The sequence below is a fragment of the Lepidochelys kempii genome, chromosome 3 (assembly GCF_965140285.1).
Source record: "Lepidochelys kempii isolate rLepKem1 chromosome 3, rLepKem1.hap1, whole genome shotgun sequence".
NCBI classification, from domain to species: domain Eukaryota; kingdom Metazoa; phylum Chordata; order Testudines; family Cheloniidae; genus Lepidochelys; species Lepidochelys kempii.
Window position 1 is genome coordinate 11,123,709 of NC_136382.1, and position 71,874 is coordinate 11,195,582.

Below are 71,874 nucleotides of genomic sequence, written 5' to 3' on the forward strand. Positions count from 1 at the left end.
ATACTGGAAGCCAGACTAGCTGATCAGAATGGTCTCTTTTAGCCGTGGAATCTAGAATCAGTGTGATCTGGCCCTGAGTATTTAGCCACCACATTAGCAATATCAGTGTAGACACCATTTTACATCAGCGCAGCATGATCAGTGCGTGCAGCTCACCCCACGGTAAGGTAAACTGGCGTCAGTCACAGGGCTTTGTCCTGGTGCCTGAATGCCCAGCAGCAATAAGGCTTAAATGTCTGTCAGCTGGAAGAGGTATTTGAGAGCTAAATTAAATAGGCTTTTGTGTCTCTAAAAGTAACACAGGCTTCCTTGCTGTGGGCAGAATTACGCTGTGCTGAGCTTCAGGAGGTGTGCCTCTCCTTCCGACCTCACTCCACCGACGTGTGCTGTAACATGGGCCTCAAAAGCTGCCGGGCTGGTGATATCTTTTGCAGCAAGAATGGCGCAGACATTTTATTTCATTTGGACTGGGAATGAGATGGGATTCAAGGGCGAAAATCTGCACTGGTCAATGCACCAAGAGGTATATGCTCTTGCAATGGATGTCCATCCTTTTGGTTGCATCTACACTGTGATAAAAATCCCGCGGGAGCAAGTCTCAGAGCTCCGCTCAGCTGACTTGGACTCACGGGGCACAGGCTGCAGGGCTATAAAATAACAGTGTAGATGTTAGGGTTACGGCTGGAGCCTGGGCTCTGAGACCCTCCTCCCACATGGTGTCTGAGCCCCGTGAACCTGAGTCAGCTACCCCAGCCAGCTGCCATGGGTCTTTTATTGCAGTGTAGACATATCCTTTGTTACTCTGTGAAGCACATGGCATCTTTTGATGGTGCTGTATAAATAATCAGCGTGTCTCTTGCCTTTGTGTTTTTTCTGGCATACTGTATGAGCCTGATCGTTGGGGTATATTAAAATCTGTGTTAAAATTGTAGACTGTCACTTTAAATTTTAGGGATTTTTGGCTGGGTGGGGGGACGTCTAAAGGGAAGTGTGTTATCTGGGCCCTACCTAGTAGCATCAGTCAGTCAGCAGAGAGCCAGCCTAGTGTAAGGCCGGGTGAGTTGCACCTTTCTGTTTTGGGGAGTAGCCTGCTTTCTCTCTCTTTGTTTTGGGGGTTTTGTGTGTTCTGAATTCTAAAAAAATAAAGTCACGCTACATTACAACCTTCCAGGAAGAGTATTTATGGTTCTATCTAACAGCTCTATGTATATGCCATGAACATAACAATCCCATGCAGTGCTGATTGCCCTCAACTCCCATGGACCTGAGTGGGTAGAAAATCTATTATTCCAAACTAAATCTTTTGGCTCAAAACTGTCTGATTCCAAATTTTGGTTCTTTTGCAGAAAGCTTCCAAACTAAATGAAACTTTTCATTTCAGATTGCAATTTGTGTTTCATTTTTGGTTCCAAACACCAAAAGCAGTTTGATTTTCAAAAATGTGTTTGTTATTGGTTTTTCTCTTATTTACTTTCTGGAATGGGGTGAGGACAGGGGAAATAAGCGGAAAAGGGAAAGAAAGTAGAAAAAAACATATATTTGATATTATAGTGGTGGCAGAGTAACATTTTCTGCTCCCTATATAATTGCAATTAACTCAAGCGGTTAACTCAAAACAAATTAACTAGATTAAAAAATAGTTCTAATTAACCAATTAATTAATTAGTTGTTAATTAATTAACCAGTAGGGTAATTGTCTGATTATTAATTAACTAATTAATTGACAGTGCATATAGATTGATTAATTAATTGTGACTATTTTTAAACTAGTTAATTTGTTTTGCATTAACCGCTTGAGTTAACAGTTAATTAATTAACTGCACTGTTAAACAATAATGGAATACCAATTTAAATTTATTATAAATATTTTTGGATGTTTTTCTACATTTTCAAATATATTGATTTCAGTTACAACACAGAATACAAAGTGCACAGTGCTCACTTTATATTACAACAGTGCCAGGTGAACACCTGTTCTCACTTTCAGGTGACATTGTAAATAAGAAGCGGGCAGCTTTATCTCCTGTAAATGTAAACGAACTTGTTTGTCTGAGCGACTGGCTGAACAAGATGCAGGACTGAGTGGACTTGTAGGCACTACGTTTTACATTCTTTTGTTTTTGAGTGCAGTTATGTAAAAAAATCTACATTGTAAGTTGCACTTTCACGATAAAGAGATTGCACTACAGTACTTGTATGAGGTGAATTGAAAATTTTTTTTCCTCTGTTTATCTTTTTTACAGTGCAAATATTTGTACTAAAAAAAATCATATAAAGTGAGCACTGTACACTGTGTATTCTTTATTGTAACTGAAATCAATATATTTGAAAATGTACAAAAACATCCAAAAATATTTATAATAAATTTCAGTTGGTATTCTCTTATTAACAGTGTGATTAAAACTGCAATTAATCGCGAGTATTATTTTAATCTCATGATTCATTGTGATTATTTTTTAATCATTTGACAGCCGCAAATATTACTTTTTTCACACTTTTCCAGTGGAAGAAAAAATTAAAAGTATGGGAAAGAGGGTCTCCCCATTTCTCTCATTTTTTAAAAAAAAAATTCAACTTTTTCAAGTGGGAAAAGGTAAATAAGAGGGCTGTCAATTAATCGCAGTCAACTCATGCCATTAAGTCAAAAGAAAATTAACTCGATTAAAAATATTAATTGCAATTGATCACAGTTTTAATTGCACTGTTAATAATAGAATACCAATTTAAATGTATTATAAATATTTTGGGTGTTTTTCTACAGCCCTAATCAGTAAATCAGAATATTCCCTCCACACACACTTTGTCTCATCTTTTTACCTCCTTCCCCTCTTTTTCAGCGGAAAATAAAGGGGGGGAGATAAAAAATTGAGAGGGGAGCATTTTCCAGCTGTTTTGATACAAAACATCTCAAACCTCTCGCAAATTTTTTTTTTTCAAAATTAAAAAACTCAATTTTGCCAAAAACATTTTTTTGTGAAAAAAAATTTCAATTCAACTCTATTTGTTGACCAAAAACCTAGTTTTTGTAAAAAATAAAATAAAATAAAAAAAAAATGAAAAGACATTTTGACCATCTTTGGAGGCTCAGCACCTCACAGGAGACCTGACAGATTCTCTCTTATCTATCTATCTGAGCGCTTTGCACAACAGTCATCTTCATGTAGGACTGGCATATCTGCAAATCAAGAGTCTAAACAGAGTGTTTCCAGAATGTTTGAATCAGGTCAGAAATTGTAAATGACTGCGGCTCTCATCTTCTTACATCTCTTAAAAAGTAGGGTGGGATGATGAGCGGGGGAAAATTATTCGCAAATATTTCACAAATTCCAATTCTCATCTAGGCGGAGCCACATTTGTTCACTTTTTCTGTGTAGTTTTGTGAGAACCATTTCTAAATGTGAAACCTTCCTACGCCATCAGACAAAGCAGGCGCTGCCATCTTTGTTTATCCTGGGGCCTCTTTGCACCTCCTCTATGTTGTTAAGACCCATAAAATTTCCGTCTCTGAGTAGTGTTCAATGCAGCCATTTCTGTTTGGGGAGGAACTTATATTTATGCAGATACACCTGGTTGCCTGCAGTTCCACTTACTCTTGCCTGGATATCCTCCATGTTGAGTGGAAGGATGGTCTAGTGGTTAGGGCAATAAGCAAGGACATAGGAGACCTGGGTTTAATTCTGTACTTTGCCACAGACTTTATGTGTGATGTTGGATGAATCACTTAGTCTTTCTGTGCCTCAGTTCCCAGTCTGTAAAATGGGGATAATAACACTTGCTGTACCTCACAAAGGTGTGTTGAGGAGAAATACTTTGAAAGATAGTGAGGTGCTCAGATGCCACAGGGGTGGAGACCATAGCTAGATACACACTTAGAATGAGGCTGAAGGTAGCTAGACAATCCGGAAGGAAAGTGAATGGTTTTAAGCCAAGCAAAAATAAGATCTATGATCCAACCAAAGATCAGCAGCAATGCCTCATGGCTTACTGGACCAGTAACATGACTTGAAGAGCAAATTCTGAATATCAAATACTCAAATGACCACATGTGGCAAGTAGTTCAACACACAGGCTGAAATGTATTTGCACAACGCATTCGACAACTTCAGAAAATGAGCAAATTAATTACAATCATGATCCATTCATGGACAATTCACAAGTGGGAAGAATGGGGCAAGTTCAATAAATAGATCACATTTGCTCCTAATAATCACCTAGCTCTGCTAAGCAGGGTCAGGCCCTGCCAATATTTGGATGAGAGACTGCCAAAGAAAGCCCAAGCTGCTGAAGGAAGTGGAGTAGGTGTCTGAGTAAGTGAGGCTTTCTCCTCTGAGTCAGTATTGAACCAATGTCCTTGGTGGCGTTAGGGGGCTTTGTACTCTCACATAGACCATCCAAAAACTCAGGTCCTGACTAGCTGAGTGCATTGAAAGACTCCAAAAAGAAAAGGAGTACTTGTGGCACCTTAGAGACTAACCAATTTATTTGAGCATGAGCTTTCGTGAGCTACAGCTCACTTCATCGGATGCATGCCGTGGAAACTGTAGCAGACTTTATATATACACAGAGAATATGAAAAAATACCTCCTCCCACCCCACTGTCCAGCTGGTAATAGCTTATCTAAAGTGATCATCAGGTGGGCCATTTCCAGCACAAATCCAGGTTTTCTCACCCTCCACCCCCCCACACAAATTCACTCTCCTGCTGGTGATAGTGTGGGGGGGTGGAGGGTGAGAAAACCTGGATTTGTGCTGGAAATGGCCCACCTGATGATCACTTTAGATAAGCTATTACCAGCTGGACAATGGGGTGGGAGGAGGTATTTTTTCATATTCTCTGTGTATATATAAAGTCTGCTACAGTTTCCACGGCATGCATCCGATGAAGTGAGCTGTAGCTCACGAAAGCTCATGCTCAAATAAATTGGTTAGTCTCTAAGGTGCCACAAGTACTCCTTTTCTTTTTGCGAATACAGACTAACACGGCTGTTACTCTGAAACCTGAAAGACTCCAAGTCACTTTTTGCAAGAGCAGGGCATCTTGCCAAAGGGGGGGAAGCTGGAAGCTCTGCCCCATCGGGCAAATTCTGTCTTTTAGATTTGGTGTACCTGAAACTCCCCTTCTTGCTGGAAGTCATAGAATCATAGAAGATGAGGGCTGGAAGGGACCTCAGGAGGTCATCTAGTCCAACTCCCTGCTCAAAGCAGGACCAATCCCCAACTAAATCAAGTCTGTATGCTGAGGCTTCCTGCTCTCAGTTGCCACCAGATTCCACCCCAGAGACGGCTGCATATCAGTGGCAAAGTGATTTCTATATATACATGGCTAGACTGTGCCACCCTCATGCAAGTTGGTGAGCCATTCCTCACAGCAGGCCCTGTGAAGTCAACAGGAATTCGGTGTCTCCAGCTCTCGCGGTTTCATTGCAAGTAACGCCAATTGCACCCTTTTCTGGGAGTGATGGGAAAAGCTCCCACCCTCTCAGGCATTTCAGCTCTGTCCAAGGGACCCCCCTCTGATTCGCTGCCTTCAGCTTCCCCGCCTCCTGGGGGAAAGCAGCCAATCAAGGCTGCAGCAGGAGGTGGGCAGAACTCTCCCCACCCCCATGGGCTTTTTGGTAGGGGAGGGGGATTAGCCGGCACCATTCCCATGGGACAGAGCGGGAGGGGAAGCCAAATGAGCCCAGCAGCTCAGGGTGGCTCTGCTTCCCCCTTTCCTCCTGCGATGAATGCGTCAGTCTGCTCTCTGCTACTCTCCCCCCATCCCTTCAACTCCAGACCTGAGAACGTGGGGACAGGGGATTTGGTGCAGCAGCTCCCGCAGGCCTGGGAGACTGGGGTGAAGAACCCCAGAAGCAGGGATATGCTGAGGCAGAAGGGGCAGCTGTGGGCCGTGTTGATGTGGGGCTGGGGGTGCATAATTGCTGCTGGGATGGGCAGATATGAGGTTGGGTGGGCACATGGGTCATTACAGTTTTGGAGGTGAGGGGAAGCTGGTAGCGCCGCACTGTCAGGCAGCATGTTAGGTAAATCTATGTGATTTGCTCTCAGCGGGGTCCCCCCACCAGAGCTCCTGGAGCAGGGCCCAAATCATCCATTTCGGGAGAGTGGGCAACATGGTAATGTCCCACAGATGCTGGGTGGTGAGGGGAGCTCAAAGAGAAACCAAAACCACAGAGATGGCTTTTTGATACATGATTTTTGAGTCCGTCTAGTGATTTTTCAGGGTCTGGCACATGACATTTGAATCACAGAATCATAGAATTTCAGGGTTGGAAGGGACCTCAGGAGGTCATCTAGTCCCACCCCCTGCTCCAAGCAGGACCAACACCCACTAAATCAGAACTTTGGAGGTTGAACCTTGGAGGTTGGCAATCCTGGGGTGATTCACGGATAATGTGCTACTCAGTTGGAGTCAGGATATCAGAATCTGTCCTAAAACTGGTGGAACTCTCTGGGAACCATGTGTATAAAAAGGACTGCACAGGTCAGCTTCTGATATCCTTACTCACGAAGAGCATAACTTACTCCCCAAGTTTCAGAGTAGCAGCTGTGTTAGTCTGTATCCGCAAAAAGAAAAGGAGGACTTGTGGCACCTTAGAGACTAGCAAATTTATTTGAGCACGAAAGCTGATGCTCAAATAAATTTGTTAGTCTCTAAGGTGCCACAAGTCCTCCTACTCCTCAAGTGTATCAGCATCTGACCCCACAAGTTCAGGACCATCATGTAACTAGAAACACTGCAAGCTGTCTGTGCACCCTGGATTTCCATAGTTTATTGAGCTCCTTTTCCAATTTCACATGGAGAAGCTTTCATCTTCTGGTTAATCAGATGACTTGTCTTTTTTACCCTCTTCCTGTTGTTCCATTGAAGAACTGATTAGCAGCTGCCAGCGTGGAAACCAAAATCAGCTTGTAATTTACAGATGTTTTACCCTTCATAGTGTAACCCACTGGGGAGTGTGTGTTCCAGATCCCCCTCTGTGCCAATCCACAGAGGCTATGAGTCATTATAGCTTCCAGCTAGGGAGCTTTCTCTCAAGGTGCATCTCACGCTTTTATCTGTTCAATCCCCGGTGTGTCAGCCATGAGGTCGGTCATCACATATCAGCGCCATATCTGGGTATAATGCTAACCATCGGAAATAGAGGTGGATTCCCTGGGCGAAAGATCTTACAACCTAGGAGCCTGATGCTGCCACCCTGTCTCACCCCGAGTAATCCTGCTGAGTGTGTGGGACTTGACAAGCTGCCCTGAGTTGCAGGCAGCAGCAGCTGCCCTGCCGCTGAAGCAGACTCTCAGAGTCAGAGTTCATTTCCCGGCTTGTCCACCTGGATCCAGGGCAAGGCTTCAATCTGCTACTGATTTATACAAGTAGCAGAATCCTTCCTCTTCCATGCAGGATCAGCAAAAGGGGAACAAGCAAAGTCAGGGCAGCCCCCCGTTTCCCACTCCTGCCGCCCACCCATATGGGAGGGGGAGCAGCAGTCCTATAGAATCTATTCTCCCACCCCTGCAGGGGGCATAGTCCATGCAGGGTTGTAAAGGCATCTACGCGCCCTTATTCTCCTGCCTAGGCATGTAGGACAAGAGATGATTTTGCATTAAACTAAAAAATTAGAGCCGATCGAAAAATGCCAATTTTTGCTGGCTTTTTTTTTTCTTTCAAATATATATATAGGGAAGGGGAGGTGTTTAAAAACCTGTCACTGAAAAATCTTTGGGGTATCTGAAAAGTGAAACAATATACTTCTCAGTAGAAATGTTTGGGTTTCCTAAACCTGATTTCTCCCCTCCCCCACCCCCGCCCCCCATCATCGACAAAGCAGAAAATTTCGACCAAAGCAAAGAAGTAGGTTGTGGTCAGAAAGCCGTTTTTTGGCAAAGAATGTTTTGACACAAACATTTCAACCATCTCTATTCAAAACCTCTGCTACCTTCCAAACACTCGGCCCCAGAGTGCCCCTATAGGCTTGGGCCACTGGAAAGCAAGGATGGTCCAGGGATTAGGGTGTTAGCCTCAGAGATGCACACCCAGTTCCCTTCTCTGCCACAGACTTCCTGTGTGACCTTAGACAAGTCACTCAGTTTTCCATCTGGAAGATGCAGAGAACAGTGCTTCTCAGTCCTGCAGGCCTGCTGTGAGGCTCTCAGGTATTACAGTAATGGGGGTCTTATAAGTACCTCTCACTCGTCCCTGTGTTCCCATCCCCTACCATTTGTCCTTATCTTAGTTTGGGACTTGCTTACACCACCCTTACTTGTACTGAATAGGACCTGAGTCCGTGAGTCGCCCCATCACATGTTCATTTGTGTTCTCTCTCACAGCATGGGACTGTATGGGAGCAAACACCGCCAGTCCATGCCACAAAAGCAGTGTGAGGCTGCGAATAGGCAAAAACCTCAGGTATTCTCCAGGAAGAAACCTCCTCCACCCCTGCCCCCGGTAAGTAAGAGGCTTGTGACTTCCTTTCTGTGTCCTGTGTAGCCATGGCGGCACAGATAGTTCTGAAATCAGTAGGGCAGCACTTGTGTTTGCCAGCGGTAACATGAGCCCTCTAGTTCCCTTCAACTCAGGCCACCTCCTCTGTAAAGGTGAGGGAGGATGGAGCAGTGGCTAGAGTGCTGCACTGGGCCTCGGGGACGTTGGTGCTATTTCTGGCTGAGCCTCAGACTTCCTCTATTCTGTGCCTCAGATCGCTATCTGTAAAATGGGGTTAATGCTCCCCTCCCTCACAGGGGTGGTGTGAGGATAAAACCTCTTCAGGACTGTGAGGTGCTCAGAGGCCCTGGAAGCATCTACATGGGTAGATTCTGTAGACCAGTGGTCATCACCTGGTCGATTGAGATCGACTGGTCGATCCTAGAGAAATCTCCCAGTCGATTGCAATCTCCGGTGGTGCAGCGGGTCTGCCCACGAAGCTCCCATTGGCCAGGAATGGGGAGCTGTGGCCAATGGGAGCTGCAGGGGCATTGCTTGCAGAGAGGGGCAGCGCACGGAGCCACGTGCCCTCCACCTCCCGCCAGGGGCCACGGGGCTGCACTGATCCCTTCCAGGAGTGGTGTGGGGCCGGGGCAGGCAGGGAGCCTGCCTTAGCCTCTCTGCGCCGCTGACTGGGAACCGCCCAAGGTAAGTGCCGCCCGGTGGGCGGCCAGCACCCCAGCCCTGGGCCCCCTCCTGGAGCCAGCCCCCCTGCCCCCTCCTGCACCCCAACCCCCTACCCCAGCCCTGATCCCCCTCCCAGAGCCAACCCTGCACCCCCTCCTGCACCCCAACCCCCTGCTCCAGGTTTAGCCCAGAGCCCCCTCCCACATTGCAAACCACTCCGCTCCAGCCCGGAGCCTGCACCCTTTCCAAAACCCCAAACCCCTACCCCAGCCAAGTGAAAGTGAGTGAGGGTGGGGGAGAGTGAGCGACAGAGAGAGGTGGGATGGAATGAGTGGGGCAGGGCCTTGGGGAAGGGGCAGGGTGGACCCTGGGTTGCCCTTACATTCAGAAAGTGATCTGGGGCTTAAAAAGGTTGAAGACCACTGCTGTAGACACAAGAGGGGTTGAGACCAGATGGATGTCTGGCACAATCATGTGCTGACGCTGTGCATTATATCAAGGTGGAGAATGGACTGGATCTGGGAAGAATACAGCTAGCTAGGTGAATAACCACCCAGCCTTTGCTGTTTTCTGTTGCCTGGCTGAGAAAACCTGGAGAGATTCTAAATGACATAATTTTATCAAACGGAAAACTGAAGTGCAGAAGGATTAAACCCCTAAAACTTGGGGACTAAAGTTAGGCATCTAAAGTTAAATCTGTGTCTTTAAATAAATTTAAATTTAAATCAGGTGTAAATAATTATCCCTGATATTCATGAGCAAGGACATTCCATGAACCTCGAGACAATTATGGCAGTTTCCTGGTTTTGTGCCTGAAGTAATATTGCTTTGTAAATTTTTTCAGCAGGTTCATTGATTGCATCGTGCATCATTTAACAGAGATCTTGCAACAATGAACTGAATTACATAGCATGGCAACATTTGGAATCTAGTTAAGCAGGTAACTCCACTATGATCATCCAAATCAATTGAGAGGAGACCAGTGGTTATTTAAGGACATGAGCAAACAAGTCTGAATGCATCATAGTAAAATATGCTAACACCATGAAAATACATAAACACCCTGTTCCAAAGCACATTTAAACCAATAGAAAAACTCCCATTGGATTCAATGAGTTTAGGATCAGGTTGTGAGTGACTTTTGAGCCACAAAGCAGGTCCTTCCCCTAGTCCAGCAAAGTAACAAATGGAATTTTTTTGTTTCTTCCAAAGTTCAGACAACATATTAGTACCTCGCCTCTAAACCAACCATCAGAGCAAGGTAAGATTTTTACATTTAATCACTTTTCTGTTTTCTTCTCCTCCTCTGGGTTCTTGCAAGACAATGTGCGGTGACTGGGTGAACCAGTTCTAATATCATCAATTCATTTGTGTTTTATTTTTTTACAATTTTCACACAGATGCACTGTTAGTTCCTTATTAGTACATCTAGGCCTGGTCTCCATCTAAAACTTAGGCCGGCTTAGCTGAGTGGCTCAGGGGTGGCAAAGTAGACAAATTGTTAGAAGGATTTGATGTAAATATTGGTAGTCGTCAATTTCTCTCTCTGCTCAACAGCCATAAGGGAAAACATGTTCTCTGTTAATTGGCCAGGTGGAGCAAGGTCTAGACACAGGGGGTTGAACCAGGGACCTCCAAAAATAAAATCAGGAGTTGGTACAACTTGAGCTAAAGAGCTAATCTGCATTAACAATGGCTGTAATAGACTCATATCTTCTGTGGACAGGGCAGTGAGCAGGAGATGTAAGATACATTCAGTAGTCAGTTACACACACACACACAAATTGCACTAATTTCACTAACTCAGTTTAGTTAAATTGATGCTGGCCCTTCTGAAATTGGTTGAAGAGTGCTGTATATTGACTGCTTATATTTAATAAGGAATGAACTTCAACCAATGTAAGAGTGTCCACACAAAGGTGTTGCATTGGTAGAATTAAACTGACAGATATTTTGTGTGTGAGCTGTGGAGCATCATGGGAGTTGTAATTTGACTGTCTCATGAGTCTTTCCCATGGAACGATTTTTCAGAAATTGCATTTTTCATAGGGGGAAAAGCACCATTTTGACAGAAAATTCCCAACCAGCTTTATTCTCAAGTCTGCAAAATCAGTCTGGAAATCTCAAATGCAGGCTTTTGAGGGGATTTGTCATCTCCTGTTTCCAGTCTAGCCAGAAACATAATGAGAGCAGCTTCCCTCAGAAGTGGAGCTTTCACTTCTGCTTCCGGCCAAAAGGCAGAAGTACAAAGGTGCTCAGTGAAAATGAAAAATACTTCAGCGATATATTACAAGGACTTTTTCCATTCCATCTCAAAACACACACACACACACACAACCAAAACAGCTTGGTTTAGGGTTGGGTTCAGTTCTAGTTTGGGGGGAAGGTTCAAAGAAACAGGGTGGTGAGGTTCTTATTTTTTCCAGACTGAGGAAGGATTTTCAAAAGTGCTCTTTTGCTACAACACAGTTTTATGAACAGTTTTGGAATAATTAATTTATTCCAGTAAGACAAGACAATTAATGTGAATTGACTGAGAAGCTCAAAATCTAGGCAGTTCAGCCATCAAAAAAGCCTAAGAAATAAAAGACCTGAGATGTGTTTTCTTCAGTATTGCCAACCCCACACATTCAAAAACCGTGATTGGGGCCCCCCAGAATCATGAGAATTGCTTTAAAAATCACGAGGTGTTGTTGTTATTGTTGAAAGAATAAATGTTGGGTTCTTTTTCTTTACTGTCTGGTTTGCGAAACTTTAGGGTGAACTTGCTTCACACTTTCAATCTCTTCTCTGCAACCATGGTAGCTAAAAAATGACTTTTTTTAAATGAAAGCTGAGATTCTTAGGTAGTCACTTGATTCCAGAGGCTGGAACTTTTAATACCAAAAATCAATAGAATCCAGATAAAATCACAAGAATTGGCAGCACTGTACGGTGTATATTTCAATTAGGCCTATAGGCCCTATAGTTAGGGATTTTTAAAAATACAAACCTGTCTTCTTGTGGGTCTTTGCTCATTTCACACCCCATGGGTTAAGTCCCCAGTGGTGACCATGTAGGATTTGAAAGTTGGCATTCTCCAAAGGGCCTACATCTTCCCTGAGCTCTTGAGGGTGGGGATTGTCTTTTTGTTCTGTTTGTACAGCACCTGGCACAATGGAGTCCTGGTCTTGCATTTGGTAGAGGGGAAGATATGGTGGTTTTGTAAAGGTGTTTGGTAAAGGGAATTCCCTTCTCCTTTGTCTTGCTATCCACATCACAGCCTGGATTTTTGGAGAACATTAGGGGTTTTCGAGCACCTTCATTTTGGGGTTGCCAACCTGGGCCTGGTTTTTCATAGAGCAGGTGCTGAGTGATTTCTGAAAATCGTGGCCCCCCAAATCATTAGTCACTAATACAAAATATTTGTCCTAATGCTTGCCCCACTAGACACATGGACTAAAGCATTGGGTGGGGAGGAGTTGTGTCCATTGGGAATTTTGGAAATATTGAAAAAATGAAAAGTGAAAATTTATGACCAACGTCTGAAAAACTTTCAACCTAAAACTAAAACATTTGTGACCAAAAATGTTCAGTTTTCTGAAGAAAAAAAACAAAACAAAACAAAAAACCTGCAAAACAAACAAAAAGCCCACCCACGAATTTTGACACTTCCCATGAACATTTTCACCCAAATTTCCACAGAAAAAAAGTTTTGATGGAAAATGTTTGAGCAGCCTGAGAGGCCCCTGGCATTACATTACACCCAGTGGTAGCATCAGTGGAAGCTGTTGCATAAAGAGGCCTCTGTTGTTTTTATGAAAGTGTTGTCTAACCCTGCTCTGAGCCCCTTACGGCCATGTCTTACGGCCATCAGCTCTAGAGAATTGGGCCATTCCTAGCTGACCTGGGAGCACAGGACCAGAGAAAGCACAGACGGTTTAGTGTGTCCACACTAGCATTAGAATCATAGAATAGAATATCAGGGTTGGAAGGGACCTCAGGAGGTCATCTAGTCCAATCCCCTGCTCAAAGCAGGACCAATCCCCAACTAAATCATCCCAGCCACGCCTTTGTCAAGCCTGACCTTCAAAATCTCTAAGGAAAGAGATTCCACCACCTCCCTAGGTAATCCATTGCAGTGCTTCACCACCCTCCTAGTGAAAAGGTTTTTCCTAATATCCAACCTAGACCTCCCCCACTGCAACTTGAGACCATTGCCTTGTTCTGTCATCTGCCACCACTGAGAACAGCTGAGCTCCATCCTCTTTGGAACCCCCTTTCAGGTAGTTGAAGGCTGCTATCAAATCCCCCCTCAATCTTCTCTTCTTCAGACTAAATAATCCCAGTTCCCTCAGCCTCTCCTCATAAATCATGTGCTCCAGCCCCCTAATCATTTTTGTTGCCCTCTGCTGGACTCTTTCCAATTTTTCCACATCCTTCTTGTAGTGTGGGGCCCCAAACTGGACACAGGACTCTAGATGAGGCCTCGCCAATGCCATTGCCAACTCACGTTCTGAACTGTGGCCCTTTTGCCCCACCTCCACCTAGCACTGTTGTAAAACATTTTGGGCACAATGCCCTCTGAGGAGCTATCCCACAGGACCCAGCCCAGCTCTCTGAAGCAATGGGTTCTGGGACATCTGTAACATCCACCAGTGCATGATGGGACAGCAGTGGGAGAACTGTTTGAACTAGTAGTCCCTAAACCTGTGCAGACTAAGGGAGCCCTTCTGAAAGCGAGGCTGACCCAAGCAGTCACTGGGCTGGAATTAAAGTATGCGGGTTGTTGTTATTTTTATACTATAGCAGCACCTAGTGGCCCCTCCCGAGGTCAGGGCTTCACTGTGCTAGGTGCTGTACAGAAGAGCTCATAAAGTGATATTATCCCTTATTTTACAGTACTATACCACAAAGACCTGTGGTACTGATTCAGGATTCGGGCTGTGGAACCGGGCTCAGGCTGTGGAGAAAAAATAGCAGTGCAGATATTCAGGGCTCTGAAACCTGGCAAAGGGGGAGAGTCTCAGAGCCCAGGCTCCAATCCTAGCTGGAACGTCTACACTGCTATTTTTAGCATCACAGCCCAAACCCCGTGAGCCCGAGTCAGTTGACCCAAGCTCTGAGACTCGGCGCTACGGGGTCTTTTATTGCAGTGAAGATGTTCCCATAGGGCCTAATCCAAAACCATTGCAGTCAGTGGAGAAACTGCCCTTGACCAGGGTGGGTAAAAATTGACCGGGCGGAGGGGGGTGGGGGCATGGATTTTTTTTTTATTTAAATTGGATTTTGTTGATTTTGTTATTTAAATTATAATGTTTTTCTTCTTAAATGTTTCTTTTCTGTTTATAATGAAATATTAATTTAATACAAAATATGTTAGGACCTAAACTTATCATAATCTCTTAAAACACAAGGTGGTTGAGGTAATATCTTTTATTAGACAAACTTCTGTGGTGAAAGAGACCCGCTTTTGAGCTTATATAGAAGAAGAGCTCTATGTGAGCTCAAAAGCTTGTCTTGAGTGTTAAACACCCATTTTTTCATGGTCTGTGTGTATAAAAACATCCTCACCGCATTTTCCACTTTTATGCATCTGATGAAGTGAGCTGTAGCTCACGAAAGCTTATACTCAAATAAATTGGTTAGTCTCTAAGGTGCCACAAGTCCTCCTTTTCTTTTTGCGAATACAGACTAACACAGCTGCTACTCTGAAACCTGTCTTGAGTTGTAAATCAATATGGTTTAATGATGATATCCGTCAATGAGAATTTGCCTTTCTTTGGAGAATAATGGGCATTTGACCTCTCTTCTCCTCCCAATCTCATTATCACTAAACCAGGGATAAATATTAACTGCCTCTACGAGATGATGTGGGGGCTAGCACATTACCCTGTGTGACGTGCTCTGAGATCCTCAGATGGAAAGCACCACAGTAATGCAAAACGTTATGATGTTTCCAAGTTTTTGCTCTCACTAGAGCTGCTCCTACCTCATAACAGGAAGCCTCAAACTGACACACTTGAATCTGCCCAGTTGACCTTCAAGCTCCTCCCTACAAGCTGGAGGAGGCTTTGGTTTCCCCCTTGGGTTATGCGACATTGCCAATAAATCTCAAACCAATAGCCAGGCCCGGCACACACAAAAACTCGTGTTGCTCTGGAGACATATTATCTTTCAGTGAAAGGGGTAGTCTGGGCTGCTTGCTGGTGGCATTATTTGAAAAGGTCAAAGAGAGAATGTGACTTGACTGTCTGTCTTGCGACGTTCTATATATAGAATATTTATCACCCCTGCTGCATTAATTAGGCTGTGCGCACACAAAGTCTTTTCACATCACATGGGTTTTTACTTAAGCTCCTAGTAGGGCTTGATTTGCCCCAGAATGTCAGGAAAGCAGAGGTCTTTTCTGCTTCAGTGGCTGTAACCAGACAGAGCACACGTGAATAGTTACATACTTGTTCAGAGAGATGCGGCCGTGCCGTGGACACAGGGCATGGAAATGTAGCAATGAAACAACACCACCAAGTATTTCAGTGACACAGGGTCCAAACTGGAGTGGATTATTATGTTAGTCATACTCTGACAGTGTCCACAAAGTGCTGGGTGTGGCCAGCGTTTAGAGTAAGACACAGGGCCCGAGTCTACGTTTCATGGCACTGCATTTACACTGGTGCAACTCTGCTGGTGTAAAGTTGGTGTGTTGGGACAGAGAATCAGGCCTGGAGCCTCTGCCCTGAAGCGTTTACAATCCAAGGACCTGATCCAAAGCTGATGGAAATCGACAGGAGCCAGGAAGAGGACTGCAGCAGAACCAGCACTTTGAATGGTCTTGAGCAGGGCAAGGCCAGCAAGGAGGAAGCTGGAGTAGTTGAGGTATGAGAGGATGGGGGCCTGAAGGAGAAATTTAGCTGAGTGGACTGAGAGGACAGGCTGGGTCTTAGGCGATGTCGACACTTCGCAGAGACGTGTAGAGCAGTGGTTCTCAAACTAGGGCCACCGCTTGTGCAGGGAAAGCCCCTGGCGGGCCGGGCCGGTTTGTTTACCTGCTGCATCCGCAGGTTCGGCCCATTGCGGCTCCCACGGACCGCGGTTCGCCGCTCCAGACCAGTAGGGGCTGCGGGAAGCGGTGCGGGCCGAGGGATGTGCTGGCCACCCTTCCTGAAGCCCCCATTGGCCTGGAGCAGCAAATGGTGGCCAGTGGGAGCTGCGATCGGCTGAACCTGCAGACACGGCAGGTATACAAAGCTGCCTGGCCCGCCAGGGGCTTTCCCTGAACAGGCGGCAGCCCTAGTCTGAGAACCACTGATGTAGAGTACATACACCTCATGTCCCCCTAGCACGGGTCTAAATAGCAGTGTAGACAGTGAGGCACTGCTTAGGTGAGTAAAGACACACTAGAACCTTAGCATATTTACCCTACATGGCTCTCTACATGCCCAAACAATGCCTCCCCCATCTCCACTGCTATTTTTAAGGGCAGTGTCCCATTTCCTCCCTGTGCAGGAGCCTTTCCCCGATGCAGGGAAAGGCTCAGTAGCAGGGAAAGGCTCTGGCAGAGGGGAGCCTTTCACTGCTGCATATAGTGACACACCACAATGTGGACGCAGCCTGCTTTTCACGGTGGCTACTCGTACGCTACACACTGCTGCCAGTGTAGACAAGGCCTCAGAGAAGTTGTGTAGAAAGTAGCGACAAGATTTAAATGTGGCCTAGATGTGCGGGTCTAGAGAGATATTGAATTAAAAGGGAAGGCCCAGTACAAGTACTTGAGAAGATGGTGGTGTCATCCACTATGACCAAGGGCAGGGGATAGATTGGGGTTCACTAAAATCCGTGCACCACATATTTAATTCCCCAATTAAAGGCAGACCAGCTAAACCCAATAGTGTCACTGTGTCTTGCAGCAGGTGACGACTTTGTGATTGTACTGTATGATTTCGCCTCCACAAGTGACCGCGACTTGGAGCTGACCAAGGGAGAGAAGCTTCAAATCCTATCTAGGTAAGTGATCCTCACCCACAGCACTTGCTAGCCCCTGCTGAAGAAGCCTTTATAAAATACCGTGGGGCTGCAGAGATCTGGGTTCAGTGCTTGGCTGTGCCAGACTAACTCTGTGATCTTGGGAAGTCACTTGGTTCCCTAGCTGTAGAACAGGGATGATAACACATTTTGAGTCTATTGAGTTTAAAAGTTCTTTCAGACAGGGACTGTTGTTCACATGTGTATGGACAGCACCAAGCAATGTGGCTTTGCTGTGAGTTGATGCTCATACGCACTAAAGTAGTATAAATAATGACTTGTTAGCTGTGTATACACCGTAGGCTGATCTTTGCCTTAAAAAGGATATGGGTTTGGTTTAGTTTGGGGTGGGACATCGTTTACATTGCTTTAAAAACTTTTGTGTGACCATAGTACCAGTGAAAGGCAACAGACTGACAGCCCTGAAACACATGCCATGTTTCAGAGTAACAGCCGTGTTAGTCTGTATTCGCAAAAAGAAAAAGGAGGACTTGTGGCACCTTAGAGACTAACCAATTTATTTGAGCATGAGCTTTCGTGAGCTACAGCTCACTTCATCGGATGCATATGAGCTGTAGCTCACAAAAGCTCATGCTCAAATAAATTGGTTAGTCTCTAAGGTGCCACATGCCATGTGTTAATCCAGATGCAAGCAGCATTGCAGGCTTGCCTTGCATTACCCTACCATGTGACTTTCCACTCTCCCCCTCAGGGAGCTGCAGTGAACGAGCTGTTTATTAAGTGTTAGTCCATGACCTCTCTTTGAGGCTGTCACAAATGGGGTTAGTGATGCTGGTGGATATTTCTGATTCAGACACCTGTCCTCCGGGCTGAGACCACTCAGCTGGTTACATGTGGGCTCCTGAACATCCAGCGGATGAGAACAGCTTTCAGTTACTACCCTGGTAGTGCTGTGGTTTCTGAAGGCACTCAGAGTGGCCAAAGCAGAGAGCTGCCTAATGTAATAAAGGAAGCAGCAGTGAGGAGCAGATGGGGAATTGAAGACAATGCCTGGGTCTCTGGCTGGGAGCTTGGGACTGAAGGTGGGAAGTGAAAAACACCGACTTGTTCAGGGTTGAATAAACCAACGTCTTTAAAGGTTGCCTTTCTAGACTGCTTTCAAACTGGGGGTGGCCTATAGAAATGAGCGTCTATGGGCCTGTCCATACTGCAGCTGGGAGGTGTAATTCCCAGCTTGGGTAGACATACCTGTGCCAGTTCTGATCAAGCTAGTGTGCTAAAAATATCGGGGTGGCCCCGGCGGCATGGACCTCTGATCTCAGACCGGGTTGTACTTGGGCAGCTAGCCCAGCCCTGTGCTGCTGCAGGGACACTGCTATTTTTAGCACGCTAGCTTGATCACCTCCCAGCTGCAGTGTAGACATACCCTGTGGTGCTACTTGGTGAGTACAGGGTTACCTACATGGGAGAGGGCTTCAGAACGTGCCTCCTACTTTGCAAGGTTCATGAAGCCTCCAAATCCATGAGTCGTCTTAGGCGGGAGCCAGGCCAAAGCTCCTTTTGGTGTTCATGCTTCTTGTCCTGTTTGGTTTTGTAGAGATGGGGACTGGTGGCTGGCAAAGTCTCTCACCACTGGAAAGAAGGGTTACGTCCCCAGTAACTTCGTCGCACAAATGGATACCTTGGAAGTGGAAAAGTACGTGCATGAGCTTATATGAAACATTAACATTAATATCAGTGCTTTATATTTATAATAACCCCTCCCAGGGCTCTTATAAAAATAGGAGCAGGAAGGGCTGACAATCCATCACCAAAACGCAGCCACAGCTGTGCTGGAAGGTGACAGCTGTTTCACAGCCCACCGTAATACTACACACCAGTTTAGGACAGGAAGTGGAGTTTAAAATGCAGAGTGTTTTAGGGGATTGGAATTGCCAAGAGGAATGTGGCCAGAGAATTTGTGGGGGAGGGATAGCTCAGTGGTTTGAGCATTAGCCTGCTAAACCCAGGGTTGTGAGTTCAATCCTTGAGGGGGACATTTAGGGATCTGAGGCAAAAATCGGGGATTGGTCCTGCTTTCAGCAGGGGGGTTGGACTAGATGACCTCCTGAGGTCCCTCCCAACCCTGATATTCTATGATTCAGAAGAGTAACAAAAACAGTGATACTGTTCCCTATCTTTCTAATGGGAGGATTGAATTCCTAATATCTTCATATCCTTTAAATACCAGTGAATTAAAGGGTTCAGAGAAGGTGCAAATGGAGTTTCTAGTGTGGTAGAAAAGTAAAAGGCAGCATTCAATTTCAATTTGGAAGGAATTCGTCTCTTAACATATCTGCAATCAGTAACTGCTTAAAAAGGATACACTCTGTAATATAATGCCATATGATTATTTAGTAGCTTTGGTCCCAACGAATTCCAAAGGAGACTACAGTGGGTACAGTTAAAAAAAAGGTCATTCCAATTTAGGGTGACTAGATAGCAAGTGTGAAAAATCGGGATGGAGGTGTGGAGGATAATAGGCACCTATATAGGATATACCAAGTATCAGGACTGTCCTTATAAAATTGGGACAGCTGGTCACCCTACTCCAGTTTCAGAGTGATTCCAGTGATGTGCTGTATATTTATAAAACAGGGAATACAAGTAGAACCAGCAATATCTCTAGAACTAAAATGAACTTTTTAAGTGTCTCCACTGAGGAAGAGCGCTTGCATATACAGCCATCACTCCGCTCACCACTGAAAAACCTTTTCTTGGGGCAGAACATGACAGCTCTTTAACAGCCCAGTGCAATGTCACTTAGTCAGATAGAGAAGTGAAGACGTGTCCAGCTGAACCTGCAAAAGAATATATACAGGCTTATCCCTGGGATATACGTTCACACTGATGTTTGGACGCAAAGTGGACAGAAATCTTATCCTAATCTCTTGAAAAATGTTGCATTAGGGGACTCTTCCCAACCTAAAACCATCCTGAAATGTAGTCAGTCTTAGACAGAGGAACATCCAACCTAGGACTGAAAGTGAGGGCTTGGGTTGGGTCCAGTCCCCTGCAATCACACATAACCACCTCACCTAATCCTGTTCATCAACCTATCAGCTCCATCTGAAAACTAGTGAGGTTGTTTGCCCTCACCACTCCTGTAGGAAGGCTGTTCCAAAACCTCACTCCTCTGATGGTTAGAGAGCTTCTTCTAATTTCCAACCTGAATTTAGTCATGGCCAGTTTATCCCCAGTTTGTTGAAGTTTGTCCTTCAACTTAAATAGCTCTTCTCACTTCCTTGATGTATTTCTAAAGAGCAGTCTTGTCCCCTCATAGCTCCATTTTGCTAAGCTAAACACAACACTCAGCCTTTTAATGGCACGACAGTGAACAGCTGGGTAGCATTTGCCTCTTCTTGGAGCTCTTCATAATTATTTCATGACTTTTCTCCCTCAGATGGTTTTTTAAAGCTCTCAGTAGAAAAGATGCCGAACGGCTGTTGATGGCTCCTGGCAACAAAGTTGGGTCTTTCCTTGTACGAGAGAGTGAAACAAATAAAGGTAAGATTTGGGAGGTGGGTTGCCTCTGATTATTGCCATTGCTGGACAAACCTCCAATGATTTCAAATTAGAACCCCCGCAAATTTGGCTGTTTCTCCTATGGTTCTACATTCTCAAAACCTACTGGAGCTGTACCAACCTAGACAGGTTAGATTGGATACAACATATCTGCAAAACTGGGCCCTACTTTCATGAGATCAGATTTTCTCACAAGGTTTCTTGCATTTCCAGTTCCAGTGCCTGGGTGTGGGTGTGGAAATGATAGCTATCCGCAGAACAGCCCCTGTCATATTTTGTGCCAAAGATGTGGGAAGTTCAAGGGGGAGTGGTGCCAAAATTTTTCCATAGAATAGTTGTTTTTCTCCGATTGAAATGGCTTTTTTGACAAAATGAACATTTTGTCAACATTTTTCATAGCACATTTGGGTTTTCAACCAAAACTCAACACATTTTGAAGAACATTTTGATGAAAATAATTTCATTTTTGTGGAAATTTTTCACAGGGGGGAAAAAATAATTTCCCTGCTACCTTTAATAGGGGGGAATTGATCCAAATGTTTCAGAGCCTCTGAAAGGCTTGATTCTGTGCATGGACATACATTTGGGCCAGGGGAGAAAGGGTAATTCACAAGCTTTCTGAACTGATTCACCCATCCCTAGTTATTAATTTTCACATACACAGTGATGCACAGGTGTTGAGGACTCAATCAGACATAGATGGAAGGGGGGAATCGCTGAAGTAAACAATTGTAACCCACACATGTCCTGGGTATGGTGTTCTGTCCCCTCTAATGGAACTGAGCTACAGCCTTAGATTAAGGGCCATGTAGCTTTTAGCTTATGCAATAGAGGCTCATGCATTTAGCTCCAGAGGTCCCAGGTTCGATCCCATCTGCCGCCAACCGCTGTCTGTCGGTGTTACATAATCTTTTGTGTGTATATAACTGTTAAGATCTTGTTTCTTTGTGCTGCACTGTCAAAGGTTATGTCTCAAGGTTGCCCCTTTGGGATGAAGGCAGGCGTTCATACAGCATTCCTTGGGTGACAGCATTCCTGTGGGCCAGTCCTGGGGTACAGCCCTCCAGCTGTACCTCTTAGCAAGTCCACCCTCTTCCAGAAGGGTATAAAACAGTCTAAATAAAAAGGCAAATTGTCCCAAGGCCCACAAGGAGCCAGACCCCTCCCTCACACAAAGGAGGGGAAGCTCTCTCTGTGGCTCCACAGGAAATCCCAGCTCCCAGTCTACTCCATGGCTACAGGCCAAGCATTAGTCCTGGGGATGTCAATAAATGCAACAAACCAGCCTGCCTTCTTTTCTCAGGGGGCGCAGGCTAGCGGTGCTGCCAAGCTGTTCCTTGGCAAAGAGCCCCATGCCCTAGCCCTTGTCTACACTACAGATTAATTCAGTTTAATTTACGTCACTCAGGGATGTGAAAAATCCACACCCTGAGTGGCATAAGTTACACCGACCTAAGCACTATGTCGGCAGGAGAGCTTCTGCTGCCAACATACCTATCGCCGCTTGCAGAGGCAGGAATTATTAAGCTGATGGGAGAGCTCTTTCCTGTCCACTCAAGAGTGTCTTCACCACAAGCGCTACAGCAGCCTGGTGCAGCTGCGCCTCTGGAAATGATGTAGTGTAGATGTAGCCCTGGTCTGGGAGCTCTAGCGCTGCTTGTTTCAGAGTGTAATCATAACTGGGCTGAGCACCTCCCCTTTAAGGGCGGGTTGGGTTGATTGTGACCATAGAGTTCTTTAAGCCCTTCTTGACTGGGGCGTGTGTGGGAGGCGGGGAGGTTCTTTGCCCCTTCACATATGCCTTTACAATTTTAGGAAGTGTGCTGTCTGCAAAGTCCGGCAGCCATTTTGTGTTCACTTCAGGGCAGAGGATTACCAGGAAGTAACAGACCGGGTTCTCCAAAGGGGACTTTGTTTTTGTTCTTTCTTGTTTTATGGCTCTTGTCTCCGTCAGCATAGAAGATGGGAGTATACTTGGTCACAGAGACAAGGTGGTTCAGTGGTTTAGGCTCTAGCCTAGGACGTGGGAGAGGTGGTTCATGTCCTTGATCCACACAGACTGCCGGTGTTACTTTACACAAGTCATTTAGTTTCTCTGTGCTCCTCTGTTCCCCATCTGTAGAATGGGGACAACAACATTTCCTTACCTCCCAGCAGTGTTGTGAGGCTACATTCATTAAAGATTGTGAGGCAGTTGGATAGTACAGTATTGGGGGCCATATAAGTATCTTAGATAGGCAGAAATTTGGAGTGTCCCCTGCAGTGCTATGAAAAGCTGCTAACCTCTCCTCATTGAAATCCCTCCTCAATGCCCACTTCTGCAATCTATTATGTATAAGAACGGCCACACTGGCTCAGACCAATGCTCCATCAAGCTCAATATCTTGTCTCTGACAGGGGCCAGTGTCAGAGGCTTCAAGGCAAGTTATTGGGTGAAACATCCCCTGTCGTCCAGTCCCAGCTTCTGGCATCCAGAGGCTTAGGGGCACCTGGAGTATGAGGTTCCATCCCTGACCATCTTGGCTCAGAGCAGTTGATGGACCTGTGCTCTATGAATGTATCTAATTCTTTTTTGAGCCAGCTAATAAAAGCTTGGGGGAGGGGCAGCTGGCTTAGATTCTTGAATGTGATCGCCTCTTTCACCGACTTTCATGTGTTTCTCTTGTACCTTTGGCAAGGAAGCTCTTCAAAACAGGAACTGTCCCTTCCTCTGTGTGGCCAGTCCCTAGACATATTGTGGGCCCCACCATTACATACCAGTAGTGTGGGTGACAAGCTCTTTTTCCAGCTCACAACACTGAAAGGAGCCTTCGTTGATTAGATGTGCCATTCTCAGGCAAAGAAGACCTTGCCTTGCTAAGCAGGGAGAGCAAGTTACTTGAGAAAAGGAGACTTAGCGGGGACCTGATAACAGTTTTCAAATACGTTAGGGGCTGTTATAAAGAGGACTGTGATCAATTGTTCTCCATGTCCACTGAAGATTGATCAAGAAATAGGCTTAATTTGCCGCAAGGGAGATTTAGGTTAGATATTAAGAAAAATGTCCTCACCGTAAGGGTGGTTAAGCTCTGGAACAGGCTTCCGAGGGAGTTTGTGGAATCCCCATCAATGGAGGTCTTTAAGAACAAGTTGGACAAACACCTGTCGGGGGTGGTCTAGGTCAGTGGTTTTCAACCTTTTTTCATATTTGGACCCTTGAAAAAAATTCAGATGGAGGTGTGGACCCCTTTGGAAATCTTAGACATAGTCTGTGGACCCCTAGAGGTCTGCGGACCACAGGTTGAAAATCACTGCCTTTGCGTGGGGAAGTGGACTAGATGAGCTTTTGCGGTCCCTTCCCTTTCTATAATTCTATGTAACTGTCTCCAACAAGTAAGCCAAAGCCCCTGTGTTTGAAGCAGAGTGACAAACTTTTTTTCTAAACATAAAACCATGCCTTTTCCCACCCAGTGCAGACTTACTGAGCTGGGTCTAGCCAGGTGGTTTCTTTGTACATAGATCTGTGACATCCAGAACTTCAGGCTTATCTAGGGCAAGTTTTGAGACAGGAAAATCTGAAAAAAAGCACTTCAGAGTTTCACCTCAGAGAGCCACTCAGTAACATCAGTATTGATTCTGTGGCTAGCAGGATGTGGTCCCTTTAAGCAAGCCAGGAATAGACTAGCTATGTAGCCACATGCCTCGATCACTGTTACTTCCGTCCTCTCTTGCCCACTCTTTCCTTTTGTTTTTTATACCCATTATTATAGAATCATAGGACTGTAACGGACCTTGAGCGGTCATCTAGTCCAGTCCCCTGCTCTCATGGCAGGGCTAAGTATTATCTAGACCATCCCTGACAGGTGTTTGTCTAACCAGCTCTTAAAAATCTCCAATAATGGAGATTCCACAACCTCCCTAGGCAATGTATTCCAATGCTTAACCACCCTGGAAGTTAGGTCCAATCTAAACCTCCTTTGCTGTAACTTAAGCCCATTGCTTCTTGTCCTATACACAGATGTTAAGGAGAACAATTTTTCTTCCTCCTTCTTGTAGCAAACGTTTATGTACTTGAAAACTGTTATCATGTCCCCTCTCAGTCTTCTCTTCTCTGGACTAAACAAACCCAGTTTTTTTCAGTCTTCCCTCATAGGTCATGTTTTCTAGAACTTTAATAATTTTTATTGCTCTTCTCTGGACTTTCTCCAATTTGTCCACATCTTTCCTGAAATGTTGTGCCCAGAACTGGACATAATACTCCAGTTGAGGACTAATCAGTGTGGAGTAGAGCGGAAGAATTACTTCTCATGTGTTGCTTACAACTCCCACTAATACATCCCAGAATGATGTTTACTTTTTTTGCAACAGTGTTACACTGTTGACTCATATTTAGCTTGTGATCCACAATGATCCCCAGATCCCTTTCTGCAGTACTCCTTCCTAGGCAGTCATTTCCCATTTTCTACATGTGCAACTGATTGTTCCTTCCGAAGTGGAGTACTTTGCATTTGTCCTTAGAGAATTTCATCCTATTTATCTCAGACCATTTCTCCAGTTTGTCCAGATTATTTTGAATTTTATTCCTATCCTCGAAAGCACTTGCAACCCCTCCTGGGTTGGTATCATCCGCAAACTTTATAAGTGTATGCTCTGTGCCGTTCTCTAAATCATTGAACAGAACCAGACCCAGAACTGATCCCTGAGGGACTCCACTCATTATGCCCTTCCAGCTTGACTGTGAACCACTGATAACTACTCTCTGGGAACAGTTGTCCAACCTTATGCCTTGATTTAAGCTGGGTCTTGCCTGGGTAACTGACTTCAGTGGGGCTCTGGAATGGCTGTGACAGTCATATTCAGTGGGACTCCATGCAGGCCCAGCAGTTCACCCTATGCTGTCAAATGAAGGGCTGGAAAGGGAGTGAGGTAGGGTTGCAAACCCTCCAGAACTGTCCTGGAGTCTCCAGGAATTAAAACTTAATCTTTAATTAAAGATTATGTCGTGTGATGAAAGCTCCAGGAATTCATCCAACCAAACTCAGTGAGGCAGCTCAGTGAAGCAACTCAGTGGGGCCATTTGCCCACACATATTCCTGGTCTCTGTGGTATCTGTCATGAATATAAAGGGAAGGGTAAACACCTTTAAATCCCACCTCTGCCACCATGTCAAGGTTCCTTCCCCACTCTGAACTCTAGGGTACAGATGTGGGGACCTGCATGAAAAACCCCCTAAACTTATTTTTACCAGCTTAGGTCAAAACTTCCCCAAGGTACAAACTATTTTACCTTTTGCCTTTGGTCTTTATTGCTGCCATCACCAAGCATCTCTAAACAAATATATAACAGGGAAAGAGCCCGCTTGGAAATGTCTTTCCCCCCCAAATCCTCCCAAACCCTACACCCCCTTTCCTGGGGAAGGCTTGATAAAAATCCTCATTCTAGCTAGATTACTTACTAAATTCTAAGACTCATTCCTTTTCTGTTCCCAGCAAAAGCATCACACAGACGGAGCGAACCTTTGTTTCTCCCCCCTCCAGCTTTGAAAGAATCTTGTCTCCTCATTGGTCATTTTGGTCAGGTGCCAGTGAGGTTATTCTAGCTTCTTATCCCTTTTCAGGTGAAAGGGTTTTTCCTCTGGCCAGGAGGGATTTCAAGGTGTTTACCCCTTCCCTTTATATTTATGACACTATCTATGGCCTAGATTGTAAACACTTGGTGGCAGGGACCATTTCTTTCCATACATGTGTACCATCTCTGGAACAGTGAGGGTCTGATCCTGATTGGGACCTGTGGCAAATAAATAATAATTATGAATAAACTCTATATTTGTCAGTGCTGTGGAGAATGGGTGAATCTACCCCACATAGTATTTTCTGTCCCTGATTCGACTGATACAAGGGGTGGAAGTAGGATCTTGTGAATAAAATATATGACTTGGACTCAGGAGACATCAAACATATGAACATAGGCGGGGAAAGGCTGGATCAGAGCCGAGGTCCATCATGTTCAGTACTGTGGTGAGAAGAAGTTACCGAGAAAAGTGTGAGACATCTTGAAGAAGGTAGATGTGGCAGCATAATCTGTGTGGTTAGAAGTTTGGCTGTGTGTGTGTGTGTGTTCTCCCTGTGTGCTGCCCCAGTTCTGCGCCGGCAGCTGGCACAGCAGACCTCGAGTGAACCACCCAATGACCACAAGATCTGTTAAGGTACAAAGGCACCAGGCCAGGTTTATTGTCGACAAAGCACGGTAATAGCCCCGGCAGACTCTATGAGAATACTAAGACATGTATGTCCGTGACAGTGGATGCAGGTCTGTGTATGGCAGCACTTTCCATTCCCCCCTCGGCTGGACCAAAACACTCTCTCAGAGATACCTCTTTATACCTTGATGCAAACAAGTTACGTACTGCCCCCTGACATAGTTAGTTACTGCCCCTGGACGTGGCTAGTTATCACCCATCACCTGATACCTGGTGGTTCCATCAAAACATCTCTATTCATCACACTGTCATCCTGACCTTATCTTTTAGGAGGGTTCAGTTTGTTCCTGCTATCCATGGGGAATGTTTTTGTACAATCCTTGATATCAGGATGTTCTGGTACCACCTGCTATCAGGATTTTCCGGTACCACTCTTCTGGAGTGTGTTTGTGGGAGTGCGCTGTGCCTAGCACTTCTTAGGAATGCGCGTTTCTGCAATATCAGCCCTGTTCTTGCCAGATTCGGTGAACTTGCAAGCAGGCACAGCCTGAAGTTTGCTCACAGCCGGACTTTTGCTCACTTTGCTTTATATCAGCAAAGCTTGCCCACTACTTTAGCTCAGGCCTCATACCGGGCCTCTAATACAAGGGCTTATATCTCAGGCTCTCTTCCGACTGCAGTCTGGTCCATGACAATTTCCTCCTAATTTGTAATAGTTGGTGATTATCTTATGCCTGAAAGTGTGAACTTTTATCTTCATTCTGACACACACTGTTATTTTGGTATTTGTTATTCTACCTCTGGCTGTTTTTATCCAGATAAGTCATCAATCCCTCTTTTAATTTTACTAAGTTCTTGACTTCTGTTTGACTGCTGACTCTGCCACAGACTTCCTGAATCACAGGCTTCCTGAATCAAGCCACTTAATTTCTCTCAACCTTGGTTTCCCCATCTGTAAAAGGAGAAAAGCTGTCCCTCAAAGGGTGTTGTGAGGCTGAATTCACCAATGTACAGCACCTTGGGATCCACAGACAGAAGTGCAAAGTATTACTATTAAAGCTATAAATTAATACACACTGGGGAGTGTGGTCGAATTCATGTTGCTCTTTGAACTTAAAGGTTTTTTGTTCTTTATTTACATATTTATTTACTTCCACCTTCCATCAGCAAAGTTTATACTCCTGACCTTCAGCACTGGCCTCTACCTTTTGAGCTAAAGGAGTGACTCCATTAACTGGTAACAATAGTAGGCTGTTATCTGCGACTGGCGCAGCCACTAGATGGGGACACAGAACACAGAACTTTGCTAGTGTATTACATGTTCAGAATTCATCCTTACCATTGTAGTGAAGCAGGTATTTACAGTTCCAGTAATCTAATTTTGTCTATGATTGATTTTCTAAAGTATTGTAATGCTGGCAATTTCCCTTTAAATTTAAATTTTATAGAGGACACTAGGGGTACCTTCAACAGCACAGTGCGGTGGGGCATTTGTCAAGACGACCTGATAAGCAGGTCACTAATGAAACAGATACCAGAGAGCAAATCTGCTTAAGCTGGAGGAAATAAACAAACCTTCCAAAAAATAATAATTGTACTGAAACTTGTGGAAACAGCTGTGCCTCACTAACCTCAGACTAACAGAAAATGAGCATCTGGGGGGAAGGAAGAGTTTGCCCACAATATCTAGCTTTTTTGCTCAACATCACTGAAGTTTGAATGTTGGAAGGGCTAAGCAAATATTACCTGTGCAGTGACTGATCCCACTGAAACTGACGGGGTCTTTGGGTCTTTCTTAAGGTACCACTTGTAACTTTTGCTAAGGATGGGCAGACCAGTGCTGTGGGGCTACAATGCTGTGATAAGCGCTGTTTTCTTGGCAGGACCATTCCAGGCACAATGAAGTAAAAATCCCATAAGAGAATCAGAAGTTTCCAGTCTAATTTTGCAGACTCAGTGGGCCAATTCTGATCTCAGTTACCCTGATGTAATGCCACAGAAAGGAAGGCTAGACTTGTGGGAAAGGCACTGGTATAGGACTTGTGAAATCTGGGTTAAGTTCCTAGGTTCTGCCACAGACTCACTGTGTGCCATTGGGCACATCATTTAATCTCCCTCTGCTTGGTTCCCTATCTGTAAAACAGGGATGATGCCTCACAGGGGTGTGTGAGAATGAATGCAATACAGCGTGGGAGGTTCTCAGATACTACAGGAATGGGGGTGTATGAGGGTGGAGAGCCTGAGGCTAAGACAGCCCTGATTACAGAATGAGCCAAAACTAGGCTGAATCGGATTTCAGAGTGGTAGCCGTGTTAGTCTCTATCAGCAAAAAGAACAAGGAGTACTTGTGGTACCTCAGAGACTAACAAATTTATCTGAGCATAAGCTTTCATGGGCTACAGCCCACTTCATCGGATGCATGCAGTGGGAAATACAATAGGAAGATATATATATATACACACAGAGAACATGAAAAAATGGGTGTTGCCATACCCAATATAATGAGAGTGATTAGTTAAGGTGGGCTATTATCAGCAGGAGAAAAAAACCCTTTTGTAGTGATAATCAGGATGGTCCATTTCCAACAGTTGACAAGAAGGTGTGAGTAACAGTAGGGGGAAAAATAAGCATGGAGAAATAGTTTTACTACACAAAGGGACACTCTAGGGGCAGCTGCCTGATATTACATAGAAGTACCTAGTTTAGGGGTAGGCAAACTACAGCCCGCAGGCTGCTTCCAGCCCATCAGATCTTTCATTCCAGCCCTCGAGCTCCCGCCGGGGAGCAGGGACAGGGGCTTGCCCTGCTCTGCACATGCCATGGCTCCGCGTGGCTCCCGGAAGCAGCAGCATGGCGGGGATGTCTGCCCTCCAGCTCCTAGGCATAGGGACAACCAGGGAGCTCCGCACGCTGACCCCATTCCAAGCACGAGTTTTGCAGCTCCCATTGGCTGGGAACCGCGGACAATGGGAGCTGCAGGGGCAGTACCTGCAGACGGGGCAGAGATGCCTGGCCATGCCTCCGCATAGTAGCTGGAGAGTGTCATGCTATGCTGCTGCTTCTGGAAGCTGTGGGGCTTGCACCTGCAGACAGGGCAGTGTGCAGAGCTGCCTGGCCACGCCTCCACATAGGAGCTGGAGGGGGGACATGTCGCTGCTTCCAGGAGCTGCTTGAGGTAAGCGCTGCCCAGAACCTGCACCCCTGACCTCCTCCTGTGCCCCAACCCTGGCCCCCGCTCTGATCCCCCTCCCACCTTCCAAATCCCTCGGTCACAGCCTGGAACTCCCTGCTGCACTCCAAATCCCTCATCACCAGCCCCACCCCAGAGCCTGCACCCCCAGTTGGAGCCCTCACCCCCTCCCGCACCCAAACCGCAAATTTCATGAGCATTCATGGCCCACCATACAATTTCGATACCCAGATGTGGCCCTCGGGCCAAAAAGTTTGCCCACCCCTGCCCTAGATAAATGGTTCATATACTGACTTCAGTAGAGTTAGGCTGGATTGGGGCCTATGTGCATGAGATCAGAATTTTGTACAAAAGATTTGAATAGTTCAGAGAAGCATCTGCTTATCCTAACAGAATTGCCAGTCCACTCAGACAGGTCCATTGTTTCAAGGTAGTCTTCATGATTTCGTCTCATTTTCTTGCTCACTTTTGCTTGCTCATTATGATGATGTGTATTTGTCTTAGAGTAACAGCCGTGTTAGTCTGTATTCGCAAAAAGAAAAGGAGTACTTGTGGCACCTTAGAGACTAACCAATTTATTCTCTAAGGTGCCACAAGTACTCCTTTTCTTTTTGTATTTGTCTTGTGGTAACACTCAGGGGACTTGAATGAGGGCCTCACTGTGCTGCAGGTTATACACCCATATAACAAAAAGACGGTCCCTGAGTTCAAAGTCTTGTCCTATGATGAACGGCAAGAAGTGGATACAACAAACAAATGGCAGGAGGGGTGAGGGAAACAAATAACAGTGAGATTATTATGGTTAGTCCCAACACAGAAATCATAACTAGCCCTTGGAAGAGTAAAATTCACCCCTTCCTTTTGGCCGGAGATCTCATGCACATAGTGACTGGAGGGTTGGTACCCCCTCAAATTCTTACTGCAGGGATGCATCTGCATGCTGGGATGTGTACACTGAATTAGCTGGCTGTACTCATTGGCTTATTAGTACAGTGTTCCTTATTAGTACCGAGCTCTGCATGCGGCTTTGTTATTGCGGAGGTGACTGTGAGTCATTGAAGCTACTAGTGTTGGGGATTTTGTGTCAATCTTTCATTGTTATTGTTATTTAGAGAAGAGAGAATTAAAGCCTTCCAGCCTTAACACTTTCCCTTTCCACTAGTAGCAGGTGTCCGGCTCTGTTCTGTAATCAACCCTGAATGGGTAAATGACTTTGAAATGAACCAGACCCTGGCGGTCTCGTATTTCAGATGAACAGCTATGGAAACGATCGCTGAAAATCTTTTCTTCCGCTCCCCTGAAATAAACCGGAGCTGCTTAGGAAAAAAGAAGTGACATGATGAAGTTCAAGAAACAGACTAAACTCCCGTGCCAGTTGAAATGCATTCTACACTGCCCAAAACGATACAGCCATTCATTAACATAAATGGCAGGGTAAATATTAAGGCTAGCATTAGACAGCTGATTGATTTGTCTGTAGGACTGCTAGATTCTAATCATCAGGCAGAGCTCTTATTAGAGTGGATCACTTCACTGAGAAAAGCAAGTTAATCTCAAGCAAATGGAAGTGCTGGAGAAGAGGACACTTGGATAATCAGGATCTGGATTTCCACCAAGTGTCCCCTAGTTTTGCACGCCTCCATTTTTGGTTGGCCAACTTGAGGCCTCTTGGGGCTGATTTGCAGAGGTGCTGAGCACCATCGCTCCTATTCACATAATTGAGTCATTGATTTTAAGGCTACAAGGCCCATCAGATCACTGAGTCTGATCTCCTGCACAATGAACATCTCTTCCAGAAAGGCATCCAGTCTTGATCTGAAGATGGCAAGAGATGGAGAATCCACCACTGCCCTTCAGTGTTTGTTCCAGTCGCTAAGGGTCCAGTGGTTTTCAGTTAAAAGACTGATTGCTCGGCACACTCTGAAAATCAGACCCAAGTAGTCTCAGGCTGGTAATCCAAAAACAGAGGCATCCCAAAATTACTGGCCACTTTTGAAAGCATTGGCCCAAAGACCTCCCAAAGCCTGATTCCCCAGAAGCTGAAACTGCGTCAGGGTGAATATATCCAGAAGAATTTGATGTAAAAGACAAGCACAATTGGGCAGGATTGCCAGTCACTGGTGAGGAGAGACTCAGGGCTGCAGCAGGAATGGGTATTGCTGGAGAATGGGAACAAGGTGAGTTGGCAGAACAGTCAGAACAGGACTGGAATAGCAGGGAATGCTGCCAGTCAGGGCTCAGAGTTGCATTGCAATGCAAGACTGAACTAGTCAGCGGTATTGCAGCCCAGGACTGAAGTGCGTTGACAGAGTTAGAATCATAGAATCATAGAAGATCAGGGTGGGAAGAGACCTCAGGAGGTCATCTAGTCCAACCCCCTGCTCAAAGTAGGACCAACACCAATTATGGGGGCTCAAGACTGGAATAGCAAGGAATGTTGCATGGCGGGCAGGGGGGAGGGGGAAGAGGAATACTTCTACAGACAAGACAACTAACACTTCTTAACCATATTCATACTGACCCTCCACATTTTTTACTGACACAATACAAAATACAAAAAAGGCCAATAGGTCGGTATTACACATTTTTAAAAGTCCTCCCATGTCTGGGATACTACGATTTCAAAGCAATTTTGGGTGCACACGACTTCTGTTTATGGTCCTATATGACAGATTTTCTTCTATAGAATCCAGACCTTCAAACATAAAAAAAAATCACATAAATCCACATTAATCTGGCGTACTCCCAGTCCAGAAACATACTGCAGACAAAGGAAATAGTCTCTACACTGTTTTGCAAGTTTTACTGATGTACATTTTAAACTATCACTCCATAAATGTACTGGCTGCTGGCAACCCATATTGGACTGGACTAGCAGGGAGTCGAGAAGGGCAGATTAGAGGTGTATTTTCAGACCTGCACGAAACCCCAGGATTTAAATAATAAGGATGTTGCATGTCAGGACCCAGGTGCTTTGCCAGATACTGGGATGGTCATCACCAGGGTGACAGGTTTCAGAGTAACAGCCGTGTTAGTCTGTATTCGCAAAAAGAAAAGGAGTACTTGTGGCACCTTAGAGACTCATGCTCAAATAAATTGGTTAGTCTCTAAGGTGCAACAAGTACTCCTTTTCTTATCACCAGGGTGATAACACTTCCTTGGCAATGTTTAATCATGCGATATCTTGATGGGATCATGTTGTATCCTCATTATTATACGTCAACTCTATCACTTAGAAACGTTCCAGCTCCAAAGGGTATGTCAACACTGCAGCCAGGGGTGTGACAGCAGCACGGGCTAGCCGCTCGCGTACATACCCAAGGTCCCAGGCGGGCTTGTACAGCCCATGCTGCTTCAGCTTCATTGCTGTTGTTATTCGAGCTAGCTAGACCAAAGCTAGGTTGAGTGTCTACCCATGCTGCAGTCACACCTCAGATTGCAGTGTAGACATACCCAAGGAGCGTACAATCTACACAGACAGACAATGGGTAGGAGAAAGGAAGCATAAGATCCATTTTACAGATGGGGAACTGAGGCATAGAGAGAGACTAAGTGACTTGTCCAAGATCGCGAAGGGCACTTGTGTTAGAGCCGGGAGCGGAAACCCATTCATGCCTTAAGGACAAAACTAATCTTCATGGTGGAGTTTCAAAGAGAGCAGGGCCATTAGCATTCCGAGCAAAGCAAGCCAAGGTTCCTAATGGCCATGAAATATCAGGCTCCTTAGTCTATGCTGATCGCTCGCAGGGGACAGGATAGAGTTCCATGACATCCGTTGCCCCCACAGACACACATGCTCGGAAGCCTCCAGTGTTGTCCATGGGGTTGCTGGACGTCATGGACCAAGAGCTAGATCCAGACTGGTAAATGCTATGTCCCTGTGAAATGTGGTCTGGCTGAAAGGACACTTGCCCAGATCTCACCAAGATGGAAGATGGATGGGAGGCAGCAGTGTAGCGTGCCCTGCACCTGAATATTCCCAGCACAGATTCACCTGTCTGTGAGAGGGGCTATAGCCCATTGCAGACACAGGGCTACTGAAGGAAGACAAAAGCCATCAGGTCTGTCTCAGACCAGTGCCAGCCAGGCCAGTAAGTGTGGTTTCTTCTGCTTGTTCCCCAGATGCCTTTTCACTGTCCGTGAGAGACAGCACCTCTGCTCAAGGCGACATCATCAAACACTACAGGATCCGCTCCTTAGACGGTGGGGGATGCTACATCTCCCCCAGGATCACCTTTTCCTCGCTGCACCATCTAGTCCAGCATTACAGCAGTAAGCTGCCCGTGTCCCCGGACAGGGTCGTCTGTTGTAGCATTTAAGATGTACAGCTTGCTGGCATGAGGAGGCCGCATGGTCTGGTGCCTTATGACCAGACAGGGGTTATCAATCAGTTACATGCCCCCTGAGCAGCGACTGCGTGGGGAGCAATACCTGTAGTAGGTGGCAGTATAGGGAATGGGGAGGTGAACGCAGGGTGGGCATGAAACGCCTGCTCTAGCTAGCACTGGTTGGGGCTGCCATGGAATGGAGATATACGAAGTGAGTCATAGAATCATAGAATCATAGAATATCAGGGTTGGAAGGGACCCCAGAAGGTCATCTAGTCCAACCCCCTGCTCAAAGCAGGACCAATTCCCAGTTAAATCCCCTGCAGGTCACTCCACCCACAGCTGTAAGCAAAGTGAACATCCCAAAGCAGAGGTGCGCACGAGCAAAACTGCCCCTTCCAGGGGCACAGCGAGCTCCCCGAGGCACTGCCGGGGCCACGGAGGTTCCACAGGGGAGGGGATGTGTGGAGAGACTGGATTCTGGAGAGAGGTGTGGTGGGGGCAGGGGGTGCAACCACTGTGATGCACCGGGGCATGAGCCGGCTGGGGAAAGGGCTGCACTAGGGGATCTGCCATTGCATGGGTCCTCCAGGCCATGCTCCTGGGGCGCTCAGAGCTCTGGGGCTGAAGCAGCCTGTGTGGAGTGGCCGTTCCACACACTGTGGAGGAGGATAATTACCCTCTGCACGTCTCCAGCCTCAGGCTGGAGGTTGGGCGGGAGGGTTTGGCCCTTTACCGACGAGCTGACAGGTGTTCTCTCAATACACAGACAAAGGGGATGGTCTGTGCCAGAGGCTGACCACTCCGTGCACATCCCTGACTCCCCAGAGGCCCTGGGGGCAGGACGAATGGGAAATCCCACGGGAGTCTCTCAAGCTTGTGAAGAAACTTGGTGCGGGACAGTTTGGAGAAGTCTGGATGGGTAAGTACAGCGCTCTCCAGGCCCAGCAGGGTCAGCCCCGGTCGCTACACGTGGCTCCCAGGAAAAGGGGAAACCTTGTTTTCTCAGAATTGTCATGAGTGCGGGGCCTTGCTAGGACCCAGCCCGCTGCTCATGGTGCGGGAGGGATGGGAATTATGCAGCCCTTTCAACTATGCTTCTTTAAGGCTGCATTGGGGCTTTAAAACACAGCTGTTGCCACAGGTGTAAGACAACTGCACCTGTGTTTCCCCTTAGTCTTTCAGCAAGGGCACCCACTCCCAAGCTTCTGCCCCCATCGCCGTTGCCTTTCCTGGGTGGAAACATCTCTGTCCCTCTGGACTGGGAAATGTCCACCCTGAAGAATTCCCCGCCTTCCCCGTGTTATTCCCAGCAAAAGACAGGCTGCCGAAACAGGCCTGCTTGCTTCCTTTCCAAAGACTGATCGCAGAGTGATTGTCAACAGTTGTAAGTTGCCACCCACCACTTCCTATCCAAGCCTATTTTATTCTTAAAACCATTACAGAGAAAACACATTAAAACAATAAAAGAACCTACGTGTATGCTAATAAGCTTACCAGAGATCCCTCTGCTCTGTCCCAGCTGTCTCCAACATGGGTTCTGGCAGGAGAATCCTTCAAACCACCCAGAAAACAGGTTCCTAATAGCCTCAGCCTAGAACTAGCACCCTCCTGAAAAGTTTAGTCTGCCCTTGATACAGTTTGGGGGTCTTTGATCTGGAATTTCCAGGAGCAGGTCATTTTTCTCCCCAAGGTGTAGCTTCAAAGGGCTTCCCAAGTACCTTCTAGGAATCCCACTTAACACATACTGTCCCAAACAGTTCTTTGAAGTTCCTAACATTTATATTACAGTCCTACAAAAACACACAAACAATTGCATGTTTAATACAATGGACTCCAAAGGTAGGAAACCTGATTCAATAAGATTAAACCTAATTCAGTAAAGTTCATTCCAGATATTGCAGGAAATTGCCATCTGTTACAGCCCTGCTTGCAGGGCAGGGGGTGAGTAGCAAAAGGCTGTGTGCTTTGAGGGACACTATACCTACCTAAGCCACAGGGGCCATGATCCCCCTTCAGAGGATGCAGCTTGTGCTCCTACACATTACTGGTCAGCGTGGGGAGCAGCTGGAGCTTAACTCCTCCTCCTCTTTCACCCCTTTGTGGTTGATTGCTCCCAGGAGAGTGCAGGGATTGCAGTTTTGGCCAGCACTGTGCAGAAGACTTGACTGCATGTGCAAAGTCCCAGCTCCTTTAATTACGGATTCAGATACCACGGTGAGGGGCACAGCAAGATAGCTGAGAAATGGGATGACATGGCAAAGGAAATGAAGGCCGTATATGAGGAGAACATTTCCTAGCAGTGGGGGTCTGTTATGTTGGGGAGCCGTCTCATGGGGAGTGGTGGGAGCCACATTATTCAAGTGGCTTAAAAGCAGACCACAGAAAGGTCCTGAGAATATGTCACAGGGCAGGGGCAGAGGGACAGTTCAGTGGTTTGAGCATGGGCCTGCTAAACCCAGCATTGTGAGTTCAATTCTTGAGGGGGCCATTTAGGGATCTGGGGCAAAAATTGGGGACTGGTTCCCCTTTGAGCAGGGGGTTGGACTAGATGACCTCCTGAGGTGTCCCTTCCAACCCTTGATATTCTATGGTAATCATTTTCTTTCTGAGCCATCCCAACATGCTCTAAAAACTCCTCAGCCCACCTGTGCCACAACAACTGGTTTTCTGCATATAAAAGCCATGGCCGGTGTTAGGGGGTAGCAAGCAGGGCAATTGCCCAGGACTCCACTCCACAGGGGCCCCCACGAAGCTACATTGCTCAGGCTTTGGCTTCAGCCCTGGGTGGCGGGCTCAGGGTCCCAGGCTTCAGCACCACGTAATGGGGCTTTGGCTTTCTGCCCAGGGCCCTAGCGAGTCTAATGACGGCCCTGCTTGGCAGCCCCCTTGAAACCTGACACCTGGTGGAGAATTGCTGCCATAGGGGATGATCCCGCATTGCCAGGGGAAGGGGAGTGGACTGGAGGCCCTGGTCTGTCTCCTTCCCGTGGAACACTCATGATTCTGTAATAAGCCATGTTTATCCAGATGGTGGTGACATCCCTTCCATCCATTCTCAGCCGTGGAACAGCCTTCAGGGCCCTGTGTGCTGTCAGGCACCTGATTGCCATCTGCCCTCAGCTTTACCACTTCTTGTTCCTCTTGCCAGGAATTCAATAACCTCACACCACCCAACGCTTTACTGCTCAGCTCCTCCAGAGCAGAACCCACAAGGGCTCCTTCCCCCCGCCCCCCATCCCCAGCATGGAAAAGAGAGACACAGAAACATTGCCTGGGATCCCCTGCCTCTTCCATTCTGAGGATACCACCCTCTGGAATAGCCTCCAAACTCCTTCCAAGGTTACCTACTCCCCAGAGGCATGAATTCCTCTTACAGACTGGCTGAAAAGAGTGCTTATATGGGCCATCGTCTCCACCACTCCAGCACCCCCCACCAGTGCGCTGTGGTTTGTTTCCCCAGTTCCTAGTGTGTACCCAGCTGCCTCTACTCTCCACCACCCCTTCCTGGAACCTCTACACAGTAGGGCTTCTTGCTGTTAGTTTTCTATCTAAGGTAGATGACCCCCACCCCCATCACTGAAGATGGGACACTAGATGTGGAGGGCTCCAAGTAACTACAGAGAATTCTTTCCCAGGTATCTGCCTGGTGGGTCTTGCCCACATGCTCAGGGTTTTACTGATTGGGAAAGAATTTTCTCCCAGGTCAGATTGGCTGAGACCCTGGGGGGTTTTCTCCTTCCTCTGCACCATGTCTGCAGCATGGAGCATGGGTCGCTTGCAGGTTTAAACTAGTATAAATTGTGGATTCTCTGTAACTTGAAGTCTTTAAACCATGATTTGAGGACTTCAGTGACTCAGCCAGAGGTTACAGGGTCTATTACAGGAGTGAGGTTCTGTGGCCTGCAATGTGCAGGAGGTCAGACTAGATGATCATGATGGTCTGTTCTGACCTTAAAGTCTATGAAGTAACTGAGCATCTTGTAATCTTTAATGTATTTACTCTCATAACACTCCTGTGAGATAGGAAAGGCCTATTATCCCATTGTACAAGTGGGGAACTGTGCCACAGAGCTTCAGAGGTAGTGAGGCTCCAAACTTCCATTGACTTGCTCCTCACACAGGAAAGCTGCGGCAGAGAAAGGAACTGAACCTGTTTCTCCCATGTCCCGGGCTAGCACCTTAACCATTGGACCATCCTTTCTCTTTTGCTGCAGGCTATTATAAGAACAGTGTGAAGGTGGCTGTGAAGACCCTAAAGGAGGGCTCCATGCCTCCCGATGCCTTCCTGGCTGAGGCAAACTTGATGAAGATGCTCCAGCATGACAAACTGGTCCGGCTGCATGCAGTAGTCACCAAACAGCCAATCTACATTGTGACAGAGTACATGGCCAACGGTAAAGAGCCTCCCCGGGCTTTATTCATTAGACGTTTTTGGCTGAGTTTCAAAGGTTAGGCCAGTGCTTAGGATTTGTGAAAATCCCATGCCTGCAACAGGTAATGAAGGGGACAATGCCCCAGGTGCTGACTTTCATTTTTCTGGGTGGGTGCTCCAGCCCTGCTCCGCCCTGAAGCTCCGCCCCCTCCCTGAGGCCCCACCTCTTCCCTCCCCTGAGCACACCCCACCCTCCCTCCACCCCCAGTGCTTCCTGCCTGCCACCAAACAGCTGATCAGTGGGTGGCATAAAGAATCCTATGGGCTTTGCAAAGAGCTCTGTACAAAATATGAAGCGAAGTGGGTGTTTTCACTCTGACTCTGGTGCACTTGATAGAGGCAGTGAAGTTCCCGAGATCTTCCCAGAAGTAAAAAAGCTGTAGACAGGTTGGATAACATTGGCTAGAGAAGGACGTGGACCTAATGTGCAACTTTCACTCAAATCATATCATCCAGAGAGCACTGTGTGTCTCCTCTTTTACAGGGTGCTTGTTGGATTTCTTGAAGACAGAGGATGGATGCCAACTAAATCTCCCGAAACTCATTGACATGTCAGCCCAGGTCTGTAGTCAGAGACACCAGAATGAATGTTTGAAAGACGGTGCAATGTTATCCAAGATGACATGTTTGCAGATGCAAAGGGGATACATATTATTGGAGAGGGTTCAGAGAAGAGCCATGAACATGATTAAAAGATTGGAAAATATTCCTTATAGTGGTGGACTCAAAGAGTTCAATCTATTTAGCTTATCCAAGAGAAGGTTCAGGGGTGACTTGATTACCATCTATAGATATTTATACTGGGAACTGAAATTTGATAATAGAAAGCTCTTCAATCTATCAGATAAAGGTATAACAGTAACCAATGGCTGGAAGTTGAGGTTAGATAAATTCAGACTAGAAATAATGTGCATTTTTTAACATTTTTGAGGGTAATTGCCCACTGGAGCAACTTACCAAGGGCTGGGGGGTAGATTCTCCATGACTGGTAATTTTTAAATCAAGACTGAATATTTTCTAAAACCCTTGTAACAGTTATTGGACTTGAAGCAGGAATTAATTCAGGAAAGTTCTATGGTCCGTGCTACGCAGGACGTCAGACTGGATGATCAAAATGTTCCCTTCTGGCCTTAGAATCTATGACTCTGTGAACTTCCAGATGTAATAGCCAGGGGCTCCTCCCTTCACCTGCAGTACCGATGGGAATGTCAGCCCATCATCAGCATCATCTGACACCTCACATGGGGGTCCTTTTCCTAGCACTCTGTGTAATACGGAAGGCAGTCTTTCCTGGCTTCGTGAGCAGAAAAGTCTTTTCTCTTTTCTCCAGACGGCCTTAGTAAGAGATGGTCCTGCTCTGGAGCAACAGTGATCTACCATGTGTAGGGACACAGGCAAGAAGAGAATCTGGTTTTCAGAGGTGCTGAGCACCTCCAGTTCTGGTTGACTTGATTGGGAGTAATGGATGCTCAGCCCCTCTGAAGATAAGGCAACATAAATTAGGGGGATTAATATGCACTGAGATGCCGAACGTTAGGCAGCGCTTATTGTTGTAATATGACCACTGTGTCCTCCATCTGAGGATCTGGAGATGTTTTTTTGCAAACATTAACCAGTGTAGCTTCACAACTTCTTTGGAGGTACATAAGCACGTTAATAGGTTTCAGAGTAGCAGCCGTGTTAGTCTGTATTTGCAAAAAGAAAAGGAGTACTTGTGGCACCTTAGAGACTAACAAATTTATTTGAGCATAAGCTTTCGTGAGCTACAGCTCACTTCATCAGATTATACAGGTGGAGAAACTCAGCTGCAGGGTCTTGCCCACGTTTACCCATAAAGTTGGGGATTTTCAGAAGCCCGCAATGCTGCTCCTGGTGGAATCAATATGAGCTTTGTCATTGGTTTCCACAGGAGAAGAGCTAGACTGGCATTGAGTATTGTAGAAAGCCGGACTGAGGCGCTATCCAAGGTCAGAGCTGAGATTAGAACCCAGTGCTCTTGGCGCCCAATGCAATTCCTTAGCCACATGGCCACCATTCCTCTCTTTGGTGGTGATGAGCTAACTTGACAGTCATTTTCAGTTATGCTGTATTTAACAAGTCTCTTTTTCAAGGTACTGCAGAATCCAGCCACAATTCATATTTGTTTTTAAATGAATAAAATACCTGGAAATGTGTATTTCTGAGGAGGTGCTATCTGACATGGCAGAAGCATCTGCTTTTCATTTACCCAGAAGCAAAAATACTGAAATATCGTTAAGAAGCAGCCCTATTAGCTATTTTTATACCTCCTGTGAATGGTGTAACAGTTCTTTTCCTCTTCACTAGTGATAAAATCTGGTCTGCTGCCCTACCTTTGATATCCGTAATAGCTTAAGGGGAGCAGCTGCAGACTCAGTCATTAGAAGTTGTTTCTATTTTTTATAACTTGAAGGAAATAATCAGTGGTTAGTTTTAAATTCCTGAAGAGAAACACAACCGACCAAATTTATCCTTCAGGTAACTCCATTCACTTCAGTTGGGGGTTACACCAGGGAATTTGGCCCAATGAGTTTGTAGGGAAGAGAGAGAAAAATTCCATATCAGGAGCAGAGCTGAGCAAATAAATGATTTTTTTTCAATTTGGCCACCGAATCAAAATATTGGGAGGCGGGGAAGGGGGAATTGTTGCTGGTAGACCCAAACCCAAACATTTTTGGTTTTTCTTACTGAAACAAACAAATGAAAAAAAAAATTATTTCCGGTTGAACAAAATGTTTTGTTTGACCAGAAATTTGGGATGGGGCGGGGGAGGGGGGTTCATTCTATTTTGTTTCTTTTCTGGATGTTTTTTACCCTTTGGTTTGTTTGTTTTCTTTGTTTTTTGCAACTAAAGCTAGCTAAATTTTGAAAGGAAGTGTTGTTTCAAAACAAAAAGTTGAAATGGTTCATTTAGAAAAGGTTGAAACGTTCCAACTTTTTCAAAAAAGAAAAAATCAGCCAAAGCTATCCATCAAATTTGACCCGAATTCACAAATAGTTTTCGTCGACCCAAAACTGAATTTTTCTACTAATAAACTAATAAACTATTAATCCAAAAAACTTCAGCCAGCTCTAATCTGGAGAGACCAAAGTGCAGGCCCCGGCATAGGTGCCAACTTTTGTGGGCGCCAGTGGGTGCTCAACCCCTAGCCCCAGCCCCACCCCAACCCCATCCCTGCCCCACCCCCATTCCAACTCCTTCCCCAAAGTCTCCACCCCAACTCTGCCCCCTCCCTGTCCCTGTTGGACCCCTCCTCCAAATCCCTGCCCCGGCCCTGCCTCTTCCCGGAGCGCGCCACCCTCCCCCTCCTCCCAGCGCTTGCTGCCGCGAAACAGCTGTTTCACTGCGCCAAACCCTGGGAGGGAGGCAGGAGATGTGGGAACACGGCATGCTCAGGAGAGGAGGTGGAGCAGAGGCGAGCTGGGGCTAGGGGGCGGGGAGCTTCCAGTGGGTGCAGAGCACCCATCAATTTTTCCCCATGGGTGCTCCAGCCCCGGAGCACCCACGGAGTCGGTGCCTATGGCCCCAGGTCAAATGTGGGCTAGAGAATTCCACAGTGAAGCCATCAGCCACTGTTATCTTCACTGTGGTGGTGTGGACTGCAGTGACCCCAGGTCCCAGCATGCATTGTTGCATCCATGCTTGACCTCAGCAGAACACTTGTAAAGCACTTTGAGAGTCTGGGATGTCAAGACCTCCAGGCTGGATGATCTACGGCTAGATCCTTCCCTAAGCAAATTCCTTCCCTTTCAAGACTCTCGCCAAACCTTGACTTGGAATTCGAAGAAGGAATCTTTTGTCCCTCCCCTTGCAAGCAGCAAGAGGCCCCGTCATCTAAAACTGCCCTCTAGTGAAGGGATTCTTAGTTTAACAACAGAACGTTGGGGCTCTCAGTAGCCCAGCCCAAAGGAATATGAGAGTGGCTTGTTCTAGCCAGTCCCCTCTAAAGAAACAAACAAATTGCCTGCAAATCAGCATATTTAGGCTGATCATCCTCCTACTCCTGCCCCAGCCACTTAGCATGGGAGTCAGGGGCCCTTTCCTGCACGTGGAGCATCTGTCCAGCTGCCCTCAGAACCCCAGTGCTCTGGTCTCCAAGTGCTCCCAGTGTTCTTGGCCCTTTGCAGAGGTGGCATGTAACCTAGCTCTTAACTCTTTCCTTGCTGCATTAACTCTTTCCTTGCTGCCCAAAGGCATGGCACTGATACTTGCCATTACACAAGCGTGTGTCTCTAAAGCACTTAGGGATGCTGCTGAAGGAATGCTTAGGCATGCTTCTGTGAAAATCCCACCCGAGTGGGCAACTCGGTCTGTTTCTAGTCACAGGCCCTGTTCTCTGTTAAGCAGAGGAATCTCAAACTACTGAATCTTTGGTGTAATCTCCAAATAGAGGGAAGTAGGAGGCTTGCGCTGTTAGCCTCATAAATCCCCATTGAAGTTCCTACAGTCTGGTCCCTCCTATGGCCCATGTATAAAGTGGAGAATGTCCCCTGCCAGGCACAAGGGCTGACAAAACGCATTCCAATGGCTGGACTTGCTGTGTGTGTACCCAGCATAGCAGAAGCTGGTAGATTTTAAGCCCAGAATGGACCATTATGATCATCTAGTCTTGCCTCTTGCATAGCACAGGCCAGAGGATTTCAGCACAGGCCACAGAATGTTGGGATCATGTAGCCTGAAGACAGCAAATCTATCACATGCACCTAAAGGAGGCTTCAGCGAGCCAAGCCAGTGCAGGAGCTGCACGGGAATTTTTTGCATCCCTTCACGCTGCACACGCCTGAGCCATTGCAGGCCTGGTGCAGATCCTGAGCTGCGCGAACCCCAGATGCTGGGCTTCAGTTAATCACTAGCTGTTTCTGGATGGGGGCTGATGTAAAGCCAGTCATGCTTTTTCACAACATATTTACTCGTGGTGTTTTGAATACATCGTGTCCCAAGGTAACTTGACCCTTCAGACGCAATTTGCAGCCAATAGCATCAGCTGTAGTTAAAATTAGAAAGTGGTTGGGTGTACCGAATTCATCCTGTGGTCAGTCTCACACACACACACTCGGATGCACACACATGCTGAAAGGAAACCATCGGTCTAGTGCTATCTCATTAACATCAGGACAGGAAGTGACATCAATTCTTCCATTTTCCACTGAGGCAAGCAGCACTCGAGCTTGAAGGGTGTTGATAGAGGGTGAAATACATATTTGGAAAGTACATGTTAGTATCCTGTTTAAAACCACATGTAAGCAAGAAGCTGATGAGAATCTTAGTGGGTGGAAAATTGTAATGCCCTAGCCTCAGGGCGTGTGAAAACCCAAACTGGTGCTCGGCCTTCTTGCCAGGGCTTATACTCATCCATCTATGGTCCTGATTAGTGTCTGGGCTAAATTTGAACCTGTCACTTTTCAAATCCCCTTCAAAGCTCCCTGCTTCCGCAAAGGCCCCAAACCCTAAAACTTGCTAAATCTCTCTTATTTACAGGAGAGCTTATCGTGTGTTAGATGCTTCCCAAACACTGGTCCCTTGCTCTAAGGCATCTACAGAGACCAGGTGTCAGAAGCAAGGGAACAAAAACAATAATAAGCAAATTATATACAAGTTAGCTCAGTTCAGGGAGTGTTTCTACGAGGGACTTGAGCAGGGTCTGGGGCTTGGCTCAGAATGCTAACACATTCCCCTCATATTAATGCTCTAGGATACAGCTTCCATTGGTCTTTCAGTGAGTTATGGGTTTTATGCTTATCTATACTGCTTGGCTGCTCATGCAGGATCTTCATTGCCTCCTGAGTCATCCACAGTGTCAGGCACGAGCAAACAAAATACAAGTCCACACGGTACAGAAGAGGTGAATGGATAAGATTATTAATGATCATTTACTGTTGATCATCTTAAATTTAAAATATTGTGGCTGTGACTGAAAAACGGGAAGCATTTTTTTTATTTAATCTGCAATATTTTCAACTAAACTCCAAGATGTAGGGGATCAGAGATGGTCTTGTGTCTGAGCCTTGGAATCGGAAGATCTGGGCTTAGTTTCTGCTTCTCCCACAGATGTCCTGTGGCCGAGTCTCTTCATCTCTCTGTGCCTCATTTCCCCATCTGTAAAATGGCAAGAACAACCCTTCCTTTCTGCCACTCTTTGTCTTGTCTAAACTCTTTGAGGCAGGGATTGTCTCTTACTATGTGTACATACAGCACTGAGAGCAGTCTGACGCTTCTCTCAGTTGGAGCCGGTAGCTGCTACCATAATACATGGAATAATAGTACAGTCTTGTGTCAGGGAGGGGACAGACAAGGTCTTTTCCATCTTTAATGTCTAGTAACCAGGAGACTTATTTGAATATTCTTGTGGTAAATGCTGTGTTCATCTCTGCTCTCCTAGGTTGCAGAAGGAATGGCATACATCGAGAGAATGAACTCTATCCACAGAGACCTGAGAGCAGCCAACATCCTCGTCTCAGAGACGCTCTGCTGTAAAGTTGCTGATTTTGGCCTGGCCAGGATAATAGAAAATGAGTACCTGGCTCAAGAAGGTAGGTTCCACTCATGGTGCTGTAGGGAAGAACCTAGCTGAAGAAGTCCAGTTACATTTGCAGCTTGCATTTCTCCTTCACACAATTCCACATCCAAACAGAGGGAATTTAACGTTGGAGACTGTAACAGGGTTCAAAAAAGAACTAGATAAATTCATGGAGAATAGGTCCATCAATGGCTATTAGCCAGGATGGACAGGGATGGTGTCCCTTGCCTCTGTTTGCCAGAAGCTGGGAATGGGTGACAGGGACTGGATCACTTGATGATTACCTGTTCTGTTCATTCCCTCTGGGGCACCTGGCATTGGCCACTGTCGGCAGACGGGATACTGGGCTAGATGGACCTTCGGTCTGACCCAGTATGGCCGTTTTTATGTTCTTATGGAGTAGAATACCATAGATACAGGGACATCCTATGGATTCATGCTAAGATCTCTGGCTCTGCTACTGGATAAACTCAACCTCCCTGATGCTGGACCCTGAACTGGGGTCTTTGTAGGGAAATGAACACTTTGCCTATATCTGCATACCACAATGATGAATATACAATGAAACAGTAAGAAATGGGCTTGAACTGCAAAATTTGGTGTGGATCCAGATTTCAAACACGGCCTCCATTCTGACTCAGGGTTTTGGTGTGGCCAGGTGTAAAAGCCAAGGACAATTGACAAAATTTGGATTTTTAACTCCCATCCCCACAAGTTTGGAGACATATCTGAGTAACGCTGTGGTTCTGTTAGTGGCTCTTGTGAGTGAGGGAGTGTCTCTATAAAAAGCTATGCAAAGAGCAACTTCTAGCTGGTTCAGCTCATATGAAGCTGCATTTTGAATCAACTGATAGAGCCAGTGCCCTGAACAAAGCTCCCAGTTTGGGTCTCTGCTATGGTAATATGTGGGACTAATAGAATGTGGGCACCAAAGGGGCATTGAGCTTGGCGGTTCAATTCACTCATCTGTCTATCCACACCCGACTGGCACACAGCAAAATACAGTTTACTCGACTATAGTATTCTTCAGCTACCGAGATGTTGGTTACGAGAGAGATTCATTCAACTTGCTACGAGGCTTTATATAGTATACGGGAAACAAAACAGACATTTTTTAAGTTTCATTTGGTCTCCCATAGAGCTGGCTGGAGCATGATGATTCCATTTGGTGAAGGATTTTGATATTTCAAAATACACCTGTCTTTTGATTCTCAATGAAACACGAACATTTCAAAATCCCCCCGCCGCAAAATGTTTCACGTCAACTGAAATGTTTTGTGTTGGGTTTGATTTTTGATACTGTGCCCATTGTGTTTGGGTTTGCAGGATTTCAGGGAGGGATTTAAATAAAAATGCTGTTTTCATCAAAATCATTAAAATATTTAGTTTATATTGGGTTGTTTTGTCCTTAATAAAACCTGAATTGTGGGCTTATGCTGATCTGATGCTAGGAGAGACACAGAACCCTGAACTCAGGTTTTTCCAGGTAAATAAAGGTGGGACAGATTTTCAGATATATTTTTAAAATTTACATACACCTCTACCCCGATATAACACTGTCCTTGGGAGCCAAAAAATCTTACCACGTTATAGGTGAAACCGCGTTATATCGAACTTGCTTTGATCCACTGGAGCGTGCAGCCCCACCCCCCTGGAGCACTGCTTTACCATGTTATATCCGAATTTGTGTTATATCGGGTCGTGTTATATCTGGGTAGAGGTGTATATTTACATTTCTCTACACCCTCTGTAGCACACTGGCTAAATACTGTGTCCCTCTCTAGTGGCTGATCTGCATAAAAGATAAAATCCTACTGCCGCTGGCCTCTAAGGGAGTTACTGCTTTACTTGAAGTGGCAGAGGCTTGTGTTTTTGTGCTAAAGGTCTTGGATTCTAGCATGGGCGGTGAGTGAAGCTTCTCCTTGGGGCTGAGGCCACACACCCACTCACTGCTCTCAGCCCCCCCACCCCATGGCCCTGGCCAAGGCAGGGGGGGCTGAGAGCTCAGGCCCAGCCAGGATCGAGCTCTCAGCCTCGGTTGGGACTGCAGCGGAGTTCTCTGCCCTGACTGGAGCTCCAGACCTGGAGCACCGCCCCCATTCTGTCGCTTCCCTCGTGGCCCTGCCCCCATTCTGCCCACAGCCTCCTTCCAGCCCCACTCCGCCTCTTCCCCCTGAGGCCGCGCCCCCCGCTTGCTCCCCCCTCTGCTGTGGCCCTGAGACCGGAAAAGCTTTGTGCCCCCACCGCAGCCCAAGCAAGAGCTCCTCCAGCCCCAGGGCTGTGGCGGGGGGAGATTTTTCAGGGGGTCCAAATCCGCCACTGTCCTCCGCCACGCCCCCGGTGGCAAGAGGTTTGGGGAGGCTAAGCCTCCATTATGTGCTGCCTATGGATTGTTGCCCCACTGATTACTCATGGTCGGGAGATCATTACAAAGATATTAATCGCTGTCTGAATGCACCGTGCCCTCCACTAATGGTTAGGCCATATAGAAGGTAAAAACCTACAAATGCTGTCAGTTTATAACATTATTCCTTTAGCACAAATGGTTGCAGCCTGTGCTTTGGTCCTGAAAATCCTGGGTTCTATCTCTAAAATATTTTTGTAGGAAGTGATACTTATGGCAAGTATTTTGAAAGCCAATATCTATTAAATCCATGGATAATACAAAAAATGGTCTTCTAAGCCTTTGATCCTTTTAACTTTTCACTTTATTAGTAAAAAGAAAAGGAGTACTTGTGGCACCTTAGAGACTAACCAATTTATCTGAGCATAAATTGTAGCTCACGAAAGCTTATGCTCAAATAAATTGGTTAGTCTCTAAGGTGCCACAAGTCCTCCTTTTCTTTTTGCGAATACAGACTAACACGGCTGTTACTCTGAAACCTGTCACTTTATTAGCGTAATTACAAGATGTTCTTTTCTTCTGTTGGCCATTGCTCATTCTCTGTAACGTTCATATCATGTGTGTGTGGTTTGCATGCTACATGTGATTTATGATGCATTTGATGACCTTTTCATCTTAACTTGCACCTGCTTTTTAAGATTATAGATCATTCATTGTTTTGTAAAGTAGAACCAGAGAGAGCAAAATGAAACTACACAGGCAAGGATGCCTTATAATGAAGGAAAAAGACAGGAACTGGTCCATCCTATGATACATCATCTTGATTCTGTTGTACTTTAAACAAAGACTGTATAAGCCCCAGCGTGCAATTGGCAGTACCCAACATCCAGATAAGACCTTTAGGAGACCAACACTCTTGAGCAACCTGTGCAAAGCATGAATCCAGGAAGACGCTACACATTAATGTGCTTTTTAAAATTTATTTCTTCCTGACAGGTGCCAAATTCCCCATTAAATGGACAGCGCCAGAGGCAATTAACTTTGGGATTTTCACAATCAAATCTGACGTCTGGTCATTTGGGATTCTTCTAACAGAAATTATAACCTACGGCAGGACCCCTTATCCAGGTATGGTCCCTTGGGAATACAGACTTCCCTCCTGTTTACTCTGGAGTGCATCATGATTCCCACTGAAACTGCTGCTCCAAAAGCTACGAGGACTATTGCTCAGGGGATCAGCCATGGGATATGGAGTCTTTTACCTTTGTAGTAGGTTACTTGCTTGACTCCTGCCGAGGCCCTGAGTCAGCAAAGCACTTAAGCAGGTGCTTAAATTTAAGTGGATGGAACTGCTCAGTACTTGAGTGCTTTGCTGAATCAGGACCACAAAGTCATCGCAATGTGTAGGCTGTTTGGTAGCCTAGGTGGAACGTGTTTGGTGGTTGCAATCCAGTTCCCACTGGGCAGCAATCTATGGCACAAAACCAGCCAGCTTAGCCTAGGTGTGTCCCTGCTGGCAAACTCTGTAGGGAAGCTAAGGGCTGGGACTGGTCCAGGAACCCAGATGGCTCTCTGGCTCCAAGGGATGGTGATGGAAGGTAAGTGCTGGGAATGGAGGGGGAAAGCTGCCGAGCTACCGCCCATGCTGGGTTTGTTGTGCAGCTGGAGAGGATGGCATTCTGTCAGGCTCTCTGTCTGGCATTGCTCCAAGAGCAGGAAGCTGGGTGGGGTTCTCTGTGACCATTCCTTGCTCTTTCATGCATCCATGCAGAGTTCCTCTGGGTAGCTTCCTCTGCCTCCTTGGAGCAGTGGGCTCTGTCCAGGGTTCTCTGCTCAGCATCCCCCTCTGGGGCCCTTATTTTGACCCTTTAACCACCCTCCCCTTCCTGGTTTGATTATTTTGTAGATCCTAGGGTTCTTTTGACTCCATCCCTCTGTTAAGGGGAGGTCCTTATTGGAGGTTTTATAGACAGACCTCCCTTTGGGGCCTCGGCCTGGCACACAGGCTAGGGTAAGTCCTGGAGGAGGACACTGGACAGAGATGCTGGACTCAAGCGAGATTTAATCCAGCTAGCTCAGATACTGGCGCAGTGAAGTTGCAGCAGCCTGGGCGGTACACACCCACCTGGGACCCTGGGTAATTACTCAGGTGGCCAGCCCACCATTAAGCCCACACTGCCATGGCATCGCTGGACCTGAGCTAGCGAGACTGAAGCTAGCTTGGGTGTGTATTGATGAGCGACAGTCACTCCCCTTGATTGCAGTGTAGATGTACCCTGCCTGTGAGATTATTGAGGCAGCTCCTGTGCCTAATGCAATGTAGTCCTGATCTAGGAGCTACTGTCATGTCAATAATAACAAGTAGCCGGTGAGCTCTAGCCTGGGGTGTGGGGCCTGGCCTCAGCAGCTGCCATGACGCTCTGCAGCTTTAAAGCAGTGCTTTCCTCTCCTGGCACCTAGACACCCATCTGTGGTGAACTCACACTCAGGTTTGGGGGTGTGTTTTGTTCTAGGCATGACCAACCCCGAGGTCATTCGGAACCTGGAGCGGGGCTATCGCATGCCATGCCCGGACGGTTGCCCCACAGAACTCTACAACATCATAGTCAGGTGCTGGAGGAGCAAGCCAGAGGACAGGCCCACCTTTGAGTACCTGCAGTCCATCCTTGAGGATTTTTACACGGCGACGGAAAAGCAGTATGAGCCAGAGCCTCTGCTGTAGCCCAGAGCCTCGCCAACGCCCGTGGGACAGTGTTGGAAGAGACAGGCGACGGCATGGAGTGCTAGCTGGGGGAGATCCTCCACTGAGCCTTCTTCAGCCACTTTGCTTGGGTACCCCTTGGACATCTAATACAGGACTTCCCTTCCCCCCCCCTTGTTTGGTGTATGCGGATCAGCTCCGGATTATACTAGGAAATGATTCATTTTGGAGGCTTCTGGGGGGCTGGGGTGGGACTCTGCAAACCTATGGGGAGACAAAGAGAAGCTTAATCAGAAGTTGGCAGAACTCATTCACCCCGTGCAAGGGAGTCCCAGCCCAGGGAGCCTGTATCCGCATCGCAGTGATTGGAGTCATAGTAGGGGCCAGTGGGCTCCCTTGTAGGATAAGAGAAGCCAAAGGCTGACTGGGCCCTGGAGACTGATGTACTCCCTGCCCCTGGAGCTGGGTTCTTCCTGTCAGGGGGTTGGCAGGGCCTCAAAGAGGAAGCTGGCCCTGTCTCTGTCAGTGCTGCACTGGTTTGGCCGTGGTCTTTAATGTTCAGGGCTGCCAGTCCATGCAGTGCCTATTGCCGGCCAGCAAATAAAGAACTTTGTTATCCGAGCACTCTTCTGCCTTCATTATTAAACTCTCATTTGGCATCATGATAATCATGTGACACAAGAATGTAAGAATGGCCATACTTGCTCAGACCAATGGTCCAGCTAACCCAGGATCCTGTCATCAACAGTGGCCAGTGCCAGGTGCTGCCGAGGGAATGAACAGAACAGGGTAATTATCGAGTGATCCATCCCCTGTCATCCACTCCCAGCTTCTGGCAGTCAGAGGTTCAGGGACACCCAGAGAATGGTGTTGCATCCCTGATCATCTTGGCTAATAGCCATTGATGGGCCTCTCCTCCAGGATCTTATCTAATTTTTTTTTAAACCCACTTACACTTTTGGCTTTCACAGCATTCCCTAGCAATGAGTTTTACAGGTTGACTGTGTGTTGTGTGAAGAAGTACTGCCTTCTGTTTGTTTTTAACCTGCTGCCTATTAATTTCATTGGGTGAGCCCTGGTTCTTGTGTTATGTGAGGGATAAAAAACACTTCCTTATTCACTTTCTCCACACCCGTCATGATTTTATAGACCTCTATCGTATCCCCCCTTAGTTGTTTCTTTCCTAAAATGAATGGTCCCATTCTTTTTAATCTCTCCTCATCTGGAAGCTGTTCCATACCCCTCATCATTTTTGTTTTCCTTCTCTGTACTTTTTCCAATTCTACTGTACCTTTTTTTGAGAAGGGGAAATCGGAACTGCACACAGTATTCAAGGTGTGGGCGTACTATGGATTTATATAGAAGCATTATATTTTCTGTCCTATTTTCTATAACCCTTTCCTAATGGTTCCTAACAGTCTGTTCGCTTTTTTGACTACTGCTGCACACTGAGTGGATGTTCAATATCTTCATTAATGATCTGGAAGATGGTGTGGATTGCACCCTCAGCAAGTTTGCAGATGACACTAAACTGGGAGGAGAGGTAGGTACGCTGGAGGGTAGGGATAGGATACAGAAGGACCTAGACCTAGAGGATTGAGCCAAAAGAAATCTGATGAGCGTCAACAAGGACAAGTGCAGAGTCCTGCACTTAGGATGGAAGAATCCCATGCACTGCTACAGACTGGGGACTAAACAGCTAGGCAGCAGTTCTGCAGAAAAGGACCTAGGGGTTACAGTGGATGAGAAGCTGGATATGAGTCAACAGTGTGCCCTTGTTGCCAAGAAATCCAATGGCATTTTGGGATGTATAAGTAGGGGCATTGCCAGCAGATCGAGGGAGGTGATCGTTCCCTTCTATTCGACATTGGTGAGGCCTCATCTGGAGTACTGTGTCCAGTTTTGGGCCCCAAACTGCAAGAAGGATGTGGAAAAACTGGAAAGAGTCCAGCTGAGGGCAACAAAATGATTAGGGGGCTGGAGCACACGACTTATGAGGAGAGGCTGAAGGAACTGGGATTATTTAGTCTGCAGAAGAGAAGAATGAGGTGGGATTTGATAGCTGCTTTCAACTACCTGAAAGGGGGTTCCAAAGAGGATGGCTCTACACTGTTCTCAGTGGTAGCAGATGACAGAATGAGGAGTAATTGTCTCAAGTTGCAGTGGAAGAGGTTTAGGTTGGATATTAGGAAAAACTTTTTCACTAGGAGGGTGGTGAAGCACTGGAATGGGTTACCTAGGAAGGTGGTAGAATCTCCTTCCTTAGAGGTTTTTAAGGTCAAGCTTGACAAAGCCCTGGCTGGGATGATTTAGTTGGGGGTTGGTCCTGCTTTGAGCAGGGGGTTGGACTAGATGACCTCCTGAGCTTCCTTCCAACCCTGATATTTTATGATTCTATGATATTTTCAGAGAACTATCCATGATGACTCCAAGATTTTTCTTGAATGGTAACAGCTAATTTAGACCCAATCCTTTTGTGTATATAGTTGGGATTATGTTTCAAATGTGCATTACTTTGTACTTATCAACATTGAATTTCATTTGCCATTTTGTTGTCTGGTCACCCAGTTTTGTGAGATCTCTTTGTAAGTCTTCACAGTCAGCTTTGGACTTACCTATCTTGAGTAATATTTTATCATCAGGACATTTTCCACCTCTCTGGTCACACCCTTTGCAGATAATTTATGAATATCTTGAATGGTAGAGGTTTCAGAGTAGCAGTCGTGTTAGTCTGTATTCGCAAAAAGAAAAAGAGTATTTGTGGCACCTTAGAGACTAACCAATTTATTTGAGCATAAGCTTTCGTGAGCTACAGCTGAAGTGAGCTGTAGCTCACGAAAGCTTATGCTCAAATAAATTGGTTAGTCTCTAAGGTGCCACTAGTACTCCTTGAATAGTACAGGTTCCAGAACATATCCTTGGGGGACCCCAATATTTATCTCTCTCCATTGAGAAAACTGACTGCGTATTCCTACCCGTTGTTTCCTGTCTTTTAACCACTTACTGTCCCATGAGAGGACCTTCCCTCTTATCCCATGACTTAGTTTGCATAAGAGTCTTTGGTGAGGGACCATGTCAAAGGCTTTCTGAAAGTTCAAGAATACTATATTGACTGGATCTTCCTTGTCCACATGCTTGTTGACCCCCCTCAGAGAATTCTAGTAGATCGGGGAGGCATGATTTCCCTTCACAAAAGCCGTGTTGACTCTTCCTCAACAAATTGCATTCATCTATGTGCCTGATTAATTTATTCTTTAGTATAGTTTCAACCAGTTTGCCTGGTCCTGAAGTTAAGTTTGTCTGCCTGTCGTTGCTAGGATCACCTTTAGAACCTTTTTAAAAAATATGGGTGTCACATTAGCTACCCTCCAATCATCTGGTGCAGAGGCTGACTTAAGCAATGGGTTGCATACCACAGTCAGTAGTTCTGCAGTTTCATATTTGACCATCACACTTATCCTTAGTTTCTGCAACTGTCAGAGTAATGGGACTGATTTACGTTCCTCCCATCCAGGGGTGCTGTGAGGAGTGTGTGCAGGATGGGTGCTGGGGATAAGGACTGGGCAAATCACTGATTTTTGGTTTTGAAGCCAAACCAAAAAAATCAAAGATCATGTGTCTAAGTGTCGGCTGGCCCAGGCCCTACATTCACATCCTGTTGTCGAACGGGTTGACATTTTTCAAACATTCAAAACTTTGACTTTTTTTTCATTAAAAACTTTAAAAAGTTGTAAATTATTTGCAGCATTTTTTGACCAGCTCTGCCATCTTTGAAAGGAAAGGTCCCGTTTTCATATGAGGTGCATGGGACTTCTGCTGGTGCCTAGGGTCAAATCTGACCCCTCATGAGACATTCCCTGCCCTGAAGAGCTTATAGTCTCAAAGGCAGGCCCAGGGAAGCCATGACGTGGGTAGGAAGGAGGGTTTAGTGCATAAAGCATTAGACTGGGACTCAGCAGACATGGGGTCAGCTCCTGGTTCAGACACAAGCTTCCTGTGCGACCCTGGGCAAGTCACTTTAGCTACATTGTGCCTTAGTTCCCCATCTACAAAATGGGGATGATACTAATTCATGAATGACTGTGATGTACTGGGATAATATGAACATAAGAACATATGAATGGCCATACTGGGTCAAACCAAAGACCCACATAGTCTTCCAACAGTGGCCAGTGCCAGGTGCTTCAGAGGGAATGAACAGAACAGGTCATCCTCAAGCGATCCATCCCCTGTTGCCCATTCCATGGTGATGAGGGTCATATAAGATCATAGGTAGGGCCCTGAACAATACTGAGAAAGGAATAATGAAGCTAAGAATTAACATTTTATTCTTTCTCTTCAAGAGTGGGCTTACCCTCTGTGATCCTTTGGGCTCTGTCTGCTTTGCATATTATCTGCTTAATGATTTCCAGATCATAGACTTTAAGGTCAGAAAGGATCACCAGATCCCCTAATATGGCCACCTAGGCTTGGCATGGACGTGTTCACCCTGGATTCACAATTAGGCAGATGATTCCACATGGCAAGGTGATTTTGCAAACAGAAAGGCCCTGCAAATAAATAAATGACCTCTTGAGGTCCCTTCCAACCCTGATATTCTATGATTCTATGATAAATAAAGCAGCCCCAAGCACCACTGTTGGGAGGGCAGTGATGAGCTCATCTCATCAGGAATTCAGAATATGCTAAGGAGATTCCAATAGCTCTGCAACTAAAGACACAAAAACCTCCATCTAAGAGCTGGAAAGGTTGAGGGCAAGTTACTGTTCCAATTCTCCTCGTTTGGGTGTATGCACTTGTTCAGTGCAAACTAATGCAACACTCATTATTATTACTAGTTTTGGTCTGATATGAAACCAAAAAATTTTGAATTTTTTGGAGACCAAAAAAGTCGGGGGGGAAATGGTTGTGGGGGGGAGGGTGTCGAATGAAATGTTTTGTTTCGTATTCAAGTGTTTTTACCTTTTAAAAAAATTGAAGTGCATTTTGAAACAAAAAGTCATTTCCAGTCAAACAGCCCAAATGTTTTGTTTTGAAAACGTCGAAACAAAACCTTTTGACTTGTTTGAAATTTTTTGTTTGTTTGGGAATTTGACACACGTTCTCAAAATGTTTCGGTCGACATGAACCTGGAGGTTTGGAGAAAAAGGTTTCACCCAAAAACTTTCACCCAGGCCCACTCTAGGGGTGATGCAGTCATCTGTGCTGACAATCCAGTAGAGGGCACCCTTCCCTCTGTCTTGATTCAAATGTTTAATAAACCAAGATCTTGACCACTTATTGTAACTGAAAGTCCCATGATATTTTGTTATTTTGTGTCCAGGCCAAATTTCAGATGGGTTGGTACATTCTGCCATCTTAAATATTCCCCTGAAGTTTCAATTTTCTTTACTTTCTCTCCTACCACCTAATTCAAGCTAGCATCCCTATTCAGCAAAGCATATATGTGCATGCTTAACTTTAAGCAAATGCTTAAGTGCTTTTCTAAACTGTGGCCCTACATTGTGATGTGGGCGTGTTGTATGCTGTTAAATGGCTGTCATGTTCCACCCCAGAGGTAGCTGCATTGTAGCAGTAGCTGGCAAGTGGCGCAATCCTTGTGAGCAGACACCGTGGTCTGTAAAGAGCTGTGGCATGAAAGAAGCACACGGACTATGGAGATGATGTAAATGACCGGTATTAAGCTGGCCCAGGAGTATTCTAAAGCAGACAGACATTCAAACACAGGTTTCAGAGTAGCAGCCGTATTAGTCTGTATCTGCAAAAAGAACAGGAGGACTTGTGGCACCTTAGAGACTCACAAATGTATTTGAGCATAAGCTTTCGTGGGCTACAGCCCACTACATCGGATGCGTAGAATGGAACATATAGGAAGAAAAGACATATATATACATACAGTGCCAAAGAGGCTATTCCTCTGTATTCCCGCCAGGTGTCTCTCCCTCCTCACAAATCCCAGGCTGAGTAGCCACCTCTTGAAGCAAAGCCAGCCCTTGAGGCAGCCTACGGAGTGCAACGGTACCCTGGCAAAGGGCCTTCCGCCCTTACTTTTTCTGAACGCTTGCTGCTCCAGTTTACTGAGTTTCCACAGCAAGAGATTCCCCAGCTGCGACTGCTGTGAGCCCCACCTGGCATCTGGAAACCAGGCCGTTTTCTTTCTGCCTCCAGCGTACGCCATCAGCAGGGCCGGCTCCAGGCGCCAGCTTTCCAAGCAGGTGCTTGGGGCGGCATTTAGAACGGGGCGGCGGTCCGCATCCCGCAGCAGCTCCGCTGCTCTTCCCGCCGTGGCGGCTTTCGGGCGGCGACTGCTTGGGGCGGCGAAAGTGGTCAAGCCACCCCTGGCCATCAGCCCGGAGAACAGTCCTGCAGCGTTGTGGGGGTTGCATGAGGTTGCATGAGCAGGGCAGAGAGGGTTAAAAACTTACTTTCGCTGTTAACCTAAGCAGCGACTCACAAACACAGAGGAAGCGCGTGCACCGGGCAAGAAACCAGCCACCGGAAGGGGTTCACATTTAAGGAGAATCGCCACGTTAAAAAACATTGCAGACGTTCTATTTGGGGGGGGACAGGGGGGGCGCAGTCTGGGGCCCAGCACTGGGAGCCATGTGGACTGTGATCACTGCTGTGCTGGGGGGGGCGTGATGCCTCGGGTAGGTCTGGGCAAGTCGCTCCAGTTCAATGCCTCAGTTTCCGCGTGGATTCTAATGCCAGCCTGTGTGTCTGACAGGCCGTTTGCAGAGCTTAATCTGTTAATGCTGCTGTAGCAGAGTGCTTTGACTATGGAAGGCATTGAGTGTATTTTTAAAAGGGCCGTGCAGGAGTTAGGACTTGGGAGATCCGGATTCAAGGCCTTGCCCCATCAGCGATTTCCTGGTGATGTCACTTTAGGCTCTCTGTGCCTCAGTTCCCCATCTGTACAATGGGATGATAGCACTGCTCTACCTCACCGGGGGGGCGGGGGGGAGGGGAGGTTTGTGGGGCTAAATACATGAAGGAGAGTTAGGTGCTCAGATACTCAAGTAATGGGAGCCTGATAAATACCACAGACAGAAAAAGGACAAGATAAGAAAATGCTCCCTGGGCCAGATTCACCCCTGGTGCTATTACATTGTCCTCACTGGACTTACACCAGCGATAAATGCCACCCCTTATGTGCTGTTTGGCCCATGGGACATGGTTGTAGGAAGCCTGCTGCCTTACCATTTTATGGGCCAGATTCTGATGCCAGTTAAATGAGAGGTCACAGATTGAGGTGGATAGAACAACCAGTGGCACAGAGAGAGTGAATAGGAGGACCCAGTGAATGTTGTCTCTCCATACAAGAACAAGGGAGCATTCAATGAATATAAAGGTACGGCAGTCAATGTGCAGCTAGTAAAAGGACATACTTTCATACACATACACACAGTGTTAACCAGCAGAACTCCCCACCACAGTATATTCTTGAGGCAAAGAGCTCAGACAGTTTCAGTGAAAGTTTAGACTATGTTTAGACTATATATATATAACAAGAACATCTGCGCTTACATTCAGTTTAAATCCTCCTGTTTCAGGACATAAGCCGTTCAGTAATTGTCCACGGTCAGGAAGAAATGCCCCCCGTGGTCATGTTAGTGTGTAATTCCAAGGACGTTGTGATGCAGGTAGCATGTTCCAAATGGGCCAGCATCCCCAGTGGCTTGCAACCGTGTGACTTGTTGCTCTGCGCTGATGGCAGTGATTGTGAATGCCATTTGTTCCTTCTTCACAGATTATGATAAGGAAAAGCTCCCACGAATCTTCCACTTTTTTGTTACTGATTCAAATCTGTCTCCAGTGAGGCCTGAGGCCCCTGCTGTCCTCACCAGCTGGTGGCCTCAGTCCTGTTCCCAGTGGATGGAGGATGGTAAGAGTCTCAGCAGAGACACCAAGGACTGAATGGGCCATGGAGACAGAAGGATGGAGCTGGGGAGGAGAGCCTGGAGCTGGCCTACACTGCAGGGGTGGGGCAATCATGTTCTCTCTCAGCCCTAGAGATCCATCAGAGCAGCTTCCAGCCTTGTTCTCTCTGTGGGGGCAGGGAGAGAGTCCAGCAGAGCTAGTCCATATCCCAGGGCCAGGCCTCTCCCCCATCTCTAAACTCCAGTGGCATCTTCTGACCGTCTCTTCTGCTTTTCTCTTTTTGTCCCCCATGCTCAGCCCCAATTCCCTGGGGTGCGGTGGGCAGGGAGGAAAGAGATCTTGCTGTATTTAACCAGGGAGTGCTAAGTGGGAGTGAACAGCTGGGGCACCAGGACACAGGAGAGGATGAGGATGGGGGTTCATATGCAACTGAAAGGCTCTGTGCCTACTATTATCTGAGGCAGCTTTGGGGCCAGATTCACATCTGATGTAAATCCATGCCGCTTTTTTAAACTCAATGGAGCTGAGGATCTAGCCCCACACGTCTGTCCCACTCCCACATCCTTTGTCTGTACAGTGTTGAGGGCAGGAACTGTGTTCAGAGCTTCATAGAGTTTAAGGTCAGAAAGGACCCTTACAACCCTCTACTCTGACCTCCTGCAGCGCCCCGGCCAGAGAATTTCGCCCTGTAATTCCTGCATCAAGCCCAGAACTTCTGAGCTCTTTCTTATGTCCTGTGAGGTGCTGGAGAAACCATAGGCAATAATAGCACCCAACTTTCTGCGCCGGGTTGTCTGAGGGAAGTTTGCATTGCTACTGGGGATAGATACTATACTTGCATTGGAGATAGAGAATATACTTCAACCTCTGGAGCTGTCCACCCAGTAAGGAAAATCCACTTAATAATTACTTAGCTTGTCAGATCCACTTAATTAGACTATAAACTCTTTGGGGCAGCGACTGACTTTGTGTTCTGTGTTTGTACAGTGCCTAGCACAATGGGATTCTGGTCCGTGACTGGAGTGCCTAGGTATTCTGACAACATAATTAATTTTAAAAAGCTAGCACGTGAAGTCCCGATTCAGAAGTTCAGTGTGAGGATGGTCAGAAGACGCGAGATCTGGGAGCTGATTCTCTGTTTTAATTCGGACAAAGTAATCATTGTGCAAGGAAAATAGCTGCAAAGAATGACCAGTGTCCAACCTAACAAGTGTGGGCCATCATTACCTTCTCTGCTATTCATTTAGTCCCCTAGCTGGTGCTGGTTTGCCTTTCATGAGCTACTGCCATGGCAATGGCCCAAATGACCTATGCAATACAGGACGCGCGGAGCTTGATCTACTGTTTTTGTTTTCTTGATCTACTGTTTCTACTGTTACTGAATACAGACTAAAAATAAATTCTTGCCCCTCTGAGTGGTTAAGCCCTTCTCTCCCCGCTACTCCCCCTGCAGTTCTCTCAGGCCAAACTCAGGCCAGTGACACAGTAAAAATAAAAGCCAGAATCTAATATTCAGAGTTGTCCCATTTTGTTGTATAGCCTCAAAGCTCAGGCCCAGACAAAGTAAGCTGCAGTAGAGAGGAAGGATGATCCGGTGGTTCGGACACTAGCCTAGGACTTGGGGCATGTGCCCCAGCTTTGCCACAGGCTTCCTGTGTGACCTTGAACGAGTCATTTAGAACCAGATCCTCAAAGGTAGTTAGGTGCCAAACTCTAGCTGGTTTCAGGGGATCTGGGTCTTAGTCTCCCTGTGCCTCAGTTATCGTGAACACAAGCTAAATATGAGTCAACAGTGTAACGCTGTCCCAAAAAAAGCAAACATCATTCTGGGATGTATTAGCAGGAGTGTTGTAAGCAAGACATGAGAAGTAATTCTTCCTCTCTACTCTGCACTGATTAGGCCTCAACTGGAGTATTGTGTCCAGTTCTGGGCGCCACATTTCAGGAAAGATGTGGACAAATTGGAGAAAGTCCAGAGAAGAGCAACAAAAATGATTAAGGGTCTAGAAAACATGACCTATGAGGGAAGATTGAACAAATTGGGTTTGTTTAGTCTGGAGAACAGAAGACTGAGAGGGGACAAAACTGTTTTCAAGTACATAAAAGGTTGTTACAAGGAGGAGGGAGAAACATTGTTCTTCTTACCCTCTGAGGATAGGACAAGAAGCAATGGGCTTAAATTGCAGCAAAGGAGGTTTAGGTTGGACATTAGGAAAAACTTCCTAACTTCCCGGGTGGTTAAATAAATAATTGCCTAGGGAGATTGTGGGATCTCCATCACTGGAGATTTTTAAGAATAGGTTAGACAAACACCTGTCAGGGATGGTCTAGATAATATTTAGTCCTGCCATGAGTGCAGAGGACTAGATTAGATGACCTCTTGAGGTCCCTTCCAGTCCTATGATTTTATACAGCACACAGAGACATCTAATGGCTAGATAATGTACTTACACATAAAAATACACCCCTGGCAGTGCTGCTCATCATGATGCATTCATTAGAGACAGTTTGCATATTATTGAACAGAAAAATGTGAATCCTTTGTGCAGAAACAAACAGGAGTCAGATGTTGCAGCTAGGCGTAGGAAGGAGCTGGGTAATTTTACGATCAATAAGAACACTTTTAGAGCTGGATGATTGCCATAAAAAGGAGTTGTGTGTGTCCTTCGGAATATACACCATCAATTCGCTGCACTGGTATTTGCAGCTTTTGTATTTCCTTTACACAAACACTTGTGTGAACTGATTGTTTGCTCCCCGAGGGGTTCGTGGAAAAGGAACATGTCACAAGCACTCATCTGAGTGCATAGCACACCCGTTTCCACACTGGGAGCCCAAGCTAGCTGAAGTCGGAAAAGCTCCCATTGGCTAATGGTGTGGGATTGGACTTTGGAAATGACAGTGGGATCAGCTTGAAATCTCTGTGTGGGTTTGAGCATAGAGGGTCACCCACCCACGAAACATGAACAATGTCAGGTGACATTGGGGGGAGGGATAGCTCAGTGGTTTGAGCATTGGCCTGCTAAACCCAGGGTTGTGAGTTCAATCCTTGAGGGGGCCATTTTAGGGATCTGAACACCCATCGCCTGGTCCTGCTCGTACTAAGACTGCCAATAGCAGAGCATGTAAGTGGAGGCCTGTGGACGATAGTACAGTGTTTGGCTCTATTTCATACAATTCACACTCAAGTCCTTCCACCCCATGCCATCACTGGCCCCAGTGCATAAAGAAATTCCCTCTGTTCAATGCTGGGGCATCCACAGATTGGATGGAACTGAAAACTTTCACGCTGGGAAAAGGTGCCCACGAAATGTCCTGGAAACTTTGCACCATAAGAATCTACAGACTTCAGGTTTGTCAGCTCTTGGGAATTCACTGAAATAGTGATCCCAGAACAGCTCCCTGTATGAATACAGAATAAGGGTGTCCAGACAAGGGCTTACACCAAAATGACTATTCTGGAGTAATTATTCCAGCATAGCTATGTCGGTGAATTCCCAAGTGTGGACAAGCCCCTAGGCTGGTGTAAATCAGCACAGTTAGTGGGATTATGCTGATTTACACCAGTTGAGGATTTGATCTTTAATGTTTGCGGTTGTACGGGCAAGGGTGTGATTTCTGTAGCTGTATTTACACTGGGGAAGATCCCCAAAAATCACCCTGGTGACCATAGTGATCTGAGACAAAGGGTTTCTTCTAAGACTGTGTCTACACTGCGATTAGACACCCATGGCTGGCCCATGCCTTATTTTTTATTGCATTTGTAGCCTATTTCCTGACTTTGATGCCCGATTTGCATGCCTGGTTTATCCCTGTCATAGAAGATGATACATTTGTACGCTAGGATCTGTAAATCTGTATTTATTCGTGCTAACAACAAAACCAGCCCCCCGAGCCCAGCACACCCCGAGCCCGGCACCTCAGGAGGTCACCTAGGTTGCCTACCCCTAACTCCAGCCCTGCATACACCCTCAGTCTGTAAGCCCACTGCAGCAGGGAGCGTGGCTCTTTGGGGCGTTCCTGAGAAAGAAGTGTTGATCACAAAGGACTCTCCCCTCACCAGGATGCTCAGAATTTCTCAGGTCCAGGCTCAGCTTGTATGCACACTGGTGGACACAGGATAGCCGCGTGAGATGCGAAGGGGCTCCTCTGAATGTAGGGCAGTGTAACGGAGAGAGGCATGTGACTCAGTGCTGGGTGAATGTACAGTGCTATACAAGAAATAATCGTCATCCCCCAATCTCAGCAGGGACAGGCCTGGTCAGAACCTACTGGAGAGCCCGCCCAGACAAACCCCAAACACTGCAGCCAGCCACGCTGTGGTGTCATTAGGTCTCATCCGTCCCTGCAAGGCTGAATGCCTGCTCAGCCCAGGGTGGGATCACAGGGCAGAGGAGAAGGTGCAGGAGCCTCTCCCGCCACGAGCAGGCCCAGACCCCAACCTAGCGCTCCCCAGCACTCTTGGCTGAGGGCTGCGTGCCTCAGTTTTGATTTATAACAAAGACATACAAGGAAGTGCAGGGCCTGGGCTCCAGGTGCCTTTGCCAGTGATTCCAAACACAATGGAATTGGGGAGAGCTGCTCCTCGCTCCACAGCCCCAGCGAGCTGCTGGGATGGGCACAGGATCAGAGGAGAGAGCTGAGGTGGCTGTATGCACCATCCCCTCTCAGCATGGGGATAACTGCCAGGCATTAGATTGCCTGCCACACTGACACAACCGATGGATGAGTCAGCAGCTGTGGTGAGGGGCTGCAGGGTGGATTTTCTGGCCTGTCTTCTGCTGGAGGTCATCTAGATGGTCATGACCAGGGAGCCTAGAAATCCATCAGCCTCAGAAAAAAATGCAGAAAAATGTGGCCTTTGTGTTTTTTACAGAGAATCTTTAGTTTTTACATTTTGTGAAAAAATAAAACCCTATGCAGTGGAACCCCGATTAGCGGACCTAATTGGGACCAGAGCCAGATCGGACAGTCAAAAATTCAGCTAATCAGGAGAATGGGTTGCATTTGGCCTGTCAGCCCCATGTGGCAGGGCTCAGGCTGTCAGCTTAAAAATTGTAAATATATCAATAAAACATAGTGTTCAACTGATACCTATATATATTGTGGGTAGGGAAACTATAGATCAGCATTTCATTTTCGTCGCAGAAAAATTTATGGTTTTTTATCAGAGAATTTTGGAGTTTTTTATCACGGAAAATTAGGATCCCTGGTCATGACGCTCCCTGTTGACCATGAGTCTATGACTTCCAACCTGCAGTGAGAGTTTTCTCTGGCAAGGAACCCATTCCCCGTCCTCCTGCAGCTAGACTCACCCCTGCCTAGTGACCTTTGTCTTTGACGATCTCCGCGGCATTAACGCTTCCTGAGGCACCCCGGTGAATCTGAAAGACCCCCTGAAAGTGCAGCTGGCTTTGTAAATGAATCTTTGGGGGCGCATTAGACCAAATTCTGCCCTGGTTTGCTTGGGCACAACATTCCCTAAAGTCAATGGCATTTGTGCTTTCTTACACCAGAGCAGGATTTGGCCTGCAGGGTTTCATGGGCTAGAGCATCAGAGGCTATCAAGCAGCACAGCCCCGTGGACTGCCATGTATATATGGACAAAACTCTGTTGCAGTCTATGACACTATGTTGATTGTCACCAGCACAGGGTCTATAGATATGTCCCTAGACCCGTCTATAGCTTCTTCGCCAAGTTGCATTCAATCACCGTGCCCTTCACATTGCACGCTAGGTGGTCCTCAGCCCCACTGCATGGCTGCTTCCCCCTGATAACTCACGGGTCTTAAAGGTCAGCTTCAGGTCAGCAGCTGAGCATGTATCAACCAGCCTAGACACGCTCCACTCCAGGAGTAGCTATGTTTAGGGCTAGTTACTCTCTGATCTTCAATAACCTGGCAGCAGCGTGTAAACACTGGGCTTGATGTGATAGCATCTTCAGTGCACAGTTCATGACCCCCGTTAGCATCCCCACGATATCAGTTCCTAAGAAGAACCCGCAAGGTGGAGACGCGGACAAAGATTTCCAGAGTTACCTATTGATCTGTGGCATTGATCTGTCTCTTTGGAGGCGTGGAGGTTAAAATGGGGTAGTCAGGACAGTGTGCAAGAATGAAAAATACCCCGTGTGCATTCATGTATGCACCCACATGTGCATGGGACAAGGGATTCAAATCTCACATTTTTGTACACACACATGGAAAATAACTCCCTTACAAAGAACATGACAGCTACAACCCAGTCTTCAGTGGCATGATCACCCCTGATCACAGATGTTCCCTCAGCTGGCCCCTGCCCTAGAGGATGCTCAGTGAATGAGGCAACTGTTCAATATTTGTTTGCCTGGTGGTTCAGGGAGTGGAATGCCGCTTCCTTCACTGCCCGGCGCATCGGGGCCCTGGTCCCAAGCCCATTTGAGTCAATGGGATGATTCCCAGGACTACACTGAGCTTTGGAATAAGCTCTGAAGAAGGCAGGGCTCTGTTCCCCTTTGTCCTCCCAGCCTCTCTCTGCGGGCTGCCTTTCACTGGTCCCTCAGCCGATCCTGTCAGCCCTTGATCTAAGTCTGCAAGCTCCTCACAGAAAGGTCTCTCACGTTATGCTCACCTGCAGAGTGAGGTGCAAACCAGAATCAGTACACCAAATGAGAAAATAACAAGCTGTTGGACTAATGTGCAGTGACCTCCACTATTCTCAGTCCCGGTTCCCCGGAAGTAGATATGCTGGAGGGTAGGGATAGGATATAGAGGGACATAGACAAATTGGAGGATTGGGCCAAAAGAAATCTGATGAGGTTCAACAAGGATGAGTGCAGACTCCTGCACTTAGGACGGAAGAATCCCATGCACCGCTACAGACTAGGGACCGAATGGCTAGGCAGCAGTTCTGCGGAAAAGGACCTAGGGGTTACAGTGGACGAGAAGCTGGATATGAGTCAACAGTGTGCCCTTGTTGCCAAGAAGGCTAACAACATTTTGGACGATATAAGTAGGGGCATTGCCAGCAGATCGAGGGACGTGATCGTTCCCCTCTATTCGACATTGGTGAGGCTTCATCTGGAGTACTGTGTCCAGTTTTGGGCCCCACACTACAGGAAGGATGTGGAAAAATTGGAAAGAGTCCAGCGGAGGGCAACAAAAATGGTTAGGGGACTGGAACACATGACTTATGAGGAGAGGCTGAGGGAACTGGGGATGTTTAGTCTACGGAAGAGAAGAATGAGGGGGGATTTGATAGTTGCTTTCAACTACCTGAAAGGGGGTTCCGAAGAGGATGGCTCTAGACTGTTCTCAATGGTAGCAGATGACAGAACAAGGAGTAATGGTCTCAAGTTGCAGTGGGGGAGATTTAGGTTGGATATTAGGAAAAACTTTTTCACTAGGAGCGTGGTGAAGTACTGCAGTGGGTTACCTAGGGACATGATGGAATCTCCTTCCTTTGAGGTTTTTAAGGTCAGGCTTGACAAAGCCCTGGCTGGGATGATTTAGTTGGGGATTGGTCCTGCTTTGAGCAGGGGATTGGACTAGCTCCCTTCCAACCCTGATATTCTATGATTCTATGAAGTGAGTGAAGGAAACAAAAAACACACTCTGGTTGCTATTTGAATGCTCGGGACACTGAACCATTATTGTGTGCTGCCCGTGTAATGCCAATAGACCCTGGTCGTTGGTGGGCGGGATCAAACCTGGGGCCTCTGGAGCTTAGTGCATGAGTGTCTTCTGCACAAGTTAAAAGCCAACTGGCTGCTAAGTAGACTCCTTTTATAGTGGTCTCGGTGCCACTAACTAGGACAGGACACCACACCCAGGAGTGTGGGTTACACCCGCAGCACAGTCTCTCTTTGATGCAATAACTCCGGGCCTGATTCTCACTACTGCTGAGCATCCTTAGTTCCCATTGGCTCACTGAGGAGCAACAGGTGACAAACACTATAGTCTTAGCTGCACTTGGTGGTGACTAGACACGAGAGAGAGGCAGTGTGGTGAGTGGATAAAGCGCTCGAGTGGGACTCAGGTAACCTGGGTCCTCTTCCAAACTCTGCTTTCTGACAAGTCACTTTGCCTGCGTTTAGACAGCAGGTTCTATATCTGACCAGTGTCTAACTCAATAGGATGCTGATTTTGCTTGGGACTTTAAGTGCTACTGCAATACTCTCAATAACATGCAAGGCTCCTGAGTGGAGGCTAATGGCCTGAGGACTCTCCTGTCCTGTACGCTGGTATGATCCCATTCCTGGAGTCGCTCCCAGTTTACACCAACGTGAGTGCAGAATCAGGCCCTAGACGGGGCGTTCGACTCTCCTGGTGCTTTGGTTCAAAAGCTGGTTAGCTTTCACCTGAGAAGAGACCGGAAAATGAATGTAGGAGAAATCCAAGGGATCTTCCCCTAGCAAATGTGCAAGGTGAAGGTCATGGGATGCAGCCATCTGTGCATGGCGTTACCGAAGAATTCTCCCATCCGATCCCTCCCCCTCCTGCTCTTGGAACACTCCTGTGTGTCTTTGACACAAAACAAGCTGACTCCATCCCAAATATTTTTTTTAAAGTTCCCCAGAGCTCAAGGTAACAGCGGAGAGCAGCTGTGCTGGGTTCCCGTCTCCGCCCTCCCCTCCCCTCCGGCGAGAATGTTCTGTACCCAGCCGGCAGTAATGCCAGGAGGGATACAACCTGCGTCAGACGGCACCAGCTGAGGGGCCTTGACTTCTGCAGGGGAGTGAGAAGGACAGGCAGGAGCTGTGCGTTAAAATTAATATATGAGTCACAAACAACAACACTCAGTCACAAAACGCTCTGACCTGATTCTCCTCTTGCTAAAGACAGCTATGTGCTGCTGTAACTCATAGGAACCTAGCAATTGCTGTTCTGGGTCAGGTTTGGTATGTTGTCTCCAACAGTAACTAGCACCAGCTGCTTCAGAGAAAGGTTCCAGACTCCCTGGAATAAATGCCCCTGGGAGTGTTTCTTCCTGACCACCATTAGTTAGAGCTTGGAGCATGCCTTGGAGCATGAGGGTTTATATCCCTTCCAAAGCTCTGGCCTATTATTTTTAATCCTTACCATTATAACTCTGGATATTCTTATTATACATATAAATGTTCAGTCTTTTTTTAAACCCTCTAAGATCCAGACTCCCATGATATCTTGTGGCAATGAGTTCCATTGGCTAATAGTGCAGGGTGTGAAAATGTATTTCTTTTTACTTACTCCCACAGGAAATTCATTGGCCTGAACTGGTTCTGATTTACAATAGAGTACAGGAGAGTAGGACCAGGCCTGTCTTTTCCATTGTCAATCCAGGAACGTAACACAGGGTTGTTTTCTCCTGCATTGTAAGATAATGAAAAGACAACACAAATATTTCATCCTGAAGGCTCATTCCTCTGAACTGCTGAGAGCTCTCTGAGATGCAGAGTCCTCCACTGCTATTAAAGTCAGTGGGAGCCCTGCCTTAATGGGCCACACCCACACAGAAATCCCAGGGAGGAGGAGGCTGCCTGCCCGGACCATATGCACCCCACTGCAGTCTCTGGGAGTTGTGGGTGCTCAACATTTCTGAAAAATCATGCCCAAGATGTCCCAGGTTGCGCACTCCAAAACAGGGGCCCATTCTGAAAATTCGGCTGCAGCGTGACTTGGCTTAGGTGACCAGAAGAACTCGTGTTAGGAGCAGGATGGGAACACTGGCATTCCTGGCTCTCTGGCCCACTTGCAGGGACCAGTACATTAGGGAGTGCACAAAATCCCACCATGGAAATAGGATTGCTCTCCGCAGATTGGCCAATGCTGAAACATACATTTTTGGGGCATCCGCCTCCCCATTTTCTCCCCTGTTGGCTTCTTCCTCCCATCACTCTTAGATCCTTGGTAGGAAGACAGGCCAGTGGGCCTTAGGCAAATAGCTTGCAGGCGACCCCGTTCTATGCAGTGCTTAAAGCAATACTGACATTGGGGAGGGAAAGCTCAGTGGTTTGAGCATTGGCCTGCTAAACCCAGGGTCATTTAGGGATCTGGTGCAAAAATTGGGGATTGGTCCTGCTTTGAGCAGGAGGTTGGCTAGATGACCTCCTGAGGTCCCTTCCAACCCTGATATTCTATGACATACTCCAGCTGGAGCTGAACCCAGCTGTCCTTGAATGAATGCATGGGGGGAAATAGAGGAGGAGCCCAAAGATTCCTTCCCTTGTGCCCTAAATTAAGCAAAACAAAGTGCTGGGCAAAGTGAATCATTCTAAATGCTGAATAATCTGGTTGATGTCCTTGCAGTTTAAAACATATAGCAATATATTGCACCCCATAGCCCCTTTCAGCCAAGGGTCTCAAAGGGTTGCTTCCCAAAGGAGCAGAAATACACTTTAACCGGTGCACACCATCCACGGGATGGTCATCGCTCATGCCTTTCAACGTCCACATGCCTGAAGCTTGTCTACACTGGTAGTTTCACCAGCAGAGCTTCACAGAACCATGCTGGGAGAATGTGTGTCTTTGGCTCCCTCTACTGGCTGGTCCGAACAGCTTAACTCTGCTACAACGGCCAAGTAGGGGATTTAGGTCTTCCGGCTCAAGTGCCGTAGAAATTCACGTTTTCACCGCAAAGAGTTCCAGGTTCAACCCCTATTGCTGGCTCAAGTAGGGTAGGCTATATTAGCAGTGGTGGGAAATTCATCAGAAAAAAGGCTAGTGTAGCTGCAGCCAAGTGGCTGTAATCTGAAGATGAGGAGAGGTGTCCACATCACTAATTAGATGCCACTGCCCTTTGGCCCTGAGTGCATCCATTCTCCTCTTCTTGACCACCACCGCAGCACACATAAGGGAGTGCATCTATTCCCATCACATCCTTGGGAGGCAAGGAAGTACTTCCTACCCCATTGTAAGGATAGGAAACTGAGGCACAGAGCGATGAAGAGACTTGCCCCAGGTCACAAAGAGAGTCTGTGGAAAAGGCAAAGGACCAAATCTATATTTCCAGACTTCCAAGCCAGGATAGCCACAACACCCATGACCAGGCATGGAAATAGAACTACCTTCTCCCTGCTAGGGCTGGCCCCTTTGGCTCACATTTCCAGTAGGTCTGTGTGTTGGACCTGTCCCATGTATAAAGGACTGAAGTCCCTAGACTGGCCAGCCTGCCACCTTTAGTCAGCACTTGAAAAGAAAGGGCAGGGGCAGGCAGGGAAGAATGTTTATCCCATGACTCCTAAGGGACTCCACCACATTCCCCCCTGAAGACAGAGTTTGCTGGGTAAAGAAGTGGTCTGTAACATGTGTCAGATGGCATGCAGTTCCCTCTATTGAGGCGCATGCTCCATGCAGCAATCGGCAGGGGAGCTTTCTCAGCCCTTGAACTCCAAGCAAGTGGTGGTGTCCGAAGAGCACTTTGCAGCCAGGGTTCCCTTGCAGATCCTCAGCCCCGATGGCTCTGGTTTCTCCACCAAAACACCAGCTCTGCAGGGCCACCCACAAAGGACAGAGCAGATGTGGTGCCATGAGCTTTCCCCAACTTTGCACAGCTCCCACGATCCTAACGCTTGTTGTCCTAAAAGCCAAAACACAGAATGTCGCAGCCAGACAGCTTATGTCTGCCAGCATGTGACCGAACACTGGGTTTGGCCAGTTATCAGCTGCCCCACCTGCATGTAGCTGTTGCATCCCACCCACTCCAGCTTTCAGGGATTCTCCCATTTGCACATGGATGATCCCATGTCCTGAAAGCCATTAAAGAAATCCCAAATAAACCTCCTGGATTTACAGTGCTTGGAAGCAGCCTCGTCTAGTGAATAGGATTTTATTTTTATTTATACTGATCTTGGGCAAGTCACTTCATCACTTTGTGTCTTGTAGGGACAACAATAATTTTGGCTAAGAGGGATATCGGAAGAAGTCAAGGGAAAGGCAAGGGGAGGATATAACTGCTGGTCTTTCAGTGAAAATGAAGCAAGGCAAAGGAGCGGAGATGGTTTCTGCAACATGGAAATTTTGATTTGAGGAATTTCTTTTTCATTTGTTTTCCAACAGCAAAATGGAAAGAAAATACTTTGGTTTGTTTGACGGATCCCAGACATTTCATTTTGAGTCATCCGGCGCATTGTCCTCTTGGAGCGCTTTGCCTTATGGAGCCACTGGAAGACAAAGTGACTTGCCCGTAGGAAAGCCAGGAGCAAAGAAGAGACTTGAAACCAGGTCTTCCACATCTTCCAGGGCTAGTGCCCAAACCACTGGCCCATCCTTCTCTTCTACTTTGTCTTCAAAGCAAAGGAAAAAATATGACTCCCGACTCCCTATCCATCTCCCCACCCCATCTATTGGACCATGGTGCCCCACACTTAACTTATGTCTTTGAAAAATAAACAGGGCCAGATATAACAAGAAAAAGTGTTAATATATAGAGCAGCAATTCCTCAGCTGTGCTCTACAAAGGAGCTTGGGACTTGTCTGTGGAGAGCTGGCTGATCAGATGATACTGGCTCGTCCCCTTTCCTTCCAGCTGTAAAGAAGCTAAAAATACATCCGTTCTTTCCCAAAGTTACTCCTCCACTTAAATAAGGGTGATCATATTTTCAAAATAAAAACCTGGGACTTTTGTGGCCACATTTTTTAGGGATTCAAAATAGCCCACAAAAGGCAAGCATACACTTTTTATTGTGCCTGCTGGTCCCAGGACTGCCAGCTCTTGAGTTGACCACCACGCTGGCATATTTCTCAGGGCAGAGGATTTTTTCCAGTAACATAACATCTGAATGAGTTTTCTCATCGATCAAATGTCACTGACGTTCACTCTGAGCAAAAGAACAGCTTTGACCATGCCTGCTGTGAGCGGTGTCTGTACACTTCCTGGCACAGCTGACTCCCCACATGGGTTTTCCTTTTAGCTCTGAATGCAGATCTGCAGGACACATGCAACTTCTGCTCGGTGCAGCAATATGTCCCGAACAGACAGATTGCTTTTATTATTATTATTTTTGATTGATGCAATGGAAAAACAGGATGTTTCAGATGTCCTGAGAAGTTCCTGGGACATCACAGGAAAAAACAACACTCTGTCCAGGTAAAGACAGGCTGTATGGTCACTTATATGTGCCGCATAGCCAACCCCACGCTTTCAAAAAGCTCCCTCCATCCCCCCACCAAAAATTACAATTGTCTTAAACATTAGAATATTTTAAAATGAAATATTTGGGGTTCTGTTTATTTTCCTTCTGCAATTTGAGCATTTAGAATTCATGTCTTCTCCACAATCATGGGGGAGTAGAAACTTTTATTTGGTAATGAAATCTGAGACTTTTGAGCAATCATGTCACTCCAGAAGTTGGGGCGACAACAACAGCACCCCCAAACTGTGAAATAAAATCATGAGAGTCGGCAGCCAACCACCAGGAGGGAGAGGGTGCCGTCCATTTGTGAATGCAAGGAGAGGTGGGGTCACAAGACGATGTCTCCACGAAAGTTCTGATTCATAGAATCACAGAAGATGAGGGTTGGAAGGGACCTCAGGAGGTCATCTACTCCAACCCCCTGCTCAAAGCAGGACCAACACCAGCTAAATCATCCCAGCCAGGGCTTTGTCAAACCAGGCCTTAAAAACCTCTAAGGAAGGAGATTCCACCACCTCCCTAGGTAACCCATTCCAGTGCTTCACCACCCTCCTAATGA

The 71,874-nt window shown here is 46.6% G+C and overlaps 1 protein-coding gene across 1 annotated transcript; it reads left to right on the plus strand.

The window, feature by feature from the left end:
* The first annotated feature begins 8,326 nt into the window (after nt 1–8,326).
* On the plus strand, nt 8,327–50,958 carry BLK (BLK proto-oncogene, Src family tyrosine kinase). Its single transcript, XM_073335680.2, has 12 exons — nt 8,327–8,443; nt 10,319–10,367; nt 16,993–17,089; nt 18,666–18,764; nt 20,511–20,614; nt 34,123–34,272; nt 35,098–35,250; nt 38,546–38,725; nt 39,248–39,324; nt 45,162–45,312; nt 48,640–48,771; nt 50,157–50,958. The coding sequence occupies exons 1-12, from the start codon at nt 8,327–8,329 to the stop codon at nt 50,363–50,365; spliced, it is 1,518 nt and encodes a 505-aa protein (XP_073191781.2). The 3' UTR covers nt 50,366–50,958.
* The last annotated feature ends 20,916 nt before the right edge of the window (nt 50,959–71,874 follow it).

Excerpts from the sequence above, each read along its gene's own strand:
- BLK (XM_073335680.2), top strand. The coding sequence starts at position 8,327 with ATGGGACTGTATGGGAGCAAACACCGCCAGTCCATGCCACAAAAGCAG. Across the intron at positions 35,251-38,545 it reads GTTTGGAGAAGTCTGGATGG|GCTATTATAAGAACAGTGTG; the intron begins GTAAGTACAGCG and ends CTTTTGCTGCAG. Across the intron at positions 48,772-50,156 it reads CGGCAGGACCCCTTATCCAG|GCATGACCAACCCCGAGGTC; the intron begins GTATGGTCCCTT and ends GTTTTGTTCTAG.